This window comes from Bos mutus, chromosome 19, assembly GCF_027580195.1.
Source record: "Bos mutus isolate GX-2022 chromosome 19, NWIPB_WYAK_1.1, whole genome shotgun sequence".
Taxonomy (NCBI): Eukaryota; Metazoa; Chordata; class Mammalia; order Artiodactyla; family Bovidae; genus Bos; species Bos mutus.
Window position 1 is genome coordinate 43,850,818 of NC_091635.1, and position 63,289 is coordinate 43,914,106.

The 63,289-nt window shown below is 43.3% G+C and overlaps 2 protein-coding genes and 1 non-coding gene across 4 annotated transcripts; all 3 read right to left on the bottom strand.

Annotated features, from left to right (window-relative positions):
- Window positions 1-15,247: 15,247 nt before the first annotated feature.
- Window positions 15,248-19,863, bottom strand: COPRS (coordinator of PRMT5 and differentiation stimulator). The gene is made up of 4 exons (XM_070390408.1): window positions 19,638-19,863; window positions 16,985-17,051; window positions 16,384-16,605; window positions 15,248-15,674 (listed from the first exon to the last, which is right to left on the bottom strand). Exons 1-4 carry the CDS (start codon window positions 19,734-19,736, stop codon window positions 15,505-15,507), a joined length of 558 nt encoding a protein of 185 aa, XP_070246509.1. The 5' UTR covers window positions 19,737-19,863; the 3' UTR covers window positions 15,248-15,504.
- Window positions 19,864-25,260: 5,397 nt separating this feature from the next.
- Window positions 25,261-53,560, bottom strand: UTP6 (UTP6 small subunit processome component). Of its 2 annotated transcripts, none has more exons than XM_005896674.3 (19): window positions 53,379-53,559; window positions 51,964-52,048; window positions 46,935-46,976; window positions 46,621-46,713; window positions 45,452-45,499; window positions 44,929-44,992; window positions 43,276-43,394; window positions 42,597-42,674; window positions 41,332-41,413; window positions 40,806-40,887; window positions 39,656-39,840; window positions 36,756-36,835; window positions 36,149-36,226; window positions 33,682-33,861; window positions 32,721-32,801; window positions 32,429-32,538; window positions 31,384-31,450; window positions 29,154-29,226; window positions 25,261-28,043 (listed from the first exon to the last, which is right to left on the bottom strand). In XM_005896674.3, exons 1-19 carry the CDS (start codon window positions 53,468-53,470, stop codon window positions 27,886-27,888), a joined length of 1,797 nt encoding a protein of 598 aa, XP_005896736.1. In that variant the 5' UTR covers window positions 53,471-53,559; the 3' UTR covers window positions 25,261-27,885. The 2 variants fall into 2 exon arrangements, 1 of the variants encoding a protein (XP_005896736.1); XR_011468050.1 differs by having other exon boundaries at window positions 27,967-28,043; window positions 29,154-31,257; window positions 53,379-53,560.
- On the bottom strand, window positions 42,395-42,517 carry LOC138984013 (small nucleolar RNA SNORA54). The gene has a single exon (XR_011461374.1). It is a non-coding gene; the product is annotated as a small nucleolar RNA SNORA54 (small nucleolar RNA).
- Window positions 53,561-63,289: the final 9,729 nt, after the last annotated feature.

Here is a 63,289-nt window from a genome sequence, read left to right on the forward strand (position 1 = left end):
GTTTGGCGTGGTCCAGTCCACACTCCATGACCCAGTAGTCCTCGTCACAGTGCTCCTAGAGAAATTCTTTCACCACGTGGGCCTCAGCATGTTCGCAGCAACAGTGCTCATAAGCCCAGATAGCCCAGACCCCTGTGGATGTGAGAATGGGTTAAAAAAATATATATTCTCTCTTCAAAAATAGACTGTGGTTGCCAAGGGGGAGAGGGGTACGGGAGGGATGGACTGGGCGTGTGGGGTTAATAGGTGCAAACTATTACCTGTAGAATGACTACACAACAAGGTCCTACTGCACAGCACAGGGGACTAAATTCAATATCCTGGGATAAACCATAATGGAAAAGAATATGAAAAAGAGTGTTTGTGTGTGTGTGACTGAGTCACTCAACTAGACAGCAGAAATTAACAGACCACTGTAAACCAACTATACTTCAATTAAAAAAATTAAAAAATATATATTCCTTATTCATCCAAGGGGATACTATATAGTCTTGAAAATAAATATGCTACAACTTCATGAGTGAATCCCATCAGCACGATGTTAATCACATAAGGTAAATTAGAATATGATATATACAATGTGATTTCATTTAACAGAAGTCCAAAAAACTCTCCAGACTAAACAATTTATTGATCAGGGACATATGCTTATGTGGTGTAACTATACAAGCAAGACAAAGAGAGACACAAAATTCAGCTTGGTGATTATCTGCCACGGGTAAGGGTAGTATTTGAGGAGAGCATAAGGGACGGGGTGGAAGGCAGTAGGAAGTACTGGAAACAGTAATAAATTAGGGGCTGGGTATTTGGGTATTTATTTTTATTATTTGCTAAGCTGACCCTATTCATGTTATATCTCGTGGATATATTTGTTGTTGTTGTTTAGTCGCTAAGTCAAGTCCAACTCTTCTGCAACCCTCTGCACTGTAACCCACCAGGTCCCTCTGTCTATGGGATTTCCCAAGCAAAAATACTGGAGTGGGTTGCTATTTCCTTCTCCAGGGGGCATCTTTCTGACCAAGGGATTGAACCTGTGTCTCCTGCATTGGCAGGCAAATTCTTTACCACTGAGCCACCAGGGAAGCCCGATGTGTCAATATTGCTTTATTAGTTATAAGAAAAGCATCATACTAATAAAAGATGTCAATAATGGGGGAAGCTAGGTGTGAGATGTATAGGCCCTCTCTGTGCCATCGTCTTGATTTTTCTGAAAGCCTAGAAATAAAGTCTATTAATTAAAATTATATATAAATACATTTATGTATGTAGATATATAGTTATATATAAAAATTATAAAATATACATATATATAAAACAAAGGATAAAAGGGACCAAGGGAAGGAGGAGAGGGGTTGTTGGCCAGGCCCTAAGCCTCTGTCTTCAGGACCTTCTTTTCGGCAGAGGTGGCGGGCTTGTCCAGGGGTGCCCAAGTCCCCAGCACCAGGGCAGATCCTACCCGCAGACTCACCATATCCTTATTATTGTCCCCACCACCCACCTAGCAACCATGACGTTATCCTGTGTGCAGCGTGGCTTCCCTACACCCCCTTCCCACCCTCTTTGGGGAATTGATAAATTGCTCTTTATTTCATAATTCTCACCATTGACATTTCACATTTGTCATCTCCTCTCCCAAATCAGACCCAGAGCGTGGCAAATCACTGTGAGCACATAGAAAGTCCCCCTGAACTGGGAGTGTTCTCCCCTCACAGTCAGGAGCTCCCATCAAAACAGAGATGGTCTCTCAGTTAACATGGAATCACAGAATCTCTGAGGCCACCCACCCTCAAGCCCTCATGTTATCAGATAAGCTGAGGCCCAGAGGGTCTATGTGATCTTGTGTAAAATCATAGCTAGTTTGAAGGCAGGGCTGGAACTGGGACCAAGGGCTCCTGAACCCCAGTCTCTTCTCTGACAGTGTGCTCTCTCCCTATGGCTGATGTTGAATGGACTTCTGATTCTGGCCGACTAGACCCTCCAAACTCCTTCCTACTGAAGCATTCAAAAGGCTGGACAAAATATTGTCAATCCTTGAAAGTCACCAAGTGAACTTGCAAAAAGGGTTAAGAATAATCAGAGGCCAAAGAGGAAAGGAAAGCAGGAACCCAGAGAGGATGCAGAAGCTGGCTTTCTCCCTGAGGAGCCAAGCCAAAGCCAAGTTAGCATTCATTTTCAAGGCCTTGTGGAGTCCATGCACAAGAAGAAAAGCCTGGCTCAGTCCAGGTGAAGAATTAAATGGAGAGCTTCCCATAAGGCTGGGCCCCATCTCCAGTCAAGAGTAGGCTAGAAATATACTTCAGTTCCCCAGAGGGGAGCAAGGAAAATTATCCATGTTAAACATTGGAAGTGAGTGGGAAAGAAAAAAAAAAAAACTTTTACCCTGAGAATTCTTTAACCACAAGCCAGCTCTTATATTTCAATTCATAGATAGTGGGTGAAAATCCTCAAGCCAATTGAGCAAGGGTGTAGTGGGGGCCGAGAAAGTTATTTCTAAGACTCTCTGGGACAGAACACTCCGAGCAGGCAGAGGTGATCACCAATTCAAAGGCCCTAAGGCAGAGTCATGCCAGGCTTGTTCCAGGAACACGAAAGGCCCAAGGGGCTGGGGTGGATAGAGCCAAGGAGAAGTGAAGGAGATGAAGTCACATAATAGGAGATCCGGTTGGACAAGTCCTGATGTGCTGTTCTAAGACCCTGGATTCTCCCTAAGATCTTGGACTCCTCCTCTGGAGTGTGAGGTCCATTAGAGGACTTTGAGCAGAGGAATGAGATGGTCTACCTTATATATTACAATGATCACCCTGTGGTGAATGTACTTAATACCACTGAACCGTACATGTTAAACTGATAAATTTTGTGTTATGCACATTTCACCACAATTGACATTCCAGGAATCTAAGTAAGAAATTATGGCTCCAGCAAGGATGGCAACAGGGTAAGGAATGAGACCATTTTCTGGATGTGCTAGAAGTAAGGCAACAAAAAAGGGAAGATCGTGGTGACTGCAAGGTTTCTGGCCTGAGCAACTGGAAGGATAAAGTTGCCATCAACAGAAGAGGGATCAGGTTTATAGGAGAACAGAAGAGTTAAGTTTGGGACTTGCTGGTTTGGGGGTATCTACTAAACTTTCAGGTGGAAACATCACGTGTTAGTGAAGATGTGGAGCAAGTAAAACTTTCACACACTGCTGAGGGAGTGAAAATTTGAAACACTGTTGGAAAACCTTTTGGCATGAAAGCTAAAAATGTGCATAATATATGACAGTGATTCTAGTCCTAGATATATGGTAGTGGTGGTTTAGTTGCTAAGTGGTGTCCAACTCTTTGCAATCCCATGGACTGTAGCCCATCAGGTTCCTCTGTCCATGGGATTCCCCAGGCAAGAATACTGGAGTGGGTTGCTATTTCCTTCTCCACCCTAGGTATACATCCGACAGCAAATCTGTCCATGTGTTCACCAAAAGATACGAACAAAAATGTTTATAGTATCATTCTTCATAATACCCCAGAACTGGACATGACCCATCAAAAATAGATTAGGTAAATGATACAGTCACATAATGACATTTTATCGAGCAATGCAAATGAGCGAGCTACTGCTATGCAATGTGGATGAACCTCTCATTAGAGAATATAATCTTCACAAAGTATGAAGTCAGACAGAAAATGAATCTGATCCACCAATCCCACTCCTGGGCATATATCTGGGCATATATCTCCTCTGTCCATGGGATTTTTCAGCCAAGAATACTGGAGTGGGCTGCCACTGCCTCCTCCAAGGGATCTTCCTGATGCAGGGATTGAACCCCCGTCTCCTGTGTCTCCTGCACTGCTGGTGGATTCTTTACCATTGAGCCACTGGGGAAGCCCCAACAATAAAAAAAAGAATGAAATAATGTCATTTGCAGCTAAGTGAAGTAAGTCAGATAGAAAGATCAATATCATGTGATATCACTTATATGTGGAATCTAAAAAATGATACAAATGAACTTATTTACAAGACAGAAATAGACTCACAGGCGTAGAAAACAAATGGCTACCAAAGGGGGAGAGGAAAGGAAGGGACAAATTAGGAGTTCGGTGTTAAAAGATACACACTATTATATATAAAATAGATAACAAGGACCCACTGTATAGCATGGGGAACTACAGTCAATATCCTGTAATAACCTATATGGAAAGAATCTGAAAAAGACTATATACATGTAAAATCATTTTTCTATGCACCTGAAACATTACAAATAAACTATACTTCAATTTACAATAACTGATTCTTTTTTTAAAAAAAAGCCTATGTATCATGTGACCAATCTAAAAGTTTGAAAACAGATAAAATTGGTGCTCAAACAAAAATCTGTGCATGAATGTTCATAGCGGCACTATTCAAGATGGCAAAAAGGTGGAAACAACCCATACATCCATCACCTGATGGATGGATAAAGAAATGTGGTGTAGAAATACAATGGAATGCTATTCAGCCGCAAAAAAGGAACAAACCACTGATACAGGCTACAACATGGGTAAACCTGGAAACCAGCTTGCTCAGTGAGGGACACCAGACACAAAAAGCTGTGAATCACGTGATTCCATTTACATGGAATGTCTAGAACAGGCAAGTCCACGGAGCCATAAAGCACATCAGCGGTTGCCAAGGGCTCAGGAGAATGGGGGTTGGGGAGCACTAATGCGTGTGGGGTTTCCTTCTGAAGCCAGGAAAAAGGTCCTGAAAGTAGTCATGGTAGTGTCTGCACAACATTGTGAGTGCACTCAGTGCCACTGACTTGCATTCTTCGAAAAGTTTAAGACGGTACATTTTACAAATATTTTACTGCAATCAAATTTAAAAATGATAAAACTCATCTATGGTGTTGTTAAGTCTGGATAGTGGTTATCTTGGGGTGTAGGGAGGGGTAAGTGATTGGGAGGAGGACAGGGCTTCCGGGGGTTCTGATAATAGTCCTTCTTTTAAAAAACCCAGGTGGTAATTACACGAATGTGTTCGTTTTGTTCAGATTCATCGAGCAAAAGAGACAAGTACAGACAATTCTTGCGAGGTGTTTTGCTGCAGAGTGGGGCTGAGAAAGTGGGCAGGAGCTAGATGCAGAAGTCGGATTAAGGGAGGGTTGTTTTCAGATGGGAGAGATGATAGTGGTTTCTGTGCACACTCTAAGCAGGGTGATCTGGTAAGGAAAGAGAAACAGACGATGTAAGAAAGGTAGGAGAGAATTGCTTAAGTGGTTCTCAGTAAGGGAGAGGCGACCTCACGCAGGCTCATGCACGGTGAGTTCTGCCGCAAGCCCATGACAGGAACTTGTAAGAAGCCGGAAGCTGATCACAGGACTGTCAGTGCTGGGTTGAGGGGGCGGGGGAGACAGGGAGGTCAATGGTAAGTCTGTGGAAGTTCACTCCTAGCTTATTACCAGGTTTCTGGTGAATAAACTGAGACACAGGGAACAGAGAAGATGGCTCACCATCACACCACTGGGGCCAGGAGTGGAAGGTAGGGCTCCCTGACGCCACGTGCAGGGCACCGCGATGCCCACAGGCCTCTAGTCCATCTCTCCACCGTGGAAAGGAGCTGCTTTCTGTGGTTTGCTCTGAAACAACTTCCCAAACTTTCAGAAAGAGCACCCTAGGCTTCCAAGGACTCCAGGATTTGAGGAATAAATCTGTTCTACCTTGTGGCTATGCCTTATATACAAAAGACTGTAGTTCCATCTCCTCCTCAGCCTCCATCTTTCCTGGCAGGAGAGGTCTCACTGTGGAGCTTGCCGTAATGGTAAAAGCCATGCACCACTCCACTGTCTGGCCTTTTTCCAGTTCTGTTACGTCTTTCTTGGAATGCAGAGGGCATAACAACAGAAACCACAGTGGCTTCCATTTTGAAGAGCTTTTTACAGGGACAAGGGCCCCATTTACGCATTCAAGCCCATGGTCAGCGAGCCTGTGGTCTGCCCAAGGTCACACACAGTGTCAACAATAGAGCCCAGAGGAGAATTCCAACCGCTGCGCTCTCTCCCCTACATCCCACTGCCCACATGCAGGACTCCAAATGGACACATGTGTCAGCCAGGGCACTTTGAGCAGCAAGAGGCAGCGGGAGTCATGTCATGTTGGCTGAAAGCAGTAAGGAGGACTTACTGAATTACATAACCGGAAGTCCTGAAGCAGGCAGGCTTCCGGGTTGGTCCACAGGGACTCGATGATGTCACCTTGGTCCCAATTTCATTGTCTGGCCACCCACGGAGGCTGTGGTGGGTTAAATGGCAGTCTCCCAAAAGATATGTCTCCGTCCTAACCCCTGCACCTGGGAAAGTGACCATATTTGGGAAAAGGGTGTTTGTAGATGCAATTAAGGATCTTGTGATGAGGTTATCCTGGATAACCCAAGTGGGCCCTAAATCTGATGACAAGTACCCTTATGAGAGACAGAAGAGGAGAAGACAGGCACAGGTGGAGAAGTAAGGCACAGCGCAAGGTGAAGGAGTCAAGAAACAGCGTCCCTGCTAGAGCCTCTGGAGGGGCTCCAGCCCTGCCAATAGCTTGATTTTGAACTTCTGGACTCAAACCTACAAGAAAATTCATTTCTGTTGCCTTACACCACCAAGGTCATGGTTATTTGTTAAGCAGGCCTAGGAGACGAATACAGAAGACAGGAAACACAGATCAACTTAGGCATGATCCCCACCCCTAAGAAAGGTGTGGTCATCAAGAAGAGGGCCACAGATGTTAAGCGAGGCATCCAGAGTGTCCACCCCACACACCACGTGCAAGAACGGGGCCATCTCTGAACATCTGCTCTCTGAGCACAGGAAGGACAGAGGGTGCCCTGGATGTGTGACCTTCACAGGTGAAGTTCAAGGTGGAGGGCTACACAGCACCCCCGGGGAGTCCTCCAAACCCTGAGAGCAAAGTTGAACATCTGGAACAAGGAGCACCTTCCTCTTGAAATAGTGGATATGAAAGGTCTTATGAATCTAGAGGTCATTCACTCTTTAGAGACCATTCCATCCATCCAGTTCCCCAAACCAGGATGGCCCTCGAGATCAGCCCAGACTCTCCTTTCCCTCACTGAACCCTTATAGGAGATCTGTCCCCCTTAAATACATAGTCCCTATCTGTTCCTCCCCATCCATCTCTAGAGCTGTCACCCTAGTTTAGGTCCTCATCCTCTCTTACTAGATTACAGCCCCAAGACTGGCCTCCCTGGCTTGGGTCTCAGCCTCCTCCCACCAAGAACTAGGAGGTTCTTTGGAAAACGAAAATCTGCCCATCACACATTCCTGCTAAGCACCCTTCAAGCTTCTTGGCATATCTTTCAAGGACTCCTGCTTAACCTGACTTCATCCCTCCCCATGTCCCCAAATACATGAGACCTTCTCACACCTGGAGGCTTCTCTACACACAGCTGCCTGGCTGATCCTCCACCCACTTCACGGCCAAGCCCTCTAGCACTCAGCTTTTAGGTTGTCTCCTTTTAGGGGTCTCCTTGACCTGTCACTCCTTCTTCAGGGTTCCCACCATACCCTGGGCCTACATAGTTCTCCCGTGGTGACAGAAGGGTCCATTTTTGAGCCGGGCTCCCTAATAGCAGGAACCATTCCATCCTGAGTAGACAGTATGTAGCAGGTGTTCAGGAATAAATTGATGAATAAAGATAGAGTCTACTTGGGATTCTCCAGTTTGAATTTTCTCAAACAAAATTCATCCTGCATGCTAAGTCGATTCAGTCGTGTCCAGTTCTTTGCGAACTATGGACTATAGCCTGCCAGGCTCCTGGGTCCGTGGGACTCCCCAGGCAAGAACACTGGAGTGGGTAGCCTTTCCCTTCTCCCAGGGAATCTTCCCAAGCCAGGAATTGAACCCAGTTCTCCTGCATTGGCAGGCGGATTCTTTACCACTAGCACCACCTGAGAAGCCTGCGGCTAAGTCGCTCCAGTCGTGTCCGACTCTGTGCGACGCCATAGACGGCAGCCCACCAGGCTCCCCCGTCCCTGGGATTCTCCAGGCAAGAACACTGGAATGGGCTGCCATTTCCTTCTCCAAGGCATGAAAGTGAAAAGTGAAAGTGAAGTCCCTCAGTCATGTCTGACTCTTAGCGACCCCATGGACTGCAGCCCACCAGGCTCCTCTGTCCATGGGATTTTCTAGGCAAGAGTACTGGAGTGGGGTGCCATTGCTTCACCTGAGAAGCCTAAGCTGTTGCTAAATCTAGATGTTTCTCATCCCAGTAGAGCAAGCATACAAGCCTGAAAACTAGGGAGTCAGATGACTTGCGTCACGATCTCTCCTCTCTGTGACTTTTGGCCAGTTCTCTTACCTCCCTGAGCCTCAGTGTCTCTTTCCGTAAAACGGGAATTATAAGCTTTGTTAAGAAAAACCACCAAAGGTGTCATCTGGCAGAGGGATGTAGCACGATGCATTTGACTTTCCTGCGTGCGTACGCACACTTTGGTTGAAGTCAGAAAGCATATATTAAGCGCTTACTATGTGCCAGGCTCTGGGGTGGGTGTTGGTGTAGAGGGGCCTGGGTGGGTGATGATGACTCTCACCCTAAATTTCACAATAATCTTTTCTGAGAAAACTCCTCTATCAAATCAGGAGTAAATCCTGCCTGTGAACTCACAGGTGAGACTGCTAATCAGCAGGAAGCCCACTAACAGTAAGGTAACCCTGAGCCCGCTGAGCGGCTCCTCCAGGGCCCCTCGCCCTCCCGGCGGCTCGCACAGCACACACCGAGTGGGTGGGTCTGTACTGCCACCTGCTGGAGGAACAGGGTAAGGCTACAGGCGGCAGCCAGCAGAGATTGAGGCGCCTGCCTTGAGTTGCCAAACACATGGCTCTAAGGTCTATCTGCCACATTTGTTCAACAGCTCACAAGAAGCTGTCAGAGGAAATGGCTTTTGAAATCACAATCACCTCACCGGAAAAGGTGTGGGGGGAGAAGAAAAGGAAAGCCAATTGTACCTTGCAATGGCAGAAAGTGGGAGCATGCCTCCTGGGGAAACTTCTCTCTCTGACTCAAAGCGGGAGGACCGGAGAACCCTGTTAAGATGCAGAGAAATGCCCTCTCCTGAAACTGTGGCTGTGCTTTACTCCCCAGGCCCTGAGTGAGGACACATCCTGGTGCGACCCTCTCAGCCTTGGTGCCCTGGGACCCAGTTGAACTCTCCTCCTGCCCATCAACACCTGCAAGATCTGAGTCCTGGAACCAGCTCCACAGAAACTGCCGGAAACTGGGAGGCCGGCTTTTCCAGAGGCCTTGGCTTTGCAGCCAGACTCGCTAAGTCAACACAGCGGGAGCCAGCCGTGCAGCTTGCCTTCCTGTTACACCCCCCCACTTCTCCTGGGCCTGCCACGCTCAGGCCTGCACACACACACACACGGAGTCCTCCAGATCCAGCAGTCTGTTATTTGGGTGGGGAATCTGCTCTGGGAGAACTGGCAGGCAGAATCCACATGGGCTACAGCCAGGGTATTGGGCTGTTGTGGGTTGTTTTGTTTTTTCTCTTTCTCCATATTCCAACCATCCTGGGAAAGTTGGGTCCAGGAATGCGAACTCCGGAAAACCAAGGGCAGTGCAATGCCAAGGTATTTATTAAGCCAATGAGCATGCTTCCTTCTCCCTGGAAGGCGATCTCGGGTTTCCTCAGGGCACTGCAGCCTTGCAGAGTCCAGCCAGTTGCTCCTATACATAAAGACAGTGTGGTCTTTGCAGCCTTCACAGTCAACCCACCAAGCACCATGCACCTGAGAGAGAGCTACAGGAGGCACCATCCCCCATCCCCCCCAGGGTCTCATGATGACCATGCTGTCCCCACTAGAAACAGCACCAGGGACTTCCCTTTGCCTTCCAATGCAGAGGCTGTGGGTTCGACCCCCAGTTGGGGAGCTAAGATACCACATGCCTCCCAGCCAGAACACCAAACCAAAACATAAAAAAGCAGAATCAATATTGTAAATGTGTAAATATTGTAAATGTACATAAAACACAAAAAGCAGAAGCAACAGTGTAAATGTTGTAAATTTGAATATTGTAAACAATTCAATAAAGACTTTTTAAAAATAAACACTGCACCAAACTAATTTAGGGGTGAGGTGAAAGAGTACATTCCTCCAGACCTTTCAAAAGGAAAGAAAGCCGTAACAGACAGAAACATGCCAGAGCCATACAAAAATACACAGCATGATTTACACAAATTGTGAATGGTACAATTCTGTTTGTTCTGCCACAATACAAAAACAGGGAGTTTTTCATCCAGACAGAAAATAAAAATGAAGCAAAAATTATCAGCACTCTGATATGAATCAGCCCATGATGATACTTTCAATACACCATCATACCTACCTGATGATCTGGCCCCCTGCCCCCAGCAGTAATTCATTCTCATCTTGGCTTCTGTTAATTCTACGTTTCAGGGGTTCAAGAAGCAAAACGGTCGTCTCTTTGACCATCCCAGTTTCCGACCCTGAGCTTCCATGTGTACCTTTTGGGGTTCACACTTTCTCAAGCACATCAAGCAGTGCAAGACATCATCCGATATCCATCTTCACAGGTCTTTTCTGTTCCACGGCCCCTCTGGGTCCCTCCAGTCCTCTGCCTGCTTAAGACCTGGGCATCTTTGGGCAGATGGTCCTGACTGCCTAGGAGCACCAACATCTATCATTCTGGAGACCTAACCCCCCGGGGACACACTGAGAAGTAGGGTTCATAATTCCATCTGATCTTAGCGTCTCCAGAGTGCTCTCTTTGTTCTCTCCATCTTTCTTCTCATAGACTAGGGGACTTTTTTTTTTTTGGCCTGGGGAAAAATCTTTCTTCCCAAATTTCTACAAGATTCATAGTTTGTTGGCCCCAAACTCCTTTGCCTGCTAACCAAATATATACACATTTCTTTTTTAATTTAAAAATCCCTTTCTGTAAAACCGAAGCTGAAAAAAAACAAAAAATGTCTTGGCTGTTTTCGACTCTGTCATGTGCCTACATGAAGGCAAGGAGCCTGCTTGCATGGAGACAGGGCAGGAGAGAAAACAGGGCGCATCAGAAATGTCACCCAGACACACAAGAAACACATTTTTCCGCTCCTTTCCATCAGCCAAGTTTTTAAAGTGGTCAGCTGTGGTTTCTTTCCTGGTTAATGAGATTATTTGAAAGAAACGCCAGAATAAGAGTTTCTCTTCTGTCTCCGCTAACAGTCCCTTCTGCCTCTATTTCTCCAGCAGCCTCTTCCCATGTCTGCCCCTCTCGCTGGTCACTCCTTTTCTCTCCCATCACTGCCTCTTCCTGGCCTGGTTGCACATTCTGAGAGAAGCTGGCCAGAAATCACCACTGCCCCCGTCCAGCCCAAGAGAAACAGCAGCACCAAAAGTTCGGGTGCATCCCTCAAAATGTGTCAGCCTGTGATGCCCCATCCCCACCCCTGCACCGACCCCAAGTCCATACGTTCTCAGAGCGCTTTCTGATTTCCACACCTGCAACACGCTCTTTGCCCTGCATCTTACCTGGCCTCCAGAAGAGATGGCCACTCCCTCTTCCTTAAAAGTCTCTCCTCCTTAGATATCGCTTGAGGGGCGCCCACACCTGGGTTTTCCTCCTCCTGGGTCACAGCCTGCCCTCAGGATCCGATCCTTCTGTCTACCCGGTAATCACAAATGCTCCCCAGGGTTCTGTCCTTGGTCCTCTTCTATTCCACATGCATTGAACAAGTTCAACCTCTCTCAACGCTGCAATGCCTGCCAAACCCACAAAACATTCCCTTCCCCACTTCCCCTCTCCACCCCCTCCTCCCTTCCCCCCTCTACCTTCTTCTCCCCCAATCTCTCAATTTCAGACACATGTTTGCAAGTCCCTAGAAAAGGAAAAGCTGGAGAGAGGGTTCAGTTCAGTTGTTCAGTCGTGTCCGACTCTTTGAAACCCCATGAATCGCAGCACGCCAGGCCTCCCTGTCCATCACCAATTCCCGGAGCTCACTCAGACCCACGTCCATCGAGTCAGTGATGCCATCCAGCCATCTCATCCTCTGTTGTCCCCTTCTCCTCGTGCCCCCAATCCCTCCCAGCATTAGGGTCTTTTCCAATGAGTCAACTCTCCACATGAGGTGGCCAAAGTACTGGAGTTTCAGCTTTAGCATCATTCCTTCCAAAGAACACCTCCATTCTGAAGGAGAATGGACTGGTTGGATCTCCTTGCAGTCCAAGGGACTCTCAAGAGTCTTCTCCAACACCACAGTTCAAAAGCATCAGTTCTTCGGCCCTCAGCTTTCTTCACAGTCCAACTCTCACATCCATACATGACCACTGGAAAAACCATAGCCTTGACTAGACGGACCTTTGTTGGCAAAGTAATGTCTCTGCTTTTCAATATGCTATCTAGGTTGCTCATAACTTTCCTTCCAAAGAGTAAGCGTCTTTTAATTTCATGGGTGCAATCACCATCTGCAGTGATTTTGGAGCCCCCAAAAAATAAGTCTGACACTTTCCACTGTTTTCTATTTGCCATGAAGTGATGGGAGAGAGGGTACGAGTGCTCATTTCCTACAATGGAAAAAATATCCGGACCACAGTGCAGACCAGGACCACCAGGTGGCTAGATTCCAATTCCATACCAGAGAGAATTTTCCAGAAAGTAGCACTGACCAGCAATGGGTGGGCTCCTTCTGAGGTAATGAGCTCCCCGTGGCCGGAAATGAGCAGAGATGATTCCTACACACACGAGCAGGCCAAACTAAGCAACATCCATGTTCTCTCCCTAATCTGAGATTATAAGGCTCAGCTCAGAAATCAGAGATTCAGATATATAGTAGCTTTTTGGCTTTGGGTTTTTTGGTTTGTATTTTTTTAGTACCAAAAATGGAAGTTCTTCACGACTGGTTAGAAGTCACTGTGACATTTCCTTTTTATTCAATTATTTCTCATATAACGATTTGTCGTTTATCTGATAATCTGTATTACAAACTCATTTGTCATACACACGCTCTATAGTGTTTGGAGAACAAAGTTTACATGGTCATTGACTGAAGACTTTCAGAGTAAAGGATGGTTGCAAATCTGACCACTTCTGGACAGTTCTCTCTGTCCTATTCCTATACAATGTCTTAAAGAAACAGGAAAGCTGAGGAGTCAGACATGGTCCTGCCTTCAGAGAGCTCTCACTCTGAGGAAGGAGGTGGACCCAAATGCCAGCGACTGCAGCAGAGGAGGGCAGGTGCCGTGACACTTGTCAGAGAGAATGGGGATGACAAGGCAGAGGCATCTTGTTTTAGGAAAACAATGTGTCTTTAAATACCTCACTGCAAAATCTATATTGAAAAAACAAAAATACAAAAGCAAATTGCCAACACCTCCACTGTCTGATCAAATTGTTTCCATTTGTCCATGTTAATCCTTATCCCATACATATGCCATTTTTTCAGGTTTCCAATAATATCAGAATGGTTCTAGAGTCTGTATTTTCACTTATTATATCATTAGTATTTTTCCAAGTCCCTACTTCTTTTTTTTTTACTCGCACTTCACCCCCTTGAGATAACCAGGGTTCACAGCCTGGGGAGTCACCCACCTGTCGATCCCTTCTGTGTTTGATCCACCCTAGAAGAGGGCATCAGAATGAGACCTAAAGCAGAACATTTGACAGCCCCTCCCGTCTTTTCCTGTTCTCCTGACATACCCAACTTTCAATCGTAAAAGCCATTCTAATGTCCTTAAGAGAATATTGCTGGGAAGACCCAAGAAGAATGGCAAAGAGTAACTTTTTAGAAGCAACAAGAATCCACATGCACCACCATTCCATGGACCAGGCAGCTTGTCAATTTTCTTTGCTGTTACTCATGCACACGTGCTTCTTTTCTTCCTTCCCTCCGACAAACATGGACTCTCCCCACCTCATGACTTCTGCTTCTACTCAAGTTCCAGCTGCCTCATAACTGCACACACACCCACATAACCTGCCCATACCACCAGTTTTCTTTTTGGCAATTCTGCCATGGTCCCCCAGCCCTCAGTGTTTCTTGGCTCATTTCTCAAGGTCCTTTTTTAACATATGACATATTCATGACGCTGGGAAGACTACAGCGAGAGTGGTGTGCGGCTGTGGTCTACCACTATCTCTCCAGGAAGGACAGCGGAAGGGACTGTTTTTTCTCCCTAGGACAGCCGTGGCCATAAGGGCTCCTCACAGCCAAAGCCACTGCTCTCCCTTATATGGTGCTGCCTTATTCACACATTTTATGCATGCGTCCTTCGTTGCCCAGTCGTGTCCGACTCTTTGTGACCCCACGGACTGTAGCCCGCCAGGCTCTTCTGTCCATGGGATTCCAGGCAAGAATACTGGAGTGGGCTGCCATGCCCTCCTCCAGGCGATCTTCCCAACCCAGGGATCACACCCACTTCTCTTTCATCTAACCTACATCGGCAGGCAGGTTCTTTACCACTAGCACCACCTGGGGAGCCCAGCACTTTTTATGGGGCCTCCAAAAAATTGCTTAAACGGTCCATTGTTCATTTACCTGCTGCAAAGTGGACTCAGGTTTCAAGTCTGAAACTTTTTCTTGATTCAGTTTCATTAAGGGGGTAGGGAGGTAAGACGCAATTCCTCAGCCTGCCAAAGGGGGCAAGTGTGACTGACTCGGTCTGGGGCATCACAAACCTGCAGAGGTGTGGCCCCCAGGTCCCTCCTCCAACTCACACACGCACGTGCACGCACACACGAGGGCAACCACGGGAAGACTTCAGAGTCGTGTGTGGGATCAAGTCACAGTTCTGCTGTCTCCCAGCCATGTGATCTGGGAGAGGTCAAAACATTTTGAGCCTTATTTTCCTCTTCTCTAAAATGAGGTTAAAAAAATTTTTTTACGTGACTTATGGAAGTAATTGTAAGGATTAGAAGATTAAATGGAAAACAGAGTGTAAAATCCTTTCAGGCCAATTGAGGGTTATACAATTGCTGCTTTAATTAATTTGCCATTTCATTTTCCAGCCTGCACAAAGTCCTTGTTAACTAAGTAAATGGTCAATTTTCCACAACAGGAATAGAAGTCAGCCGTGAAGTCACCAGCGTCTCAGTTTCTGGTCAGGAGGACCAGATCCACAGAGGCCAAACTAAAACATTGTTTTCTTTCACAGAGTCGTTTAATCTTTCATCTCAAAATACATCAATCCTGAAAATGGACTGAAGGGCTTTAAATGAAGGAGAGGAAGCTTTGCTCAGAATTATCTAACGAAAAAGGGGGAGGAAGTAGGCAAAAGCACACTGACTTTTTTCTTCTTTTATTTATAAAGAACACGGTTCCTCCCCCCAACACAGACATAAACACACGTTCCAAGGAGGAGCTTATAAAAACAACAACAACAGAGCCAGGGCACTCAGGACCTTATTTAACACCAGTCCGTTTGCCCGACTGGGGGATCACTGGGAATGTTTCCCTAGATGTGACCTCTCACACCTCAAAGAAAGGAGACCGTGACCTGAGCGGCCCATCTACCCACCCACCAGGCAAAAGCGACACCCTCAGTCTTCTGCATCATCAAACTGTCCTGTTTCAAAGACCATCTTGGAATAATGGGGTATCAGTGGAGGCGGATGGTGCCAACTGGGGTCATAGATCATGTCTCCTTGCGGGGCACAGCACACCCAGGGTCTGACCTCTTGAGAAAGGCAACCTTGGATGTCGTCAGCATCTGCAGGCAGTTTTAAAAGACAGATTAAAAGGAAGGAGGGAGTGTGATAAGACAGACCCAAAAATACCTAGGGGACAGACACTTGCACGTCTTTGCTTAAACATATGCACAGGCGGGCACACACGCATGCACAGTCTTCTGTTGCTGGAGAATCCCGAGCACCTTCATTCTGAGGCCACCCACAGTCCCGCTTCTCTGACACAGGTTTTTAGCAGTGCAGAGAAAGCAACTGAGCACTTCTGTCTGCGGCTGCTCCATTCATACAAAGATATTTGGAGAGAGTAAGGTTGTTTCAACATTCAAACAGACCCACACTGTTATAAAATAAAATGTAAAACTGGCACTTCCCCCCACCAACCCCCACCTCCAATATGAAAGAGGAGCCGTCACAGAAATTTCAGACCTGCAAGAGCTATCAGGCAAAGCTAATAGACGTGGCTCCCTCTTCCAAACTGTTACGGGTTAATCTGGTAGGAGGGTCTCAGGAGCCTGGCCTGTGTGACCCCATGGACTATATGTAGCCTGCCAGGATCCTCTGTCCATGGGACTTTCCTGGCAAGAACACTGGAGTGGGCTGCCATCTCCTATTCCAGGGGATCTTCCCAACCCAGGGATCAAACCCGCATCTCTTGCGTTTCCTGCACTGGCAGGCAGATTCTTTCTGACTGCACAACGGCCTGGCCTAGGACCCCAGAAACCCCGCACCTACCATATGGATTCCCCTGATCTGCTTTCAACTCTAGGTCCCAGTCCTCGTGAAAAAGATCACCGGCCTGTTCCTTGGGTAGACAGCCAGACATTCCTTCTGACAGCTCCCAGGGACTCGGTTCCCCATCAGAATCTTCGTCATCTTCAGCAAAGCCTTCCTCTTCACAATGGGTGCCCTCACCATGGGCAGGGCTATCGTGAGGGATGCTCTGTGCTCCGTTGGCTAAGAAATCGACAAAAAGAACATCTTAAAACAACCTGATCGTGTTCGGCTAGGAAGATGTTCGGCAAACTTACCAAGAGGGCAACAGTAACAAGCGTGCGGAGCCCCTTAGCCACCAGAGCACTTATTTAAAAACTGTTGTTCTGTTCGCAGTTTTAGAAGTAGGGTTGATAATTTATTTTCAATAAGATGTTCTGTCTTAAACGAGGCCATTCATTACCAGGTCTTTTCACTCACATGAGCAAATCGGGCACAGTGTGTATTTTCAGGTGGTTTAAATGACACGGAGAGAAAGGGCTTCTGGCAATGATAACCTTTCACAGTACAGACTTCCTTGGTCTCTCCCAAGAGCCCCCCCCAGCCTCTGTCGCCTACTTGCCTAGTCGATCTGTGGCGTTCTCAGTCGCTTTCTCCTGACTGGAGTGGTCAGCTGGGGCAAAAGCAGTCTGCGGGAAGAAGAAACAAGGACCCAGGACTTGGATATCTTGGGAATGGCCAGCATTTTAGCCCCAGATCCACCCTTTCAGACCCTCCTTTGCGAGGCTGGGGTGGGACCCTGGGACCCACATTTCTACTGTGCCCTGTTAGGTTGGGACTTGCTGCTTCCCATTCCTGCAGGCATCAACCCTGCCGGCAGGATCACCTGCTTTCACAGAGTGCCTACTGAACCCAGTGTACAGGCTGCCAGCACATACAGAGCCGGTCTCCTCACTGGGCCCTACCATTTTTAAAAATTTTTTAATATTTATTTGGCTGCACCACCTCTTAAGCTGAAGGACTCAAGATCTTTAATTTTGGCAGTGGGATCTAGTTCCCTGACCAGGGATCGAACCCAGGCTGCCTGCGCTGAAGCGTGGAGTCTTAGCCACTGGACCACCAAGGAAGTCCCTCACCAGGCCCTCTCTTGATCGGTCTGGGCCCTTAGGACTCCTCCTCCAAGCTCAGAGACTCCAAACTAGCCAGGACAGTACCCCGTCCCCAGAGGCTGGAATTTCAGCTCCCTGAAATTCTCCTCTGAGCTTGGACATTTTAGTCATTCCAATCTCACCCCTTTGTTCCCTCAGCCCTGGGGCCGGCTGCTGTTTCCCCGCAGTGGATACCTCCGTGTTCATTTTTACCTTAACTTTTTATCTAGCTAATAGCTCTTTTATCAAATTTCATCTACTGACCGACAGATGAGGACAAAAGAGCTTTAGCTGCTCAAGGGAAATCGGCAGCTGTTGCCAGGAAATCATCTTCCTTCATAGCCATCGCTAGGTTTCTCTGCTCCCATCACTCAAAAGTTCTGAAATCCTGGGACTTCCCTGGCAAGCCAGTGGCTAAGACTCCACGCTTCCAATGCAGGGGGCATGGGTTCAATCCCTGGTCGGGGAACTAAGATCCCGTATCTGGGCAGTATGGCCAAAAACAAAAAAAGAGAGAGAGTTCCTGAAATCCTATCACCTGTGAAGATGTCTTTCTAAGTGAGGCGAGAAATGTTCACAGCCTGCATGAGAAGACCTTACTTCAATCCCTATCACTCAGAGTATACCTGGGACATACCACTTCAGCCACCATGCCTGGGTTTCCGTCTCTGGAAATTGGGAACAATTGTTCTAACCCAGCAGGAGGTTTATAATGAGATAACACCAATGAAGACACCTAGCACACAGCAGGAATATAACATTTATTGAGCTGAAACCCACCTTCTTTGCCCCTACATTTAAACTGCGCTTGGCACCTGCCCCAGTTAGCTCACGACCTAGTCCTACCTGGATTTAATGAGCTAATTCCATCTCCAGTAGTCGGTGACAACTTCCAGTCACTCCTGCTGACCAATAGTGGGACTTCTCACCTCTTCTATTGCAAGAGCTCCCTACCTGCCTTCCCACTCACCCACTTTTTCTTTTTTTTTAATTTGGCTGCACCAGGTATTAGTTACAGCATATGGGAGCCCCCACCAGGGTCCCCTGAATTGGGAACACAGAGTTTTAGCCACTGGACCACCAGGGGCCCACACTCACCCATCTGCCGCGGCCTCACACTGGAAATCACCACTCTGCCCAGAAACCTCAATAGGCCTCCGCTGCTAGAGTACAAAATTCGCCATGGCATCCACATTGCCCCTTCAGGCTCCGTCAACTTGTGCAGCACAGTTCTCTCTCCAAGCTCCCAACCATTTGCCCTGCACATCCTCATCTCCACGCCTCTGCCACGACCACTATCCTCTCATCTTGGAGAGGAAGTGCAGGAACCTTCCTACTGTGGCCTGACAAAATCAGTCTCATCCTACCTGCCCGCTAAAGTAATTTTCTTTATAAGCCTACCACTACATTTTTCCTATCTTATTTTGGTTAGGATGTCTCTGATGCTTAGACAAGCATTCCTCTTCCACTCAATAAATATGCGTGTGTCAAGTGCCAGGCACTACGCTACGCAGCGGGTTTACAGCACTAAATAGAGCGTTCCTACCCTCAAGGAGCTCCCCGTCTAAAAGGGATTACTGAACAAGGGCAGGACATGACTGTAATAGCAGTCTTTGAGAAACCGGGAGCCGTCTGGCGCGCAAAAGAAAACAAGTTTCTAGAAAGCCTGCGTCAAACGCGGCCTTTTGGTTTCAGTGAAAAGGAGAGCGCGCAGGAGCCATCATCCGGTGCTCTGGCTTAGCTGAGCATCCCCACCATGGGACACAGATCCTTCAGGGAAAGTCGCTCTCCTCGTCGCCCTCACCTGGCCCCAGCCCAGGCCCCCCAGCAGCAGCCCCAGCTCTCGGTCAGAAGCATCACCTCCCATTTAGCAAGGACGCAAAGGTGCCCTGGAGCCAACAGCCACCACTCCCAGCCCGGCGCGCCCACCCACGTCCTCGAGGTTGCCCCGCCCCACAGTTTCGCGGCCCGGCTGTTTCCAGCTCGGGCGCGCGCCCAAACGGCCGGGCTGCCCGAAGCGGGCCGGGAGCGCTTCCCCGGTTCCGTGGCCCACACCCCGCGAGCCCCCGCAACTTCCCGCCCCCGACCGCAGGTGGTGGACGCGCCCAGGCCCCGCGCCGCGCTCACCCCCGGACTCGGGGGCGCCTCCCGCCCGCTCGGCAGCTGCAGACCCCGCGGCTGCTCGGCGGCCCCCAGCGACTGGGCCCCGGCGGTCGGAGGGTCCATCCCTGTCTGCCCGCGGCTCGGCGCCCAGGTCGCCGCTCGGCCACGTGACGCGCCGGCCTGGCTGCCGGCCCGAGGATACGCCGTTGAGAGCCAATCAGCCTGGGGTGCTCTCGGCCGGAGGGCGGGGCGCGGGGGTCAAGGGGGAGCCAGGGGCGGGGCAACGGACGGGGCGGAGTAAGGGGCGGGGAGTGCCCGCCTCCGAAAGCCCGGTTTACCCAACCGTCCCGAAATCTAATTTTTGTAGCCACTGGCGATGCAGGTCCCAGGGCTAGACGACTAGTTGGGTCTTGAACGCCTGCGTGCTACCCCTACCCAATCACAATGGACATGCTTTCTTTCAAAACCTATTCAGTTCAGTTCAGTCGCTCAGTCGTGTCCGACTCTGCGAGCCCATGAATTGCAGCAGGCCAGGCCTCCCTGTCCATCACCAACTCCCGGAGTTCACTCAAACTCATGACCATCGAGTCGGTGATGTCTTCCAGCCATCTCATCCTCTGTCGGCCCCTTCTCCTCCTGCCCCCAATCCCTCCCAGCATCAGAGACTTTTCCAATGAGTCAGCTCTTCCCATGAGGTGGCCAAAGTACTAGAGTTTCAGGTTTAGCATCAGTCCTTCCAAAGAACACTCAGGACTGATCTCCTTTAGAATGGACTGGTGGGATCTCCTTGCAGTCCAAGGAACTCTCAAGTCTTCTCCAACACCACAGTTCAAACATCAATTCTTGGGCTCTCAGCTTTCTTCACAGTCCAATTCTCACATCCATACATGACTAATGGAAAAACCATAGCCTTGACTAGACGGACCTTTGTTGGCAAAGTAATGTCTCTGCTTTTGAATATACTAAGTTGGTCAGAACTTTCCTTCCAGGGAGTAAGCATCTTTTAATTTCACAGGTGCCATCACCATCTGCAGTGATTTTGGAGCCCCCAAAAATAAAGTCTGACACTGTTTCCCCATCTATTTCCCATGAAGTGATGGGACCAGATGCCATGTTCTTCATTTTCTGAATGTTGAGCTTTAGGCCAACTTTTTCACTCTCCTGTTGCACTTTGATCAAGAGGCTTTTTAGTTCCTCGTCACTTTCTGCCATAAGGGTGGTGTCATCTGCGTATCTGAGGTTATTGTTATTTCTCCCAGCAATCTTGATGCCAGCTTGTGCTTCTTACAGCCCAGCGTTTCTCATGAGGTACTCTGCATATAAGTTAAGTAAACAGGGTGACAAAAACAGCCTTGACGTACTCCTTTTCCTATTTGGAACCAGTCTGTTGTTCCATGTCCAGTAAACTGTTGCTTCTTGAACTGCACATAGGTTTCTCAAGAGGCAGGTCAGGTGGTCTGGTATTCCCATCTCTTTCAGAATTTTCCACAGTTTATTGGAAGTCAAAACCTGTTCAGTTCAGTCGCTCAGTCATGTCCAACTCTTTGCGACCCCATGAATCACAGCACGCCAGGCCTCCCTGTCCATCGCCAACTCCCGGAGTTCACTGAGACTCACGTCCATCGAGTCGGTGATGCCATCCAGCCATCTCATCCTCTGTCGTCCCCTTCTCCTCCTGCCCCCAATCCCCCCCAGCATCAGTCTTTTCCAATGAGTCAACTCTTCGCATGAGGTGGCCAAAACCTGTTACAATAGTCCATTACCCGCGTCTACCTAATAGTGCATAAAATAGTGCGTAAGAGCTTAAAAACTTTTTATGCAATTGTAGCTTTAATCCCATTTTACTCTTTTCTCTATAAACAGGTTTCTCTAGAACTTGGGCTGGAATCAGGCTACAACTCTCCCACAAATGGATGAGACAACTCAGGAGCCCAGTAACTCTCACCCTGAGCTAACCAGGTCTTAGCATTAACCCATTAGAAACCAAGCCAGATTGATCAAAACTCTTAACATTTCATAAACCCTTATAGACCCCAACCAGTAATGCTGAAGAAGCTGAACGGTTCTATGAAGACCTACAAGACATTTTAGAACTAACACCAAAAAAAGCTGTCCTTTTCATTATAGGGGACTGGAATGCAAAAGTAGTAAGTCAAGAAACACCTGGAGTAACAGGCAAATTTGGCCTTGGAATACGGAATGAAGCAGGGCAAAGACTAATAGAGTTTTGCCAAGAAAATGCACTGGTCCTAACAAACACCCTCTTCCAACAACACAAGAGAAGACTCTACACATGGACATCACCAGATGGTCAACACCAAAATCAGACTGATTATATTCTTTGCAGCCAAAGATGGAGAAGCTCTATACAGTCAACAAAAACAAGACCAGGAGCTGACGGTGGCTCAGATCATGAACTCCTTACTGCCAAATTCAGACTTAAATTGAAGAAAGTAGGGAAAACCACTAAACCATTCAGGTATGACCTAAATCAAATCCCTTATGATTATACAGTAGAAGTGAGAAACAGATTTAAGGGACTAGATCTGATAGAGTGCCTGATGAATTATGGACGGAGGTTCGTGACATTGAACAGGAGACAGGGATCAAGACCATCCCCATGGAAAAGAAATGCAAAAAACCAAAATGGCTGTCTGGGGAGGACTTACAAATAGCTGTGAAAGAGAAGCGAAAAGCAAAGAAAAGGAAAGATATAAGCATCTGAATGCACAGTTCCAAAGAATAGCAAGGAGAGATAAGAAAGCCTTCCTCAGCAATCAATGCAAAGAAATAGAGGAAAACAACAGAATGGGAAAGACTAGAGATCTCTTTCAAGAAAATTAGAGATACCAAGGGAACATTTCATGCAAAGATGGGCTCGATAAAGGACAGAAATGGTATGGACCTAACAGAAGCAGAAGATATTAAGAAGAGGTGGCAAGAATACACAGAACTGTACAAAAAAGATCTTCGTGACCCATATAATCACAATGGTGTGATCACTCACCTAGAGCCAGACATCCTGGAATGTGAAGTCAAGTGGGCCTTAGAAAGTCTCACTACGAACAAAGCTACTGGAGGTGATGGAATTCCAGTTGAGCTATTTTCAAATCCTGAAAGATGATGCTGTGTAAGTGCTGCACTCAATATGCCAGCAAATTTGGAAAACTTGGCAGTGGCCACAGGACTGGAAAAGGTCAGTTTTCATTCCAATCCCAAAGAATGCTCAAACTACCGTACAAATTGCACTCATCTCACACACTAGTAATGCTCAAAATTCTCCAAGCCAGGCTTCAGCAATACATGAACCATGAACTTCCAGATGTTCAAGCTGGTTTTAGAAAAGGGAGAGGAACCAGAGATCAAATTGCCAACATCTGCTGGATCATCGAAAAAGCAAGAAAGTTCCAGAAAAACATCTATTTCTGCTTTCTTGACTATGCCAAAGCCTTTGAATGTGTGGATCACAATAAACTGTGGAAAATTCTGAAAGAGATGGGAATACCAGACCACCTGACCTGCCTCTTGAGAAACCTATGTGCAGTTCAAGAAGCAACAGTTTACTGGACATGGAACAGACTGGTTCCAAATAGGAAAAGGAGTACATCAAGGCTGTATATTGTCACCCTGTTTATTTAACTTATATGCAGAGTACATCATGAGAAACGCTGGGCTGGAAGAAGCACAAGCTGGCATCAAGATTGCTGGGAGAAATATCAATAACCTCAGATATGCAGATGACACCACCCTTATGGCAGAAAGTGACAAGGAACTAAAAAGCCTCTTGATGAAAGCACAAGAGGAGAGTGAAAAAGTTGGCCTAAAGCTCAACATTCAGAAAACGAAGATCATGGCATCTGGTCCCATCACTTCATGGGAAATAGATGGATAAACAGTGTCAGACTATTTTGGGGGGGCTCCAAAATCACTGCAGATGGTGATTGCACCCATGAAATTAAAAGATGCTTACTCCTTGGAAGGAAAGTTATGAGCAACCTAGACAGCATATTGAAAAGCAGAGACATTACTTTGCCAACAAAGGTCCGTCTAGTCAAGGCTATGGTTTTTCCAGTAGTCACGTATGGATGTGAGAGTTGGACTGTGAAGAAAGCTGAGCGCCCAAGAATTGACGTTTGAACTGTGGTGTTGAAGACTCTTGAGTGTCCCCTGGACTGCAAGGAGATCCAACCAGTCCATTCTAAAGGAGATCAGTCCTGGGTGTTCTTTGGAAGGACTGATGCTAAACCTGAAACTCCAGTACTTTGGCCACTTCATGCGAAGAGCTGACTCACTGGAAAAGACTCTGATGCTGGGAGGGATTGGGGGCAGGAGGAGAAGGGGATGACAGAGAATGAGATGGCTGGATGGCATCACCGACTCGATGGACGTGAGTTTGAGTGAACTCCAGGAGCTGGTGATGGACAGGGAGGCCTGGGGTGCTGCGATTCATGGGGTCGCAGAGAGTCGGACACGACTAAGTGACTGAACTATAAGCTATGACACTCGGTCACAGTAACCCTAAACATCCTGCACTGTGCCCGTAGTCTCACCTAGGGCCCATCTTGCAGTGCTCCAAGTCTGGCCATCTACAGCTGAGGGCAGCAGAAGTTAGGCAGCACCTTAGCTGGACAACACCAAATTCTAAAGACAGCCCTTGCTGCCTTTCCTTCCCTGTACTGCCTGAACCTCTGTAACAAATCTGCTCAAGGTGTGATAATCGCCTTAACCTCTAAGTAGCAGAAAAGCTGGAAGCTGGGATTCTTTGTTCATCAGGCCATTTTATGACAATCTGAGATTACGCTATTCCTTCAAATCTCTCAAAGAATGTTGTTTATACATTACATAAGCCATTTGAAAAATATTTAGCCTAACACAGTTAATAGGTAACATATTTTTCTCTATGCAGGCTTTCCTACGAGAGAGTGTGACCATTTGTCTTCTGTTCTGACGCACGAATCAGTTTCCCCAGATCTAACTGGATCTAGGTCAAGTGTCTAGCAGAACCTTATTTGATGGGTGGATAAGTTTTGTTATCTGTGCTGTTCAGGAAACCACGGGGCTGGCTGAGCACTTGAAAATGTGTCCAGGAGAAGGAAATGGCAACCCACTCCAGTAATCTTGCCTGGGAAATCCCATGGACAGAAGAGCCTGGTGGGCAGAGTCAGACACGACTGAGGAAGGGGCAGGCACTCGCTAGAGGCCCCAGAGCTTTTGATGGCAGAGCCAGCACTGTGGCTGAGGACTCCTGGCTCCCAGGCCTCTCTTACCAGATGGAAGCGTGGAAAACTAGTCAAAAATATGCCTGAGGGCATTCCTGGCGGCTCAGTGGTAAAGAATCGCCCCCCTGCCAAAGCAGGGGATGCGAGTTCCACCCCTGGTCTGAGAAGACCGCACGTGGCAGAGCAGCTGAGCCCACGCATCACAGCCACTGGGCTGGGGCTCTCGAGCCCGGGAGCCGCAGTACTGAGGTCCGTAGGCACCAGAGCCCGTGCTCCGCAACAAGAGGAGCCACCACGGTGAGAAGCCCAAGCCCCCCCACTGGAGAGCAGCCCCTGCTTGCCACAGCTAGAGAAAAGCCCACGCAGCATGAAGACCCTGCATAACCATAAATAAAATCATTAAAAAAACAAAAAGAAAAGAAAATGTGTCCAGTGTAAATGGAAAACTGAATTATCTAATTTCAATACATTTAAGTCCCCACATGTGGCTGGAAGCCACCATATCAGCAGAGCTCAGGGTGCACTGGCTACATGCATTTTCATTATCTGCAATTGTGAGAACCAGGTACAGGATGTGATGACCCCAGAGTGACCCATCTTCATAGCCACGCTGGAAGGACAACCACCATCCTTTTTACTCTCATCTCTTATGTGTTCTTTCCTAAAATAAAAAAAAGCCCATTAAGTATTTAAATGTTGAACTTCCCAAGACTTAGTGGAGAAGACAGAGATGTTTCTTATTTTAGAATGACAACCAACCATTTACAGTACAAAAGCTCATCATAAAGGTGTCCTAAAATAGACTAATATTCATAGAAATATATAAGAAAGGCAAAATTAAAATCAACATTAAGAAAAATGGCCACAAATGGTGTTGTGGAAAATTTAGTTAACTGCTTGGCGTAAACAGAGTTGTCCTGAGCAGGAGATGGGGTTTTCAACAAAAGATATCATACACGCACACATACAAAACCTCTGAACACCAAAAAACACTACACACACACACACACACACACACACACACACAAAGAGCTGGGAGCAAATTATCTGTTAGAAAACACAAGCTAAAGATTACTATTCTTGGTACATAAGAAACTTACAAATTAGTAAAAAAAAAAAAAGTTAAAAAAATAGTCAAACGTGAAAAGAGAACTAGGAAAAACACAGTAACACAGTCTAACACATTAACACATAGTAACATCAAAGAAATGCACATTAAAACAAGGATGTATCACTTTTCACCTATTAAAATGGTAAAAAATATATAGAATACCCATAATGCTTGCAAGTATTTTCATACATTACAAATTGGCAATACTTATCAATACTCTTTAAAATAATTATATCCTTAAACAGAGAAATTCTACCGTCAGATGTCAGTCTTCCAGGGATGTGAACAAGATTTTTAAGAATCTTCACCAACAGCACTTAGAAGAAAAAATGGCACATGGTCCAACCACAAGCGATTCATAAAAAATAAGTCATGACTCATCTATTCAATGGAATGCTATGGATTTATTTCACGTTTTCAAGGCTATTTATAACATGGAAATAACATGGAAAACAACATAATATTAAGTGAAACATTGTAAGTAAAACTGTACTGAATGCTTCTCCCAGTAACATCATGTTACATTGAAGGATATACAACTCAAACAACTGCTTCTTTTGCTCCAAGAATGCCCATCTCTGCTGTAAGCTACCCTCCATCCTCGCCTCTGAAGCCCTTCTCTTTCTAAGCTCCTCCCTACCCCTGCCTTTCCTTGTTACTGGGTCTCTGCAGTGCAAACATTTCTCTCCAGATCAGTCCCAGAGACAAAAACACTTTTGTAATTTCTTATAAATCTTCTTAAAGGACAACTTTCCCCCTAATACCTAGCATCCTATTCTGCTGCTTCAACCAACTCAGGACATCAGCTCTATTCCTTTAACCCCCACTTCCATCCCAAAAGCTTGTCTTCTTTCTTGTCCATGACAGGGACTCAATGAACAAATGAATAAATGATCTAACAGTATAAATCCAATTCTAACAAAGGAAATCATACCAGTGAGTTTAAGTCCAGATGACAAGACTGCAACATTACTCTGTCCCCTCCATTCTTTTACACTAAATGCACACCACATATACTTTTACAAGGAGAAAATAAACAGAACTGTGTTTTCCTCTCCATTTTAACTGAACCTGAGGTCTAGATTAGAGCTACTCAAGCCTGACAAGGTGTAGTAAAACAAGATCAGTTACATCGTTTCCATGTATTCTGAAAAACATTTGGGACCTCCATAGGTCTGGCCTCAACAACTGGCTTCTGGCCATTAAACAGCAGCTCTCTTTTCTGGAATTCAAGATTAACACGTCAACAAAATTTGTCTCTGGGATCAGTCCCAGAGACAAAAACACGTTTGTAATTTCTTATAATCTTCTTAAAGGACAACTTTCCCCCTAATACCTAGCATCCTATTCTGCTGCTTCAACCAACTCAGGACATCAGCTCTATTCCTTTAACCCCCACTTCCATCCCAAAAGCTTGTCTTCTTTCTTGCCCATGACAGGGACTCAATGAACTAATGAATAAATGATCTAACAGTATAAATCCAATTCTAACAAAGGAAATCATACCAGTGAGTTTAAGTCCAGATGACAAAATTGCAACATTACTCTGTCCCCTCCATACTTTTACACTAAATGCACACCACATATACTTTCATAGGGAGAAAATAAACAGAACTGTGTTTTCCTCTCCATTTTAACTGAACCTGAGGTCTAGATTAGAGCTACTCAAGCCTGACAAGGTGTAGTAAAACAAGATCAGTTACATCGTTTCCACGTATTCTGAAAAACATTTGGGACCTCCATAGGTCTGGCCTCAACAACTGGCTTCTGGCCATTGAACAGCAGCTCCCTTTTCTGGAATTCAAGATTAACACGTCAACAAAATTAAAGCAGGCCTCAAAACGAGACACCATCTCAGCAAACTGCAGATGACTGCATAAAACAAATCTGCCCGGAGGGCTTATAGCACTATTTCACAAAGGTGACTGTGCTCTTCCTCTTTTCACAAACGGCCGGCTTGATACAAAGCATGTTTAGCCATAAACTGCTCTACTGACTCTCCCTGCAACATTTTCATGGCTCGCCAATAGATCTGTCCGCAGTTCTCAGGTCTACCAAGCGGGTGGTTCAATTCTTCTTTGATGTAATCCATCCAGAGATCTTTAAAGGGAATCCAAACATACAATGAGATAACTGACAAGGCTTTATTAGGTCAACTTAATTATTTAATATCAATTCAATGCAAGGTTTCTAAGAAACAACTCTGTGCAGTTATTTTCCTAGAAAACTATGTGAAATAATACCTCAGCTTCTTACTTTAAAAGGGAGTGGCTTCTAGGTAAAGTAATACCTCTCTTCCCTTCTTTCTTTGGAAGGGAACGCCTACCCACTCCAGCATCCTGGCCTGGAAAATCCCATAGACAATTTTATGGGCTCAAGAAGAGTAGGACACGACTGAGCAACTTTCACTTTCAGCTTCTTTAGTATGATACATCAAAACCTTTTGTTTTTAAGTAGAAAACTTCACTTTAATCACTTTAATCATGACAGTCTATTTATCTCGTAAACTCAAAAATGCTAAATATATTTTTGAGGGAGGATTTTGCTGAGTCTCTTTCAACATGAAATTTACCTCAATGTGTTTATTAGAACCTTGTCAACATGCTGAATAAAACTTGCTTAATGTTAGTAAAAATGCTGTTCTCATTCATTTCACCAGGAAAGCATGCTGAAACCTTGTAAAACCTAATGTATGATTTAAAATCTGAGTTTAACATCTGTCAAGTGTAATTTTTTGAGTTCCTAAGTCAACAGACTTTACATGACATACCTATACCCAGAAGTATGTTTTACAAGTCCTTTAAGTTAAGACAATGTGGCAACAGCCCATGACAACCGTTGTCAATCAGTATCACCACTCCTCTGACATAGTACCCACTCCATTTTGTTCTGAACTACCTTAATCTTTTCCTTACAAATATCACATTTTTTAAAAGAACCAAACCAAGCAAATCTCCCTCTAATCCAGAGTTCTTAATAGAAGATCCATGGGCTTCGTTCTGGGCTTGTAAACTTGAAATCAGCAGTAAAATTATGTCTGCAACTATTTACATACAAAATAAGGGAGGAGGCAAAGGAAGGATGCTAAGTTTTATTCTCAAGGAGGTCCATGACCCAAAAATAGTTAAGAAATACAATTCTAAGCATAATGATAGGTTACAGACCACACACGCAAATAGGCTTGTGTGTCAATAACTGAAGTTTACTTACCAGAATCATTAGTTCCAAATTCTCTCAAAGCCCTTTCATAATACTCTCTTAAGTTCTCCATCTTACAGGATTCCTATAAATAATCAGACAATCTTGCCTCAAAAGTCTAATTTGTAATGTCACAAATTCATTCCACACATATTGCTACTACTGTCTATTAGGTATTTGAAGGAGAGGAAAGATGGGTTTAAATGAACACAGTCTGACTCTGAACTTATCCAGAGAAAAGTCAAATGCACTATGTGGCAGAGTGAAGCAAATGTCAAACAATGACAAAAGCACTTTGCTCTGGTGGCTTGCAAAAAGCCAAACCAATTCTCACTTGAGGGAACAAGGGCAGCTCCACAGGAGAGTATATGTGAAACCCTGCAGGACTTAAATAAATGGGGAAGGTTCTACTCCCTATGGTGAGGGATTTCTTCCTTGAATATATGGGCTCTAGCACATACTAGCCATACTCACCTTAAAAAATTGTTTATATCAAGGCACTATATAAATACTAGTTACGTGAACTTTAGCAAGTTTTTTGAACCCTCTGACCTTCAAGTTTCCTCACCCAAAAAATGAGGATAACAGTAACATTATCTCTTAGAGCAATTGTAAGGATTCAATTAAAATACTGATGAATTATTCATCAAGCAGAGTAGCCACTACCTCATGGGGGTGGGGGGCGGGCAGTGCAGCACCACTCAGCTTATGGGATTTCAGTTCCCTGACCATTCCCTGACCAGGGACTGAACCTGAGCCACAGCGTTAAAAGCCGAGTCCCAAACACTAGACCAGCAGGGAACTCTCTGCCAGTACTACCTTTACAACAAGTGTTAATTCTTCACCTCTACTTTAAATATTTTCTCTTTGTTTTGTTTTCAAAGCAGATAAACATCTTCAGTTTAAAAATCTTTTTATGTAGTCAAATAACAATGTCTTCGTTCCAATTTCTCTTTGCTGAGACTGTACTATCTTACAGAAAGCCAGTTTACTTCGTGTCTTACACACGAATGAAAGACAGAATCACACTTTACGAAGGGCTCATAGTAGATGTGTAACTATGCAAAGTCCTTTCCATTCAGTCTTCCATCTGGCCTTGTATATCCTCCCAAAACAGGTATTATGACCTCCTTTACAGGTGAGTATGTCAAAGGTTAAAATTAAGTGACTTGTCCAAGATACATGACCACTGTGTTATTAATCCAAAGTCAGGCTATGAATTACGATGTTAGATTATCTCCTATACAACAAAAACAAATCACTGACCCACACAGGGGTCAAAACCTTGAAAATAATAATTTAACCTCATTATCAATTTTTCAAAATTCATAGAAAAACAATAAACACAAATCAAAATGCCAAAGAAGAGAAAACAAAATTGGACACATGGAGAAGAGATGGAGAAAACAGGTATAATGATATATGTATATATGCAGCGATTATCACCATAAGTATAACTTTTAGAAAACTATCTGGCAATATGTAAAGAACCATAAAAAAAGCCAGTATTCTCCAATCCTAGAAATTTATCTCAAGAAAGTAATTCAAATGGGGGAAGAAAAACTCTATACAAATAAAACGCTTGCAGCACTGTTTTCAATACCAAAATTCTGGAAATATCCTATACATAATGGGACGGTTAAGAAAACTTACAGGTTTAGTAAGACAACCATTCAAAATGATCCCACATGAAAACACAGAATATGTTTACAAAATAATGTTAAGGAAAAAATAAAAACTCCATATATCACGTCAGAAATAAAACAGTACAAAACTGCATAGGTAAATAAAGGATTAAACAAACAACAAAAAACTAAATACGGCTGGCTGTGTCACTGGTGATGGGATTACAGATAAATTTGGACTTTTACGTTGTGTTTTTTAACTGACATTTTCCTGTGTTTTTCCTCATTCACAAGTTCAGTTAAAAACACCAGACACAGTCATGCGTGCCTTCTCTCTACCTCACAGCCCAAAACAAGAGACAACCAGGGCACTGTGGAGGCAGGGAGTGGCTTCCTACATGAGCTGACGTCTGAGTTGTCTAGTTTCAAGACAGGTTTCTTTTCTTCTTTGCTTGACTACCATTCCTAAAATCACATCTATGGAAAAGGGGCTGGAAGAAAAGGACCAGAAATTATACTGTATTATGATGAGAGCTTCTTAAACAACAAAATGCTGCCATAGATGAGTACGTGCTAATCCATTTTCCCAACGAGAAATGCACAGACAGGACACTTACTTGCTCCTTCTCAAACTGGATCATCTTCCTGAAAAAATCAACTGAAAATGGACGGTTTTCCTGTAAACTAAAGAGGAAGGGGAGAACTGTTATCTTACACAGAGACAGAAAGCCTCTTACAAACCGTGAATATAAATACTGTGCCAGGGCCCCGCTGCACGTGGTCTGATACAGTTCTGGCTGCGATTCAGTGCGGGGACTGGACCTGACCACCAGCCACTCACCATTTCCAGTCTCCAATGCCTGAACTCTTCACCACCACCAAACGCCTACCCAGTTTTCTTTCTGTTCTCTTCTTTCTCACTTTTAGGGTTTTAAGTTCCCTCTCCTTCATTTCAAGGTCTTTTTGAAGGAAACCAGTAAGCCCATTTCTAAGAATATATTCTGAGAAAGTAATTTCCAATATGGACAAAGAATATTTATGCAGCAGGGTTCATCAAAGCAGTTACTGTGGCCAAATAAATTATGGCATATCCCTAAGTTATTTTTAATAAATGTTAAAGAATTGTTACTGATAGGAAAAAAGCCAGTCTAAGGTTGATCAATAAAAAGTGGTACACCACATGTGATTATAGTATAATCTCAGATATATGAAAACAGATTTAAAAGAAGAACTTTTTGTAATATGTATCTGGCTGCACCAGGCCTTAGTTGCATCATGTGGGGTCTTTCATTGTGCGTGTGGACTCTAGTTGTGGCGCAAGGGCTCAGCAGTTGCAGTGGGCAGGCTTAGCTGCTCTGTATGTTTTTCTCCAATCAGGGATTGAACCCATATTCCCTACATTGCAAGGGACTACCAGAGAAGTCCCTTTAATTTTTATTGGGGTGAAAGACAAATTTTAAAAAGATTCAAGATGTTTTTTCTCTTAATAATGGGATTATAATGAATTATTTGCTACCTACCTCCTCCTTTCTTTTTAAAAAAATTTGTCACAGTGGGCATGAACCAAAAGGCTCTTGGATTTATTCCTCACGTATAATCTGGGTGCAAGGGGCTAAGTATGGGGTGGAGAGACAAGTGACAGCTGCGCATGTCTGTAAGTACCTTTTAAACACATCTCTGGCCTTTTTGTAACCACCACTTCGATAAGCCCAATTCAGATACATTTCCTTCACAGGGACTGAGTCAGCTCCTGGGAGACCAAAGATAGCTCTCTAAAATTTAAAAGAAAAAAGAAACAAGCTACATAAGGAGACATCTAGGTATCAAGACAAATTTCCCAAAACCATCCCAGCACACTGAATGAACAGTGCTTTAGGAAAAAACCCTTTGAAAGCTAGCCAACTAGAATTATTTGCATTACCCACACATGAGACTTACGACAGGGGGCCTGTACCTTATAGATTGCTTCAGTTTCTTCTTGCTTTCCGGCATCTTCACTCCACTGGGCCCAAGTAAGCCACAATGGAAGGCAAATCTGCTCACAATAAAACAGTTAGAAAATGACAGTTTAGTACCAAGCTCTGAAAACTAGTCACTATAAAAATATGTTCCCCTTGAAATAAAATGTGAAATATGGAGTCATTCCCAGTCTGTCCTCATGGAACTCTTGGTGCCTGGCAGGAATGGTACACCAAAACGGAGAGAGCCTTTGGACTCAGTCACCCAAAGTAAGACTATTCTGTTAATTCTACTTCCCCTCTCCTGGGGACTACTGCCTAAACTTATTATCATCAATCATCTGTTAGTTAAGCACTGAACAGCCCACAATTCCACCCAAGCTATCCGTAAGGTCACCATGTACGATCTGGAGTCTGCTGTGCAGGACTACAACACAAGTGCTAACTCATCTAGGCTGAACCGCCCGGACGTCACTCACGTCCCAGCAGCTCACACAGACAAGCAAGAAAACAATTATGATTTCTCCCCACTTTAACCCCTAGAATGCTTTTTTCCTACTAGTATAAAAGATTCACCACAAAGCTTTAAAGCTTATTCTTTAAAAATTTTTTTTCAATTTTAAAATAAACTTTCGAGTTTAGAAATATATGTGTTTAAAATGGGACTTAAGGTCAGCTTTGGAAGCACATGAAAATAATATTCTATTAATACTTTTCACTTATCAGATATATAAATAGAAGTAGAAAAGTTTACATAATTTAGTCTATTTTCAAATAAAGATGTAGAAACATACTAGTAAATGGAAGTTATTCTTCCACCTGTGATCCTGATTCAACCATCACCATGAGTGCACTCTGAGGCCAGCTCTTCTCTGACAAGTCTACTCCAAACACACTTTGGCTGAAATCTGAAAAGGTCCCAAACAGAACGAAATGCAAAAGACCCAACTCACATACCTGAGGTTTCAGGTACTCAAAGGCTTGCTCAAAACCCTTGGACATCTCGTGGCTCTCTGACGTAATCAGGGCCTCCAGCTTCACCTGCCACATCTCCACTGATTTTTTGAACAATTTCACCCCAGCGTCTGCCACCTCCAGGGATTCCTTTAACAACTGGCGATGCAGCAACAACTTGCTCTGCAGAAGACAAAGAGTCATCCAAGAGTCACTGCTGAGATCTATGTTATCTAATTGGAATTTCGCCTCCACTCCTGTTCCTATTCCCAAAGACTATCGTAAAAACGGGAAGAGCCAAAAAGCAAAGGGCCTAAATAATTTAGATTGAAAGCTAAATTGTTAATAATATAGTTCACTGCAACAAAACCCACACCCACTGAACAGAATATAAAAATCAGTAAAGACAGAACTACTATCTGTGTTGTGGTAAAGAAACAAACTCATTCAATCAAACAACAGCCTGGCATACTATAAACTTGTACCATTTCTCTGAAGAGTCATGAGCGTGTTTATGCATAAACTTGGGGAATTTTACTTTAACAAGTATGACCCAAGAAATAAACAAACAGGAGGAAATCTTATCTGTTCAAAAATGCTTGTGTCCACGCTACTGTAACAGGGACAGAAAAATCTAAAACCAATCCACTATTCTAAAATTGTGAGGTAGTAAGTAAATGGCCATATGTAATCCATTCATTCAACAAGCATGTTAACTGCACATTGTGTATTATTATTACTGAATCTTCAATAATGAGAAGGTCAGGTGTGTTCCCAAACACCCACAGTGCCTCCAGTCTAGCACTAGAGACAATGTGATATGTATGATCACAGGAAAAGAATCATATGCTATAGGAGTACAAAGCACTGTCTTTGGCAGTGATTAGAAAGGGCTCCCAAATGGAAGCCCCATCTATGCCAAGACTTCAGGAAGATCAGGCATTATTGAGGTGTAAGCAGAGTTCACCAAGAAAAGAGAAGACTCTCCCACCGACATGGGCAAGAGGCTAAGGATGACAGAAACTTTGGATCCAAAAGGAAATCGAAGCACAGAATGACTGGAGGGCTGGGATGTAAACTGGAGAGACTGGAAATTCCTCAGAAAGGACAATGGGAAGCCACAGAATAACCTGATAATCAATTTTAAAAGATCATTCTAAAAAAAATAAATAAATAAAAAAAATAAAAGATCATTCTGTGGAGAATAATCTGGAGAAAGGATGGGTGCAGAATCAACCAAGCATTTGAAGTTAAGAGGTAGTGCAGTGAAGGACTCCCACAAAAGGCAAGGTCACCAAACCAGTGACAAGCAGGGAGGCTTGGAAGGGTTACTGCCAGAAATGTAAAGAAGAAAAGATGTCTGAAATGACCAGAGCAGGCCTGCCCTGGTGGTCCAGTGGTTAAGACTCCATGACCCAATGCAGGAGATGCAGGGTCAATCCCTGGATGGAGAACTAAGATCCCACATGAAACACAGTGCAGCCAAAACTACAGGACTACCAAGGCACTCCAAGACGCATCCAGCTGAACAAACATACAGGGTGGGACTGTCTCGCCAGTATTCAATAACAGCTCAAACAGGGCATCTGAACTCATCCAGATAGGGGACTCTTCACAGCTAAGATGCTCTAATGGACGAAGGGCACCCCAGTCATGGTATAACATGATACACTACTAACATGTTGCTTATGTAGATCCATGTAAAAAGTACAGAAGAAATATTAACGTGAAAACAGCAGAACACAAAATAGCAAAACATTAATGGCAGTTATGTAAAAACTACGTACGCTGTATAAAAAGAATTGTACAAATAAATGGTATTCAATAAATACAGATTTTTGTCCTTTCTTCCCCTACAAAAGTATTTAAATACATTAACATTCACAGTCTCATGTAATGCTCCCAACAGTTTTATGAGGTGGCAAAAACAAGGATCACTATCACTCTAAAATCAAGTCAACAGTCTCAGAAGGGTTAAGCGGTTTGCCTATTTCGTGGCAAAATCCAGACTAGACCTGTGTTATTCCCACACTACTATTAGTAATAATCCCACTATTATTCTGGTCTCTATATAATCTTTACCCACTTCAGAACATAAGGATGGGTTAATGTGCTTCTTACTAAAATGTCAACTTTAAAACACTGGGACACATCTGTCTTTATTGTACCAACGGTTACTCTGAGCCAAGCATAGGTTCAGGAAAACATGAACAGACAGACAGACAAAATACACCCAAGTATGACTCTTGAGTGTTTTCCACTATGTATTAAAAAACATTCCTCACTTTACTGGTACAGATTTCATTTCTGGCCCACACCAAATACTGAAAACCAAATAATAAACTCTCTACATGTACCATGCCAATCTTCCAAATGTGCTTAGTTATAAAACCATATATATTAAAATACACTATACAAGCATGAACCAACCAGAATGAAGTACATGTAATCCGCATGAATGTGTCCTTACCAACTGCCTGTACTGGAGTTCTGGTAAAAGTTTGAGCTCATGTGCCTTCCAGAATGCAACCATGGTTCTTTCCAGCCTCTGAAATCAAAAAAATCTTTTCAGTTCATTACAAAGATCCTAGCAGGGGCCTTTGGCCTCTGGCAGGAACAGAAGCAGTTTTACTTCTGAGAATTCAGAGAAGGGGCTGAGGTGGTTTCACTTACGATTAAAGGATTTGGGCAGCTGCACCAACAACAGCCCAGTGAGAGAGCGCCCCCTAATATGGTGGCCAGAACTAGAGCAAAGCAGCTGACTCAGACCTTTCAAGTCAGGAAAAGGTGCTTAAGGCATGACCTTCTTGGAAACTCCCAGACCCCAAGAAGCTGTGCCCATGTTCTTCTTTTAGAAAACACTTTCTGGAACTTCCCTGGTGGTCCAATGGTTAAGACTCTATGCTTTCAATGCAGGAGGCATGGGTAAGATCCCTAGTTGGAGAACTAAGATCCCCACGTGCCATGCAGCACTTCACGCCCCGCCAAAAAAAAAAAAAGTGTGTGTGTGTGTGTATATATATGAAAAAAAGAAGACACTGTCTAGTCAGCCACTTTAACCACTTAAAAGTCAATACCTTCTTTCTGAGGAGGCGACTGCTTGTCTTCTTAGTAAACCTCTCCATGCAGAAGTTCATGTAACACTTCCACATAGCCTCTGAAAAAGTCAAAGCTTATGTTAATCAGACCACCAGCACTTTTTTTAGTCTAACAGTCCTCACATCATCTCAGGAAAAATTCCTCTGAGGAAGAGTCTGAAGTGGAAAAAAAAGAAATTATTGTGATTACAGTCTATCAAATATCTCAAATACTGAGGGCAAAACAACTGAGAAGTGACAGAAATATAAACATTAAAAGCCTTGAAAAAAAACAAAAGCCTATCCATGTCAGGTACCCGCTACTTTTCCCAATATTACAAAATTGTGAAGTAAATCTGTAACAGGAAATAATCAAGGAATGATGATTAAGCAATCTTCTAAAATATCATTTCCTCAGTATAATTTGGGCTTCCCTGATAGCTCAGTTGGTAAAGAATCTGCCTACAATGCAGGACATCCTGGTTCGATTCCTGGGTCGGGAAGATTTGCTGGAAAAGGGATAGGGTACCCACTCCACTATTCTTGGGCTTCCCTTGTGGCTCAGCTGGTAACGAATCCACCTGCAATGCGGGAGACCTGAGTTCGATCCCTGGGTTGGGAAGATCCCCTGGAGAAGAGAACAGATATCCACTCCAGTATTCTGGCCTGGAAAATTCCACGGACTGTATAGTCCACGGGGTCGCTAAAGCCTTTGACCATGTGGATCACAATGAACTGTGGAAAATTCTTCAAGAGATGGGAATACCAGACCACCTGACCTGCCTCCTGAGAAATCTGTATGCAGGTCAAGAAGCAAGTTAGAACCGGACATGGAACAATATAGTTCCAAATGGGGAGTACGTCAAGGCTGTATATTGTCACGCTGCTTATTTAACTTATATGCAGAGTGTATCATGTGAAACGTCCAGCTGGATGAAGCACAAGCTAGACTCAAGATTGCAGGGAGAAATATCAACAACCTCAGACAAACAGAGGAAAACAACAGAATGGCAAAGACTAGAGATCTCTTCAAGAAAATCAGAGCTACCAAGGGAACATTTCATGCAAAGATGAGCACAATAAAGGACAGAAATGGTATGGACCTAACAGAAGCAGAAGATATTAAGAAGAGGTGGCAATGGAATACACTGAAAAACTATACAAAAAAAGACCTTCAGGACCCAGATAACCACGATGGTGTAATCACTCACTTAGAACCAGACATCCTGGAATGCAAAGTCAAGTGGGCCTTAAGATGTATCACTATGAACAAAGCTAGTGGAGGTGATGGAATTCCAGTTGAGCTATTTCAAATCCTAAAAGATGATGCTGTGCCAAGTGCTGCACTCAATATGCCAGCACATTTGGAAAACTCAGCAGTGGCCACAGAACTGGAAAAGGTTAGTTTTCATTCCAATCCCAAAGAAAGGCAATGCCAAAGAATGCTCAAACTACCGCACAACTGCACTCATCTCACACGCTAGCAAAGTAATGCTCAGAATTCTATAAGCCAGGCTTCAGCAGTATGTGAACCATGAACTTCCAGATGTTCAAGCTGGATTTAGAAAAGGCAGAGAAACCAGAGATCAAATTGCCAACTTGCTCACCAAAAAGCAAGCGAGTTTGAGAAAAACATCTACTTCTGCTTTATTTAATACGCCAAAGCTTTTGACTGTGGATCACAACAAAATGGAAAATTCTTCAAGAGATGGGACTACCAGACCACCTGACCAGCCTCCTGAGAAATCTGTAAGCAGGTCAAGCAACAGTTAGAACCAGACATGGAACAACAGACTGGTTCCAAGTGGTGAAAGGCGTACGTCAAGGTTGTATATGTCACCCTGCTTATTTAACTTATATGCAGAGTACATCATGAGAAATGCTGGGCTGGATGAAGCACAAGCTGGAATCAAGACTGCCAGGAGAAATATCAATAACCGCAGGTATGCAGATGATACCACACTTACGTTAGGAGAACAACTCAAGAGCCTCTTGATGAAAGTTAAAGAGGAAAGTGAAAAAGTTGGCTTAAAACTCAACATTCAGAAAACTTAAGAACATGGCATCTGGTCCCATCACTTCATGGCAAATAGATGGGGAAACAATGAAAACAGTGACAGACTATTTTCTGGAGCTCCAAAATCACTACAGATGGTGATTGTAGCCATGAAATTAAAAGACGCATGCTTCTTGGAAGAAAAGCTATAACCAACGTAGACAGGATATTAAGAAGCAGAGATATTACTTTGCTAGTCAAAGCTATGGTTTTTCCAGCAGTCATGCAGATACGAAAGTTAGACTATAAAAAAAGCTGAGCACCGAAGTGATGCTTCTGAACTGTGGTGTTGGAGAAGACTCTTCAGAGTCCCTTGGACAGCTAGGAGATCCAACCAGTCCATCCTAAAGGAAATCAGTCCTCAATATTCATTGGAAGGACTGATGCTGAAGCTGAAAATCCAATGCTTTGGCCACCTGATGTGAAGAACCGACTCACTGGAAAAGACCCTGATGCTGGAAAAGATTGAAGGTGGGAGGAGACGGGGACAACAGAGGATGAGATGGTTGGATGGCATCACCGAGTCAATAGACATGAGTTTGAGCAAGCTCCAGGAGTTGGTGATGGACAGGGAAGCCTGGCGTGCTGCAGTCCATGAGGTCACAGAGAGTCGGACACGACAGACCGACTGCACTGAAGTATAATTTATTTCCCCAATTAAATGAACAAATGCCACAGCTCTCGGGGGAGGTCATAAAAAAAGAAAGAAGTGGAAAACCAGCCAGGCACACTGTAAGCTACCACACAGAGGTTCCAGAACTGATTCTGCTCCTGAGAATGAAGCTCCAGGTTCCCACTCAGGAACACCATCGCTCCTTGACGCACAGGGCCTGGGGAAGCTCACCTGTGGGCACAGTTTTTACCGCCTCCTCGTACACAGCACAGCACCTCTCCTCCCGGCGGCCCACCTCCTTCGCTTTGGCTTGTTTGGCTGCAGGCAGCTCTTCTACTGGCTGTGATTCAATCACTAGTTCTTGCCGGGCCACATAGTCCCAAGTGACAGGGTCATCTGCGTGCAGAGCCTTAAGGCTAAAAAATACTGATTATCAACCTAGGACATGTAACTGATTCAGACTATCAGAACAGAGAGAGTCCCAATGCTCTGAAAATGTACCGAGAACACTCCTTTATCAATTCCCTCATCACAGGAGTCCTTTCCCAACAGGCTCTCCAGATGTCTTCACCCTCACTATGTAAATATCAATGGATGAGAACGGTCCATCCATTAACAAGCATCCACACTTGTCAACTGCAGACTGTCTCATTCATAAATATTAACTTACAAATTAGATGTCAAAGGCAGATATGTGTAACAAGATGCCTGGTTCTCGAGCCCAGGACAACCTTCTCATAACCAGGCTCTGGGTTTTCTCTAATAGGAGTCTAATCCTCTACCAAAAACCTAAAGGTATCCACAGAGCAAACAGATCCAAGTTCTATCTTATCTCCTATGAATGTAAGAGTCTTCCCAAGGATGAAGGACCCACAAGGTAGGCTGCAAATAATTCTTCAACCAGACATTAAAACAATAATGTCTGATTACCTGTAGCACTGAACTATAAACATTCACTCACTCTCATCTTAAGGACAAAAAACAGGTCAGGAAGGCAGGAATACAGATTTTTACATAAGCTGTAGGATAGATTTCTTACTGAACAGAAAGCCAGTAAGTGAGTCAAAACAACTTCTCCAAGCATACATTTTTCAGGGACTACCCTGGCAGTCCAGTGGTTAAGACTCCATGCTCCAAATGCAGGAGGTCTGGGTTCAATCTTTGGTCAGGGAACTAGATCCCCATGCCACAACTAAGGCCTGGTACAGCCAAATAAATATTGTTTAAAAATGCATTTATGTACTGTGATGTAGTAGTCCAGAAACAGCTTTCTCCCCAAGGATTTTATATGGTATCTTCCGTCCCCTTCTCTAAATATCCAACTTAAATCGTTACCCCAAGATCAAAACAGACCTATTCACCTTTCCACTACTTTACTTACTCATTGTAAATTTCTCTTTGCAGATCTTTGGCAAAGTCGAACAGCCGTGCAATCGAAAGCAGTGACACATGAAATTTTGCACCTAAAATTTTAAAAGCAGGGGAGTGGAGTCAGACTCTTAAAGGAGTGCTTTCTCGAAGTACTAGCGTTAGTTTTGTATTATAAAATGGGAAGTAAGAGAAAATAGGGAAGAAAATAACAGTCCCACTACACATAGTCTTTGTTAATATCTGAGTATTCAGTAAGTACTTTTAACTTTTATTCTAAGTGTCTTAGGGCAGAAAGGAACTTAATTAAATCATCTACTTCTTTTCAACTCCCCACATGATTTAGGTACTCAAAAACTTAGACATGGTTATAATCCAAGGGGAAATCTACATTTTCTTAAATAAATAGGACACTATTTCCCACAATCATGAGTTTTACACATTCCAACAGAAATTTTCAGAACAGGCTAAAGGTCTTCCTCATTATAAATAGAATGGTTCATTTTCCCACCATAAATAAGTTTTCAAAAGATACCTACTTTTAATTACACTTGTAGAATTCTTATAGATGATCCGTGCCAACTCGCCCGTAAGGATTTCTTCAGCATGCTCGAGATTCCCCTAAAGAGTGGGATGTTAAACAACATATGGTGCTGGCAAGTAGGAAAAGCACTAGGGTGGAAATTAACAATCTAGACTAACTGTGCCACATGACAGCAATCACGCATGACACAAATCACACCCTCTGGCAAATCACACCTCTCTCTAGGCCAGTTTCCCTCAGTTGTCAAATGTGCAGCATGAACAAGACCTTTGATCTTACAACTGTGTCCCCAGGCTCCTGGAGTGGTGGCAAGATCACACGGCTTAAGGCCCTAGGTCTCCATCTAGCCCTGAATAGGTCAGGTTTTACATGTTTTGTTGACTCTTCTGTGTAAAATTTTAGCTAGTTAAAAAAGTTCAGAGCTGGAAACCACCGTAACAGATGATAGCGAAGTTCCTTTTTCAGCTCTAACATTCTCAAACTTATTTCTTTAAACTCACTCTGTCAGGTAAAAAAATTACATGAATAGGAAAAGAAAGAAGGCTAGGGATCATACATTTCACCACCTTTCTTGAGCTCCTAAGAACCATTAACATATCACTGAATGAGATCATAAAGAATAGTTTTTGGCCATTCCATCAGTAATAATTTCAAAGGCCATGCCAATGAGTCCAAATGTTTGTTTTAAAAGCACAAAATTCCACTTTTAAGTCAATGCAGGACATTAAAAGTTTCCAAATATTAAGCTGGAATGAAAAATACATTCTAGGACTTCCTGGATAGTCCAGTGGTTAAGAATCCGCATGCCAATGCAGAGGGCATGGGTTCGATTCCTGGTCCAGAGAGATTCCACATGCCTTGGAGAACTGAGCCCACGTGCTACAACTACTAAAGCCTGTACACTCTAGGACGCATATACAACTAGAGTACCTCCTGCTCACCACAACCTGAGAAAGCCCCCACGAAGCAACAAAGGCCCAGTGCAGCCAACAAATAAATTTTAAAAAAGAAAAAAAAAAAAAAAAAACCAACACTCTAAAGATTTTCTTTTTATCCCACTTTGTCTCCAAGACCTTAAACCGAGAGCCTCCAGGCAGTCAGTCACGTGGTGCTGGAGCTGCTATGGCACCGGAATGGAACCCGCCAGCCACAGGCAGACCAGCAGGTCACGAACAGTGCTCCCAAAGACTTTCTTTTTACTCCTAAGCAGACTCAAAACACTCTATCTTATTAACGAGTTACAGTATATTAGGATCTTACCACATCCATGTTGGCTTTTTCAAACTCTTGCTTTTCCTTCCTCAATTTTTCAGCATGCATCAGCTCCATCCTAAAGTACTGCACAAATGGGAAATAACAGACTAATAATCTTTGAAAATAATTTTTTAGTTAGAAATATATGACACTTCTTACTCGTAAGTAACAGATCTGAGGAAGTGTTGAGAGACAATTATATTTTATCTTGTTATGAAACTAGCTGACATTGACAAGGTATGGTTTTTTGCTCTTTTAGTTTTGGCCATGCCAGGTTTTACAGAAAAAAGAGCAAAAGAAGCAGGAAGGGAGAGGAGGGGAGGAAGAAGTGGAGGGGAGGAGACAATGGGAGGGGAGAGTCAATGAACGAATGCATATACACATATGTACAAAAGTATAAAAATGAACCTTAAGCCTCAACTAAAGAAAAGTAAGGTTCAGCTCCCTATCCCTCCCACCATAATGGGAAGGTAGGAGTCTCCATCTCTCACTAAAGATCTGGAAGAGGAACAAGGTAAACACCTATTACTGGCCAAGAAATACTCTTTTGGCCCCTTTTCCCCTGCAGCTCCCCTACTTATCCCGAGCCTCCATAAATCAAAGCCTTAACTTAATGAAGCATACATGTTTTCTCCAGAGGACCTAACAGAGCCATTACTCTCATCTTATGTGCACACACACTCACTTCTTCATAAAGTTTCGGGCAACGTGGGTGAAAGCGCAGAGCCCGAAGAAATAACTGTCTTGCACTTTCTGAAGAAAAGCGGTCTTCCAGTTCCCATTTGGCCGCCAAAATCCACAAACCTGTAAGTGGAAGACATCCAACTTCATTTCAATGAAGTAATCAAGTCAAATATGAAAAGACCAAGGCTCCCGTTTTGATACCCAACTTTTTTTAACCTTGACAATCAAGAAGAAGGGGATGGAGATAGGGAGTTTCTAACAGTTATCTATAAAGTACTACTGCTTTATCTAAAACAAAAGTGTTCTGAACCAAAGTAGTAAATGTGAACATCTGTAGGTGCTTAGTAATGTGCCCATTACTTTATTTCATCAGATCCAAGGTCAATCATCTCATTTTTAAGTCACATACAAATTTTAAGTGTTAAAAAGGCTGGGAAAAATTGTGCATCTTAGAGCCAATGAAATATAGTATTTTGCTCTTTTGTCTATTTAAATGATTTTTCATTTAAAGGAAAAATTATTTAAATATTAATGATTTCTTTCAAATGACTCATAATTTAAAATTTTTTCTACTGTCCCTACTCGGAATAAAGGCTTTAAAAGAAAAAACCTTTACCCTTCTACATGAGAAATTAACCTTAACATTCTAGCTCTCTCCTAGAGACTTCATAGAATCAGCTATTACCAGAGAAGACTGCTTTTGGTAAAAATGGCCCATGGTTGGTAACTACGTCTGTATTAGGAGAACTCTGAATGGTGTAGAGCCACTGCTTTGCACTTTCTTGAGCATGTGACTCTTGAAACTGAGCACAATTCATATATACAATACCTGGAAGCTACATGCCTCCAGGGGTCTTCTCTCCTCTGCCCACTCATGTGCTCTCATGCCCTCTTATCTGAGACAAACCTCCAGGCTGCTGAGAGCACTACTGCCTTCCTGCTGGATCCTTCTGAATTAACTGGTGCCAAATGCAGCCTATTCTGAGTCTTGTGTAGTGTAAACCTAATACTAGAGAAGAGACACTGAAGCACCCACTGTAAAACACCGGTGTTCACAAGAGGTTTTCTTCCTGAATACCCACCCTGTGCTAGTGCCACTGCTGCTGCTTAGTCACTAAGGCATATCCAACTCGTAATCCCACGGACTGGAACCTGCCAGGCTCCTCTGCCCATGCAATTTTCCAGACAAGAATACTGGAATGGGCTGCCATTTCCTTCTCCGTGGGGATCTTCCCAACCCAGGGATCGAACCCAAATCACCTGCTCGGCAGGTGGATTCTTTACCACTGAGCCATCCAGGAATAACCCTAGTAAAAATCTGTATTCATATTTTCCCCTTTAAGTTTCTGAAATTCTCAGATTTGAGTGCCTCCAAACAGAATACCCCTCAAAGCACTGAGGAGTTCCACTATCAGTTAAAAAGAACTGCAGTCCTTCTTGCCCACAGATACAGTACCTAGCATGGTTACTAGTATACAGCAGGCAGTGATGAACTAAAAAGGCAGCTAATTCAGGAATAAAAACTGCTGAGGCCAAGATGCTATGCTCAGGTCCTGAAAATAATTCTTTCAGGTTTATAAAGCAAAATAAATCCCAAAATGGCTTGAGTCCACAAAAAAAGGTAGATAAAGAACTAAGGAGGATATCACCATACCTGGCTTGTTTGAATGAAAGGCCAACAAGGAAGAAAATATCTTGCTAAGGTGAACGTTGGAAGCCTATTAAAGAAAAAAAAACAATTCTACTTCCTGCACAGCAAAGGCATTGATATGAACCTCTAAGTATCTGTACTGTACTGTAATCCCCTGTAAAATCCAATGAGGCAAAAAAAAAAAAAAATGAGGCAAGATCTGTTATTGCTAGGGAGATATAAACAAAGATTCACTCAGAGCTTTCTTCTACCTAAACAACTACAGATAAACATTTTACATTATCTAAAAAATGTTTTCAACTTTAATACATAAAAGTCATTTGCCTTTTAACTGATATAGAAGCCATCTATATAGTCATTCAGACATGCAAATGTTACACTGAAATTCCACATTCTTCAGTTCTCTTCCTGTTTGTTAACCCCTCCTATGTCTTTGGAGAAAACAGTTCAGCAGTCAAGTATGAGGTTTAACATGCAGGCTAACCAAAAGGAAAAAGAGAGCGAGACAGGGCTGCCCAATACTCACCCACTTCCTACAAAAGGCTATAAAAGACAGCCAAAGTCGAACATCATCCTGCAAGAAAAGCAATGTAGTAAGCTACCTAAATTTGAAATTTTATATACAATACACCACTCTTGCATTCATTAATTTTGTTTGCAACAGAGGAAGATGTCGGAAACTCCAATGTGTTATATACCACATCCCTCAGCCTATTAAGCTGTCACACACCCAGGCTTTAGATCTCTTAACCATAACTGCCTCCCCCTACCGCCGCCTCCCATGCTCTAAGACAAAAATCTATCCAATTTGTTTGATGCACTTTTGAGGGATTTGCCTGGCACTCCAGTGGTTAAGACTCCATGCTTGCAATGCAAGGGGCACAGGTTTAATTGCTGGCTGGGGAACTAAGATCCCACATGCTATGCATCACAGCCAAGAAAATATTTTTTTTAATGCACTTCTGAAATGGTCTCAATCAGGGGCCGCAAACTGAAATTTGTCATTCCCAAGAATCCAGAGTACTTCCCAGATAATATATCCTGGTCCCAGAACCAAACTTGAAGAAAAACCAAGTTACTGAGCTGCTGCCCCTACTCTCAAGATCAAACCAGTCCATCCTAAAGGAAATCAACCCTGAATATTCATTGGAAGGACTGATGCTGAAGGTGAAACTCCAATACTTTGGCCACATGACGCAAAGAGCCTACTCACTGGAAAAGACCCTGATGCTGGCAAAGACTGAGGGCAGGAGGAGAAGGGGGCAACAGGATGAGATGGTTCGATGGCATCATCAACTCAACGGACAAACTCTGGGAGATAGTGAAGGAGAGGGAAGCCTGGTGTGGGGTTGCAAAGTCAGACACCACTTAGCAACTGAACACCACTCTCACCTTTTCTTCCACCTCAAGTCTTCACAGTATTTTACTTAGAGACATAACCAAACATATCTCAGATAATTTTATGGTCCTTAAATATGTATGAAATCCACTGTTTTCAGCCTCATCCTCAAAAAATAAGGTAATGCAATCAATTTTCTTAATGGTTGATATATGGTTTCAAGTAATGATCTATCACTAGAATAAGTATCAAGATACCCATAAGAATCCACAACCGCACATTTGAGCATCCAAGTCATAATGCATATAATACAAATCCTCACATCTCTTACAGTTAAGGACACACTGAACACTTACTTTCCACTTAATTGACGCACGTCGGAAGACACTCTGTATCCGATGTATTATAGGATCCTCAATCTCATCCTTCTTAAATGTATATCCAACGCGCTGAAAAAGGACATTAAAAAAAAAGCCTCAGCTTAATCCCACTTATCCAAACCAGCATTCCCACTTGATCTTTAAACAGTACTGACAGAGAAAGCAAGTAGTTAAAAAATATCATTATGAGCACACCACCACACAATTATCAGTGCCAACTGCTTCCCAAACCCAAGTTCTAGAGTCATATTAATACTATATTTTTTCCAACTTTCAGAAAATCTACTTACAGCTCTCCTTTTCTCGATCAGATCCAAAAGATGAATTTCATACTGTGAAAGAAAAACACACATAAAAAAGAAAACAAGAAATATTATAACCTTTTATTTAGAGGCAATGCACTTCGTTAAAACTATAAAGTAAATAAAAATCAAGAGCATAAAACAGAAGATAACTTCCTATCAAGAAACCTAATTTACAGTAAGTATCTAGCATTCCCTGAAAATGCACCTTACATCTATAAAACTCACACATACATAAGCATACAAGTATCTTAGATAAAACAATGCGTATTACTAAAGCTGTAACACTTATGATTTACTTTATCAATCTAACCTAGTCTACAAGTGTGTGCCAACTTTCAGTAAATCAACCATTTAAATATTTTAGCCGATGTACAAGCAAATAAAGCAGATAAACAGGGTTGTACTAGTTGAAACACAGTCCCTAATTGGCTCTCCCTACCCTTACTTCTAAAGGACCCCTGAGAACCTCTATGACTCTCCAAAAACCACTAATGCATAATTCCTCTCTAAGCTTGAAAACTACCGGGGGCGGGGGGCGGTGGGGGGATACTAGAAAGAGAAAGCATAGAACTTTACAAGATGTCATGCTTCATTTAAAAAAAAAATATTTCAAACATACAGAACACTCATACAGCTACCACACAGTTACATCAAAGCCTACATTTTACTCTATTTGCTTCAAGATATTTTTAGAAATAAAACATTTTGAATAAAGGCAAAGCCCCCTATGAACCATGTCTGATTCTACTCTTCTTCACCAGAAGGAATGACTATCTTGACTCAGTTGTTTTTCATGCACAAGCATGACTTCAAACTATTACAGTCTTAAATGCTTTTAAACTTTATGTAAATGGTATCATACTGAACCCATCACTCCATTATTTTACTCAACATTGTGACTTTAGATATATCCTTGTTGTCACATGGAATTCAAGTACATTCATTTTAACTGCTGTATAGTATTTCATTATAGGAACGAGCAATTTACCTATCCTTTCTCCTGTGATAGTATTTGTTTCCAATTTTTCTATTACAAAAAGTTGAGATTAATATTCTTGAACAGGTCTTGTAGATACATCCAAGAACCTTACTATGAACATGTAAGCTCCCAAAGGCAACGATTTTTGTCTGCTTAATTTATTTTTGTACCCCCAATGGACTGGATAGTGCCATGTACTTAACAGGCCCTCAATATACACTGTATGAATGAATGAAACCACTGGGTGACAGAATACATGCATTTCCGACTTTCTGAGATAGTGTCAAATTGCTCTTCAAAGTGGTGGGAAAAACTATATACTAATAATGTCAGCCTTTAAGATATCTGTAAATATGATGCTGTAAAGCAGTAGTGCCCCCTGATTTTAATCAATATTTACCTGATTACTAAAAAGGCGAGCATCTTTTCCTAAGCTTACCAATGACTGATGCTTCCCCTTTATGAACTGCATGTTCCTAGCTCTCCTGTTTTCATTTTCTTTCCACTCGTCATTTCTTCTTGATTTTTAGTTCTTTACTTATTCTAGATTCTCACTATATGTACTACAAATATTTTATCTCATTTTGTGGCTTGTCTTTTTACAATATTTATCTTTCCCTTTTTGCACAGAAATTTTTACCTTTAACATAAATAAATTGGTCTTCTCTTTCATGGTTTGTGCTCACAACTCACTCATAAAAAAAGAATGAAGTAAGGCCATTTGCAGCAAAATGGGACAGACCTAGAGACTATTATACTAAGTGAAATAAGTCAGAAAGACAAACACCATATGATATCACTTATATGTGGACTCTAAAACATGACACAAACGAACTCATTAATAAAACAGACTCAGAGACTTAGAAAACAAACGTAGTTTACCAAAGGGGAAATGGAGTGGGAAAGGGATGAATTAGAAATTTGGGATTAGCAGATACACACTGCTGCTGCTAAGTCGCTTCAGTCATGCCCGACTCTGTGCAACCCCATAGACGGCAGCCCACCAGGCTCCCCTGTCCCTGGGATTCTCCAGGCAAGAACACTGGAGTGGGTTGCCATGTCCTTCTCCAATGCATCAAAGTGAAAAGTGAAAGTGAAGTCGCTCAGTCGTGTCCGACTCTAGCGACCCCATGAACTGCAGCCTACCAGGCTCCTCCATCCATGGGATTTTCTAGGCAAGAGTACTGGAGTGGGGTGCCATTGCCTTCTCCAAGATACACACTGCTGCTACTGCTAAATCACTTCAGTCGTGTCCGACTCTGTGCGATGCCATAGACGGCAGCCCACCAGGCTCCCCCGTCCCTGGGATTCTCCAGGCAAGAACACTGGAGTGGGTTGCCACTTCCTTCTCCAATGCATGAAAGTGAAGTCGCCCAGTCGTGTCCGACTCTTAGTGACCCCATGGACTGCAGCCTTCCAGGTTCCTCCATCCATGGGATTTTCCAGGCAAGAGTACTAGAGTGGGGTGCCACTGCCTTCTCCGAAGATACACACTACTGTAGATAAAATATATAAGCAACAAGGTCCTACTATATATAGCACAGGGAACTATAATCAATATCATGCGATAACCCATAATGGAAGAGAATATGAAAATGATTATATATGTATATACACACACACATATGTATGTATGAATAGCCAAATAACTTTGCTATCCACCAGAAATAAACACAGCATAGTAAATCAACTACACTTCAATTTAAGTAAGAAACCTTTCCTGAGAAGGAGAAATATACATCCCTTATATGTGGAATCTAAAAAAAAAAAAGACACAAATGAATGAACTCACCAAACAGAAAGAGACTCAGAACAGACTCATAGTTGCCAGAGGGAAGGTCAGGTACACACTACTGTATTTAAAATGGATAATCAACAAAAACCTATTGTATAGCAAATGGAACTCTGCTCAATGTTATGTGCCTGCCTGGGGGAGAATGAATACATGTATATGTATGTATGGCTGAGTCCTTTCCCTGTTCACCTGAAATTATCACAACACTGCTAATCGGCTATACTGCAATACAAGATGTTTCTGGTGTTTAAAAGAAATAATAAAAACAAAATTTTACCAAAACAAAAATAAAAAAGAAACTCTTTCCAACCTAAAGTCATTCATTATTTTTAGAAGATTTAAAGTTTTCCCAGCACATTTAGCTATTCAACAGGAAGGGATCTAATTTCTGCTGAATCCAGCCCAGCATTTTGCATGATCTACTCTGCATATAAGTTAAATAAGCAGATGACAATACACAACCTTGACAAACTCCTATCCCAATTTGGAACCAGTCCATTGTTCCGTGTCTGGCTCTGTTGCTTCTTGACCTGCATACAGGTTTCTTAAGAGGCAGGTAAGGTGGTCTGGTATTCCTATCTCTTTCAGAATTTTCCAGTATGTTGTGATCCACACAAAGGCTTTAGCATAGTCAATGAAGCAGAAGTAGATGTCTTTCTAAAATTCCCTTGCTTTTTCTATCATCCAGCAGATGTTGGCAATTTGATCTCCGGTTCCTCTGCCTTTTCTAAATCCAGCTTGAACATCTGGAAGTTCTTGGTTCATGTACTGCTAAAGCCTAGCTTGAAGAATTTTGAGCATTACTTTGCTAGCTTGTGAGATGAGTGCAACCGTGTGGTAAGTTTGAGCATTCTTAGGCATTGCCTTTCTTTGGGCTGAAAATGAAAACTAACCTTTTCCAGTCTTGTGGCCACTGCTGACTTTTCCAAATTTGCTGGCATATTGAGTGCAGCACTATAACAGCACCATCTTTTAAGGTATGGAATAGCTTAGCTGGAATTCCATCACCTCCACTAGCTTTGTTTGTAGTGATGCTTCCTAAGGCCCACTTGACTTCACACTATATATAGGATGCCTGGTTCTAGGTGAGTGATCACACCATCGTGGTCATCTGGGTCATGAAAATCTTTTTTGTATAGTTCTGTGTATTCTTGCCACCTCTTCTTAATATCTTCTACTTCTGTTAGGTCCATACCATTTCTGTCCTTTATTGTGCCCATCTTTGCGTGAAATGTTCCCTTGGTATCTCTATTTTCCTTCAAGAGATATCTAGTCTTTCCCATTCTATTGTTTTCCTCTACTTCTTTGCACTGATCACTTAAGAAGGCTTTCTTATCTCTCCTTGCTATTCTATTAAACCTTCAGTTCAGTTCAGTAGCTCAGTTGTGTCTGACTCTTTGTGACCCCGTGAATCGCAGCACGCCAGGCCTCCCTGTCCATCACCAACTCCCGGAGTTCACTCAGACTCACGTCCGTCGAGTCAGTGATGCCATCCAGCCATCTCATCTTCTGTCGTCCCCTTCTCCTCCTGCCCCCAATCCCTCCTCCCAGCATCAGCGTCTTTTCCAATTCTATTAAATCTTAGGACCTTTCAAATACAAGATTCTTAGCCAGGTATCATTCTTAGTCATATATTATTCATTCACTAGGTTTTTTTTTTTAATCTAAGCTTTAGACCCTTTACTCTTATAATGTTTATCAGTCTTAAAATGTAAGACTTAACAACATCTCATTACTGGGTTGTTTCTGAATCCTGAATTTGTCCTCCAACAGATTATTCTCACCAAACTGAAAACTGATCTAGCATATACATTTTATCTTCACTCAATTCTTCTATTCATTCTCAGGACTGAAGTATCTTGTAGCAAACCTAACCTCTTTCTAAATAAACACACTACGAGTACCTAAAATTAACTTTCTAACCACCTGCTAGCATCAAACTCACACTCCTTTATTTTTCCCCATAAGACATTATCAATCAATTCTCTTGCTGAAATCCTAACACACTGGTTTTTTGGAGTCTCTGATGTACTAACCCTACAGAATAAAAGAAAGTTGTTTTCCAAGGACCAAAGCCTTAGCAGAGCAATGCTATTCCCAAATCACCTCTATTCCTGTTCAAAAACTGCCTTTCTACTCACCATCAGTTCCAGAAGTTCAAAGGAAACTGACACCAAGCTAACTATTCTATAACTGATTTTAAATTTGTGAGGGGATTCAGAAGTAATAAAATTACTCACCTGAACATATCTGATAAAGTCATCCTTTAAAAGACTTCTTCGCTGTATTCTGTATTCCAGTTCTAAAGCCTTCCTAATGATTGCCCTGAGGAGAAAGCCACTTAAAATGTAACACTTGATGTACGCAGAAATTAAATAAAAGACTTTAGAATTTTAAAAGTCTATTTTCAATATATTTAAAACATATAATTCCCAAATAATTATCCTTCATTAAGCAAATATTCTCTTATACAATCGCTTCTGTATTCTTTATTATTAAGGCATAGTTGATATACAATACTTATTAGTTTCAGGACTTATGCAGTCTCAAGAGCATGAAGATGTACTTTAAAACTTTCATGAAAATCACCAGCAAAGATTTCTTTTCCTCCAAATTCAGGTCACTTCAGTTTAAATAATAAACAAATTTCTTTCCTAAATTCCTCTTGTTTCTGAATTCTCAACAAGCAGTTAAAAAAAAAAAACCTGGATTGTCTCTACCCGTTTTAACTACAAAGGGCTTATTCAGGAAGACTCGCTGTATTTAAGAAATGAACATGAGTATATTAGAATTTAAGGCAAGATATGCAAGACCAAAAATCGACTCTATTTAATGATAACAATAACATTTACTAAACAGTTATTAAAAAATTAACAATATGTTCTGTTTCATTAACAAATGTTAAAGGTTCCCGTAGTCACAGTACTACATTTGCAGTCACTGTAAAATGAAAAAAGTCACAGAAAGCTATTAAAAACTATTAAACTAAATTTTAACAAACTAATGAATAACTACATGCTGGTCGTGGTTCGCTAACCCCTAGGGTAAAACATGAAACTGAATTAAATGATCCCCAAAGTCCAGTCTTCTTAGAAAAAATTATCATTCGTGGGCTCCCACGGTCCAGTGGTAAAGAGACGCAAGAGACGGGGGTTCAATCCCTGGGTCGGGAATATGCCTTGAAGTAGGAAATGGCGACCCACTCCAGTATTCTTGCCTGTAAAACTCCATGAACTGAGGAACCTAGCGGGTCGCAGAGTGAGACGCGACGGAGCACTCCCACATACCCCTAGGCACACAGCACTAGACCGTACACTCGGCTACAACCAACTTACAGCACATTGTACCGTGAAAAAAAAGGTCTCACTTGTCTGACTCCCCCTCCGCCCCCCGCTACTGTGTCAGGGATGCTGCTAGCTGTTGACCGGTAGGGGTCCTGGTTTTATCACCTTTATAGCCTCAAAACTCGGGTCTACGAAAAAACATACTGTTTGCAGGGTAAAAAGACGGATCCCCTAGCAATGAATGAGGAATTAATTCTAGATAACGTCAAAATCTGTAAACGGCCTTCCGCCATATTAGAAAAAAATCAACCCAACGGCCCCCTATATCCGCCCCCGCCTCCCCTCTGCCCGCCCCAGCTCCGCTCTCTCACTTGATCTCCGCATGACTGAAGAGTCCAGTGCGCTCCAGCTGTTGTAATTCGGGAAGTCGATCCTCTACACGTTCCTGAATTACTTCCGCCATGATAGCCGAACTCCACAACCGACCAGAGCTCCTCTCACCGACGACACGCGAAGGAAATGGCCACCGTCTCCCGAGAACCGGCCAAAACGTTCGCACGTGCCGACGTCACGAGCTTCCTAAGTTCCGCCTTTTCCGCTTCCGCCGCCTCCACCATTGGACAGGGCTTCCCGGCTCTTGCGGCCGCTGTCGCCTCCTGGTGGCTGACTGTGAGGTTGCAGCGAGTACCTCCTCAACTCTAGTTCTCGAGGTCTGGAGTTGAGGCGCGGGGCTAAGATGGGGGCGGCGCTAAATTCGCGCACGGATAGATCTGGGTTGGGACCCGGAAAAGCGCCTCGCGGTCTGGAGGGTTTACCTGAAAGGGGTCTGAAATGCATTTTCTGCAAGATCCTGTCTCCTTTTATTCTGCTTTCCAACACTAAGAACCAAAATACAAACACCGCAAGGGGGAAGGATAGAAAATATGGTAAAATTGTAGTAAGCATTTCAAAGAGGAGTGATGAAAATTGTAGGGGGCGCTAAAAATGGTTCAGGCTTTCCCAAACACTATGCCTTTGCATTCGACGAGATTTGGTAAACTAGTATGGCACCCCACTCCAGTACTTCTGCCTGGAAAATCCCATGGACGAAGGAGCCTGGTAGGCTGCAGTCCATGGGGTCGCTAGAGTCGGACACGACTGAGCGAACTCACTTTCACTTTTCACTTTCATGCATTGGAGAAGGAAATGGCAACCCACTCCAGTGTTCTTGCCTGGAGAATCCCAGGGACGGGGGACTCTGGTGGGCTGCCGTCTATGGGGTCGCACAGAGTCGGACACGACTGAAGCGACTTAGCAGCAGCAGCAGCAGCAGTGTGATAACACTGGTTTTTCATGTGCCAATTAGATCAGATCAGATCAGTTGCTCAGTCGTGTCCGACTCTTTGCAACCCCATGAATCACAGCACGCCAGGCCTCCCTGTCCATCACCAACTCCCGGAGTTCACTCAGACTCAAGTCCATCGAGTCAGTGATGCCATCCAGCCATCTCATCTTCTGTCGTCCCCTTCTCCTCCTGCCCCCAATCCCTCCCACCATCAGAGTCTTTTCCAATGAGTCAACTCTTCGCATGAGGTAGCCAAAGTACTGGAGTTTCAGCTTTAGCATCATTCCATCCAAAGAAATCCCAGGGCTGATCTCCTTCAGAATGGACTGGTTGGATCTCCTTGCAGTCCAAGGGACTCTCGAGAGTCTTCTCCAACACCACGGTTCAAAAGCATCCATTCTTCGGTGCTCAGCCTTCTTCACAGTCCAACTCTCACATCCATACATGACCACAGGAAAAACCATAGCCTTGACTAGACGAACCTTTGTTGGCAAAGTAATGTCCCTGCTTTTGAATATGCTGTCTAGGTCGGTCATAACCTTCCTTCCAAGGAGTAAGCGTCTTTTAATTTCATGGCTGCAGTCACCATCTGTAGTGATTTTGGAGCCCAGAAAAATAAAGTCTGACACTGTTTCCACTGTTTCCCCATCTATTTCCCATGAAGTGATGGGACCGGATGCCATGATCTTCATTTTCTGAATGTCGAGCTTTAAGCCAACTTTTTCACTCTCCACTTTCACTTTCATCAAGAGGTCTTTGAGTTCCTCTTCATTTTCTGCCATAAGGGTGGTGTCATCTGCATATCTGAGGTTATTGATATTTCTCCTGGCAATCTTGATTCCAGTTTGTGTTTCTTCCAGTCCAGCGTTTCTCATGATGTACTCTGCATATAAGTTAAATAAACAGGGTGACAATATACAGCCTTGACGAACTCCTTTTCCTATTTGGAACCAGTCTGTTGTTCCATGTCCAGTTCTAACTGTTGCTTCCTGACCTGCATACAAGTTTCTCAAGAGGCAGATCAGGTGGTCTGGTATTCCCATCTCTTTCAGAATTTTCCACAGTTTATTGTGATCCACACATTCAAAGGCTTTGGCATAGTCAAGAAAGCAGAAATAGATGTTTTTCTGGAACTCTCTTGCTTTTTCTATGATCCAGCGGATGTTGGCAATTTGATCTCTGGTTCCTCTGCCTTTTCTAAAACCAGCTTGAACATCAGGAAGTTCACAGTTCACATATTGCTGAAGCCTGGCTTAGAGAATTTTGAGCATTACTTTACTAGCATGTGAGATGAGGGCAATTGTGTGGTAGTTTGAGCATTCTTTGGCATTGCCTTTCTTTGGGATTGGAATGAAAACTGACGTTTTCCAGTCCTGTGGCCACTGCTGAGTTTTCCAAATTTGCTGGCATATTGAGTGCAGCGTTTTCACAGCATCATCTTTCAGGATTTGGAATAGCTCAACTGGAATTCCATCACCTCCACTAGCTTTGTTTGTAGTGATGCTTTCTAAGGCCCACTTGACTTCACATTCCAGGATGTCTGGCTCTAGGTCAGTGATCACACCATTGTGATTATCTGGGTCATGAAGATCTTTTTTGTACAATTGTTCTGTGTATTCTTGCCATCTCTTCTTAATATCTTCTGCTTCTGTTAGGTCCATACCATTTCTGTCCTTTATCGAGCTCATCCTTGCATGAAATGTTCCTTTGGTATCTCTGATTTTCTTGAAGAGATCCCTAGTCTTTCCCATTCTGTTGTTTTCCTCTATTTCTTTGCATTGATCGCTAAAGAAGGCTTTCTTATCTCTTCTTGCTATTCTTTGGAACTCTGCATTCAGATGTTTATATCTTTCCTTTTCTCCTTTGCTTTTCGCTTCTCTTCTTTTCACTGTTATTTGTAAGGCCTCCCCAGACAGCCATTTTGCTTTTTTGCATTTCTTTTCCATGGGGATTGTCTTGATCCCTGTCTCCTGCACAATGTCACAAACCTCATTCCATAGTTCATCAGGCACTCTATCTATCAGATCTAGGCCCTTAAATCTATTTCTCACTTCCACTGTATAATCATAAGGGATTTGATTTAGGTCATACCTGAATGGTCTAGTGGTTTTCCCTACTTTCTTCAATTTAAGTCTGAATTTGGCAATAAGGAGTTCATGGTCTGAGCCACAGTCAGCTCCTGGTCTTGTTTTTGCTGATTGTATAGAGCTTCTCCATCTTTGGCTGCAAAGAATATAATCAATCTGATTTCGGTGTTGACCATCTGGTGATGTCCATGTATAGAGTCTTCTCTTGTGTTGTTGGAAGAGGGTGTTTGTTAGGACCAGTGCATTTTCTTGGCAAAACTCTATTAGTCTTTGCCCTGCTTCATTCCGTATTCCAAGGCCAAATTTGCCTGTTACTCCAGCTGTTTCTTGACTTCCTACTTTATAGTGATTAATTTTTAAATGGGGAAAGGATTTTATTATTTAAAAAACTATCCTGTCTTTGCAGACAATATCTTTCAAAACATGGCCGGCCCCTGGGTGGATATCACAAACTTTTTTTTTTTTTTAAGAAGAGGGAATCTTGGTATTGAAAAGTTTGGGAGTCAATAAGATACATACCCTCCTTTAACCTCTGCCCAAGCAAGTCAGCATTTCTAAGAGACAGACAACCGAGCTTGAAAGTGATATTGTTGGTGTCATTACTAAATCTAAAATATTAACTACGTGGCTCAGTTCAAGTTCTGGAATGTGATTTCAAAAAACCAAAACTGGAGTTCTTGCTAGACCTGTTTATTTCAACATTAGCATGAGTACCTTGATCCTCCATGTGACTTATTAAAGAGGAATATAGCCTTAGCAACTAACCATGTTCTACCCTTGACCCTTTCCTTTCTTTTTTCTCCCCCTCTGGTCTCAGAACTTAGGCTAAGGGTGGCTTGATTCTTGATTCCCTCAGCTGTAAGACATCAGGGATGTGGAAGGAAATCATGGATGTAAAACACAGATGGAATTTCTTGGTAATAGGAAAATCTCTGGGGCCTGTGTTAACAGTAAGAGCACAAATGCCCCTAGAGAGTAAGGTCCATATGGGCAGATTTTTGTTTCCTCTACTTTGATACCTGGGATGTTAGAACAGTGCCTAAGATGTAACAAACACTCAATTAGTAAAATCATGACAGAATGAGAAAATGTACGAACTGTTCTTTAGGTCCAAAGGAGTCAGCAAGCTCTGGTAAACTTTCCTTTCAAGGCAAATTTGATGGATAACTACATCAAATCAACCCAACTATAATACTTTGTTCTCTTATTTTCAAATTTAGCTTCCACATTTATCTTGCTCTGCGTGATTAGTCACGTCTGACTCTTTGCAACCCCATGGACTATAACCTGACAGCTCATCTATCCATGGGATTTCCCAGGCAAAAATACTGGAGCAGGTTGCTGTTTCCTACTCCAGGGGATCTTCCCAACCCAGGAGCAAATCCACATCTCTTGTGTCTGCTGCGTCTCCTTCATTGACAGGCAGATTCTTTACCACTGGCACTCCACTCCAGTACTCTTGCCTGGAAAGTTCCATGGACGGAGGAGCCTGCAGTCCATGGGGTTGCTGAGGGTCGGACATGACTGAGTGACTTCACTTTCACTTTTCACTTTCATGCATGGAGAAGGAAATGACAACCCACTCCAGTGTTCTTGCCTGGAGAATCCCAGGGACGGGGGAGCCTGGTGGGCTGCCGTCTATGGGGTCTCACAGAGTTGGATGTGACTGAAGTGACTTAGCAGCAGCACTACTTGAGAAGCCCCTTATCCTGCTCTAGGAATTGTTATAATGATAAGGACAAACCTTCTTTTGTCTCTTCTGCATCTCATAATCATAGTTATCACTTATCTAGGACTTACCAATACTGTGTGCCCAGCACCTATGTGCACTAAGTTTTTTATATATTAACTCTTCTATTCATCACAGACATTTTAAAATATCAACCCCAGAAGGAGCTCTTGAAGAGATAAAAAGCACTATTAAAGAAAGTCCAGTACAGCAGAAGAAACTGCGTAATACCCACGGGGTCTCAGAATCCTTAGCTCAGCACAGCTTCCTTTTCATTTGTTTTGTTTTTTAGCCATGCCACTCAGGATGTGTGGGATCTTAGTTCCCTGACCAGGGATTGAACCCATGCCCCCTTTATTGGAAGCTCAGAGTCTAATCACTGGACTGCAAGGGAAGTTCTTGAGCTCACCTTCTAATTAAGAAACCAAGGGCCCAAGAATAAGTGCTCATGAGTCTAAGGCATACCTCAGAAAATTTGACATATCTATTCGTCCTTTATTTGACCTTTAAAATAACCATAGATATCAGATTATTAAGCAGATCCAGACTGTAAAAAACCTGCCTGCAATGCAGGAGACCCAGGTTCAATCCCTGGGTCAGGAAGATCCCCTGGAGAAGGGAATGGCTACCATTCCAATATTCTTGCCTGGAGAATCCCATGGCCAGAAGAGCCTGGTGGGCTACAGCCCATAGGGTCTCAAAGAGTCGAACACGACTAAGCAATGAACACTTTTCACACTTTCACTGACTAGGAAGGGGGCACAAGGGAACCTACTGGGTGCTGGAAACTTCTGTATTTGATCTAGATGGTCTTTATATGAATGTATAAATTATAAATGGGATTCCCTGGTAAATTATAAAATTCCATCCACTGAGGGATACACTTAAGATTTGTGCACTTTATGAAAGTTATACTTTAAAAGAAAAACACTAATGACCATTTCTTCTCTTTGAGGATATCTTTCTCTCAGAGAGCTTCGACTATAATTTTTATGTGTGTGGCAGGGTCAAAATATTGACACACAAAAGACCAAAGCCTTCTTCCTCTCTGAACGAGTTCATTCTAATTTTGCATTCTGGCCCACAGTAGATGAGTGTTTGTTTGAATATAAATTATCGTGGTTTTCCCCCAAGCTTGTCAAGTAAGATTACTCCCAGAAAGGTGTACCCTGCTCACCCGGTGTAGAACAACACTTGGTCCCATTGCAATGCTCAGGAGACAGTTTGGAGAACAGTAAAGATGGGTCTTACTTGGGGTCCCAAGACAATCTTTTAAGAAGTCTGATGGATGAACATTAGTTATACGTTTGAGTGTGTGAGTGCATGTGTTCGACATTTTGTGACTCCATGGACTGTCACCCGCCAGGCTTCTTGGTCCATGGGACTTTCCAGGCAAGAATACTGGAGTGGGTTGCCATTTCCTCCCGCAGGGGATCTTCCCAACTCAGGGATCGAACCCACATGTCCTGCATTGGCAGGTGGGTTCTTTACCACTAGCACCACCTGGGAAGCCCCAGATATTTGCAAATCAAGTTAAAATTTCTATTATGGCCTTCAAAGTACTTAAATGTTAATTGCAAAGTAAACTTTAACTTTTCCCTAGAATATTTATTGTCACATCTGAAGATTAAGTTCACAGATAGCTCAGTGGTTGAAAACAACAGTAAAGGGAATTCCTTGGCAGTCTACCGGTTAGGCCTCTACACTTTTACACTTTCACTGCTGGGGCCTGGTTCAAAAAATGCCAGCAGAAAAAGAAACACTCCTCTCTTTTTTCCATTTTTATTATTAGGTAAAGAGATGTACCTAATTTCAGTGCTAATGAGAGGAAAGACACCTGGAATCCCATCCCCCTATCTTGTTCAAAGTCCCCTGCCTGCTTCTCCCACACAGAGGGCCCTGGTAGACTTCAAAGTCACAGCAGAAGTGATAGACACCGTCTGGTCTTTGATGCCTAAGAACATCAGATCCCTCAGTTTGATGCGGATGCAAAGCATCTGTACTTTTCAATCCTTTCATGTTATTTCACGTTGCTAACAACAAAAGCTGAAAAGTTTGAGGTGACACGCATTACACACATTAAAATATTTGGAACCAAGAACTTTTCATTTCTTTTTCTATTATATATAGCTTCTTTTACTTTGCAAACCACACTGGATAGTAAATTACTTCTGGCACGCAGCCTTGTCAGCTTGCCAAATTTCAACTGGAGCAAGTTTTTACAGCTAGGCTAATAAGCCCTGAAAATTAGGAGGTAAGTATAATGGAAATAATGACATGGTCTTTAACTGTAGGAGCATGGAATGACAACGTGAGGTTCCAGTAGATTACACTTTTCAAAGTTTTTTTATTCTAATGAAATCTTTTTAAAATTTTGTAGGTTATTCTAGTTCAAAACCCACAGAAATGGAAAGAGTTTCTTTTAATTGGTGAAAAGTACTTTTGTGTTTTTTTATGTTATTGCTTTTTGCAAATTCAGGGAAAAAAGAAAGAAAAAAAGAAAGAAAGAAAACCAAGAATATAGTAGCTCGGAGATAACAACCTACTATTAAAACAAACTGACATCTTGAAAAAACATGTTCTGAAACGATTAGCTTCCAGGATGGGGTGCAATTGTTTGTGTATGAATACTTTTCATCAAAGCCATAGCTAATTAGCTACATCAACTTCATTTCAATCCAGATAGAAACCCGTGCCCTGCTAAGTAACTTTCAGGTCTTTATGGAACAAATCTTCAAAAAGTGGAAAAATTACTGTGATCATTTGATTTTTATTGCTGAAACAGGTAGTATCGATTGTAAGGTAGTATCCATTTCTCTAAATTGAATTCTTACATTCACTCCCAGTTTACAAATAACAAGGGAAATTCTTTTTCCCCTTCTCGTTCTGCCCTCCAATTAGACCTGGACTGATTAGCTTCAGCATCACGTGCTCAGTCCCATATTGTTTAAGCAAGGAAGAAGCTTAGAGTTGTGTTATGTGTGTGTGTGTTTTAACTATATTAAAATAATATGGCCTTGCTCCAAAAATGCCAGCTTTCTTACAGCTCCCCAACCACACCACGCTATTTTGTACTTCTGTCGACGCTCCTGTTCCATGTGCCTGGCATGTCTTTTGTCCCCTTATTTACTTGGCAAACATAGATCATGGTGGGTAAAAAAGGAAGCCGGCCCTTAAGGCCCCACCATCCCACCATCAACAGCAATTTGTATACTTACTTACATACATTTATACAAAGAGCTTCGCCTCGGCCGCACCATGTGGCTTACAGGATCTTAGTTCCCTGATCGGGGATGGAACCGGGGTCCTGGCAATGAAAGTGTCAAATCGTCACTACTGGACTTCCACGGAATTCCCCTAAAGGGCTCAGTCTTTGAATCTCTTTTATTCCCCTCTCACTACTTCTCTAGGCCCATAAAAGAAGAAAATCATTCAGGCCTGTAACATTGAGTGTCTTCTATTAGTACTGTCCAATAACACTTCAGTGATGATGGAAATGTTCTGTACTACAACAGCCACAAGTCTCATGTGGCTATTGGGTACTTGAAATGTGGCTAGAGCAATTACGAAAGTGAATTCCTAATGTCATTGAATTAACCGAAATTTAAATTGTCACATGTAGCTACTGGCTGTCATGTTGGACAATGTAGATCCAGGTGACATCCATATTTATAGTACCGATGCATAACTGATGCCTTCCCTGAAGTCCAGACTCATGCCAGTATACCCAAGTGCCTGCTCTATATCTCCACTTGGAGATCTTATAAGCATTTCAAAATTGGTGTGTCCAAACCGATGCTGCTGATATTCTCGCCCCAAATCTGCTCTTCCCATAATCTTCTCCATCTTGGTTGAATGGCAATTCCATTCTTCTAATTTCTCAGGCTAAGAACCTTGTCCCTGATTCCAAATCTAATTTGTCAGCCATCCTTTCTGTTCTACAAAATAGAGCCAGAATATGATCTATCCCATCATTGCTAGTGCAAGCATCCTAGCCCACAGTCCTCACCTGGATTATTGCTAAAGCTTCCAACTCCTCTCCTTGCTTTGTCTTTGGCCCTCTTGAGTCTGTTCTTAACAGAAGTCTATTCTTAAGAGCAACCAATGTTGGACTTGCTTGTGGTCCAGTGGTTAAGGCTCTGCTCTTACAATAAAGGGGACATAGGTTTGATCCCTGGTCTGGGAACTAAGATTCTGCATGCCATGCAGGGTGGCAAAATAAATAAATAAATAAAAGGCAGCCAATGGCATTTTGTTAAAACATGTCAGACCACATCACTCCTATGCTCAAAGCCCTGCAGTGGCTTCTGGACAGAGTGAAAACTAAAGCCGTTTTCACATGCCTACAAATCTCCTTGGGTCTGCTGCCCTGGCCCTCCCTTTCTACTCTGCCCTTATTTCCCACCCCTGGCTAGTTTTCTACTCTCCAGAAACACAGCCTCCTCCGATCCCTCCCTACAGCGATGCAGGGCCTTTCACAGGCTGTTTTCTCTGCCTCAAATTGTCTTTCCCGAATAAGTTCTTAGCTATTCCCTCACTTCCTCTCTCAAAGAGATTTTTCCTATTTAAAATGGCACCTCCTACCCTCAACAATCCTTATTCTGCATTCTTGCTTTTTTCCCCTCCACATCACCACCATTCAACATATTACAGGAGTGTCTATTATTTGTCTCTCTCCTCAAGCTTATGCTGAAACAGAAGTTCCATGGAGCTGACATCGTTCGCTGCTCAATCTGCAGTTAGGCACATGATAAGTGCCCATTACCTGTTTCTTGAATAAAGGAATGGATATCTGTGTAGTTGCCCCACTTAGCTTCGGCTTCCCAGGTGGCTCAGTGGATAAAGAATCCGCTTGCAGTACAGGAGACACAGGAGATGCAAGTTCAGTCCCTGGGTCCGGAAGATCCCATTGAGGAGGGCATAGCAACCCATTCCAGTATTCTTGCCAGGAGAATCCCTAGGACTGAGGAGCCTGGCAGGCTGCAGTCCATAGGGTTACAAAGAATTGGACACGACTGAAGCGACTGAGCACACACGCACACACTACTTAGCTTGTACTATAACTTTTTTCTTTAATCTACGTCTATCCTTTATAATACTGTGACTTCTGTGACAGAGAGAACAAATATTTTATTTATCTTT

Bases quoted from the DNA above. Each gene is read 5' to 3' on its own strand.
- COPRS (XM_070390408.1), bottom strand. From the start codon at position 19,736: ATGGACCCTCCGACCGCCGGGGCCCAGTCGCTGGGGGCCGCCGAGCAG. The intron at 17,052-19,637 runs GTGAGCGCGGCG...TTCTTCCCGCAG, and splicing joins AGGCGCCCCCGAGTCCGGGG to ACTGCTTTTGCCCCAGCTGA. The intron at 16,606-16,984 runs GCAAGTAGGCGA...TCGATTTCTTAG, and splicing joins GAACGCCACAGATCGACTAG to CCAACGGAGCACAGAGCATC.
- UTP6 (XM_005896674.3), bottom strand. From the start codon at position 53,470: ATGGCGGAAGTAATTCAGGAACGTGTAGAGGATCGACTTCCCGAATTA. The intron at 44,993-45,451 runs GTGAGTATTGGG...TTTCTTTAATAG, and splicing joins TAGCCTTTTGTAGGAAGTGG to GCTTCCAACGTTCACCTTAG. The intron at 31,451-32,428 runs GTACTTACAGAC...CTTCCTCTTTAG, and splicing joins GCCAGAGATGTGTTTAAAAG to TTTACAGGAAAACCGTCCAT.